At 37.8% G+C, this 62281-nt stretch overlaps 3 protein-coding genes across 4 annotated transcripts in view; 2 read left to right on the forward strand and 1 right to left on the reverse strand.

The window, feature by feature from the left end:
* The window catches only part of LOC119779954 (piggyBac transposable element-derived protein 1-like), a 3894-nt gene extending 3269 nt beyond the window's left edge, over window positions 1–625 (forward strand). Inside the window, exons 3-4 of one of the 2 annotated variants that reach the window (XR_005280318.1) lie at window positions 1–87; window positions 163–625. The exon at window positions 1–87 is cut by the window's left edge and continues 179 nt beyond it. Coding sequence is in view for 1 of the 2 variants with exons in the window: in XM_038279817.1 (XP_038135745.1) it covers window positions 1–21 (21 nt within the window). In the remaining variant the exon portion in view is untranslated. Of the gene's footprint in view, window positions 88–162 lie in introns of those variants that run through there. The other variant, XM_038279817.1, reaches the window with a different exon arrangement.
* Window positions 626–19208: 18583 nt separating this feature from the next.
* On the forward strand, window positions 19209–23706 carry LOC119780060 (RNA-binding protein 15-like). The gene has a single exon (XM_038279948.1). The coding sequence runs from the start codon at window positions 19364–19366 to the stop codon at window positions 21860–21862; it is 2499 nt and encodes an 832-aa protein (XP_038135876.1). The 5' UTR covers window positions 19209–19363; the 3' UTR covers window positions 21863–23706.
* Window positions 23707–34268: 10562 nt separating this feature from the next.
* Window positions 34269–46456, reverse strand: LOC119780063 (amphoterin-induced protein 1-like). The gene is made up of 4 exons (XM_038279955.1): window positions 46216–46456; window positions 43364–44755; window positions 34390–34495; window positions 34269–34318 (listed from the first exon to the last, which is right to left on the reverse strand). The coding sequence occupies exons 2-3, from the start codon at window positions 44685–44687 to the stop codon at window positions 34395–34397; spliced, it is 1425 nt and encodes a 474-aa protein (XP_038135883.1). The 5' UTR covers window positions 44688–44755; window positions 46216–46456; the 3' UTR covers window positions 34269–34318; window positions 34390–34394.
* Window positions 46457–62281: the final 15825 nt, after the last annotated feature.

Below are 62281 nucleotides of genomic sequence, written 5' to 3' on the forward strand. Positions count from 1 at the left end.
AAACAAAGGTTTAACTACTGAATTTTCAGTCAGAAATGATCGCACCACCTGGTTGAAGTACCTGTGTCCATATCCAAGTCAACAAAGGTGAAACAAACATTTAAGCGAATAAGATGTTCATGTAGTGCATCTTTCTAACTTTTTCTTTTTGTTTTCCAGCAGAGAGGAAACACCCGATTGACAACATGCGAGTCTCAATTTCAACCTGTGACTGGGAAGACTACAACCATCCTGAGCAACGTCTGATCTCAGCGACTTGTGACTCTCAACCCAGAACAAGAATCCTTTTATCACCATTTTGTCTTCTACAATATGTTATCTCTTATGTGGACACATACTGTTTGTTTTGTTTCTGTTTTCCAGATCTCAGTAATACCGTGAGGAAACTGGACAGAAAATAGAATCAGTTCTTTTTTTAACTTGACTTTTTAAATAGAAATTGTTTCTTTAAGTGGATTACTCGTAATCTGTATTTTTGTTTAATTAGAAATTATTTTCTTTATAACTTTCTGTATAGAAATGCTTGACAAGTTACACTTCCTTGTGTGTTGTACTATAATTTGTATGGTAAAATTCTGGTAGGAACAGAGACCAGTAATTTACCATAAGTTTTTTTTGGGGGGCAGGGTTTACAATAAAATGTCAATATATCATCCAGTCTGGATGTGTTTTTCACTCATGGAGATATTATGCCTCAGTCAGCATGACCGTATTTATTACGGCAAAACCACATTTTATTTTTTTTTAAATATTTTAGGAAGTACGGTATTTTACCGTATTTTAAAAATACGGTAGAATCCTGCATTTACAAAATACGGTAATAAACTGGCAGCTGTGGTTGCCAGAATTTTACCGTATATTAAAAATACGGTAGAATCCTGCATTTACAAAATACGGTAAAAAACTGGCAGCTGTGGTTTCCAGAATTTTACCGTATTTTAAAAATACGGTAAAATCCTGCATTTAGCAAATACGGTAAAAAACTGGCAGCTGTGGTTGCCAGAATTTTACCGTATATTAAAAATACGGTAAAATCCTGCATTTAGCAAATACGGTAAAAAACTGGCAGCTGTGGTTGCCAGAATTTTACCGTATTTTAAAAATACGGTAAAATCCTGCATTTAGCAAATACGGTAAAAAACTGGCAGCTGTGGTTGCCAGAATTTTACCGTATATTAAAAATACGGTAAAATCCTGCATTTAGCAAATACGGTAAAAAACTGGCAGCTGTGGTTGCCAGAATTTTACCGTATTTTAGAAATACGGTAAAAAACTGGCAGCTTTGGTTGCCAGAATTTTACCGTATTTTAGAAATACGGTAAAAAACTGGCAGTTTTGGTTGCCAGAATTTTACCGTATCAAGACGGTAAACTTCTGGCAACTCAGCTGCCAGTTTTTTACCGTAAAATGAGGCCGTTTTTTTTTACAGTGTAGTTCATCCCAAAGGTGTTCTACAAGGTTAAGTTCGGGACTTTGTGCAGGCATCAGAGATCTGATCTGCAAGATATCACTGGAAAAACATGAAGGCTTTTAGGAACCTGTTCAGCAGAAAGAGAAGAAAGTGCAGCTTTTCAACAATGTACATCAACAATGTACAGCCATTGGTTTAAAACAAACAGAACATTTTTTTAAATAAGAGAACCCTGCTTATAGACATTGATATTGGTGGCAGTGTGATGGTCTGGGACTACTTTGCTGATTCAGGAGCTTGATAACATGCAACAATTGAAGGAACCTTGAATGTTGCTCTCTACCACAAAAATCCAACAAAAAAGGGCACTGGAGTTAACTTTGATCCAAGTTACATTTTTCAGCATAACCTTTAAACTGCAATCAATGAGTCTGAATCCAAGCTGGTCTGGAGAAGTTCCCCTCATAAAGAATCATTGCAAGTTATCACATATACTTGAGTGCAGTTATTATGGCCAAAGAGGGAGCAGTCAATAGTAGGATGAGAGAACCATTACGCAATCATACTGTATACATTTTGCCTCCCAACAAGTGAAATGATCTCCTAAAAAGCTTATATTTAGGTTGCATTTATTTGAAATGCATTCCATCCATCCATCCATCCATCCATCCATCCATCCATCCATCCATCCATCCATCCATCCATCCATCCATCCATCCATCCATCCATCCATCCATCCATCCATCCATCCATCCATCCATCCATCCATCCATCCATCCATCCATCCATCCTCTCCAAAAGGCTGGGCACACTCTGGACAAATCGCCAGCCTGTCGCAGACATTCCATTCAGGTTAAGCTTAATTTGTTTGATGAGGATTCCTGTAGATCCAATCAGAACAACATACACACAACCATGAGGAACATGAAGCACAGAAAAAGTTACATTGTCCTACAACTTTAAAAATCCAATCTCTTTATCCTGTGGTATGCCGGCAGTTGGAGCGGGTGGTCCTCTGCTCTTTTAAGATGCTGGATGGTATGCAGCAGACACTTCCCTGAGGGGAACATAAATCACACTCTATCCAATGCAATATTTTTAACACAGCAGAGTTTGGGGAGGAAGATAGTATCGAGTGGTCGTTTTTCATCATCACCTAATGGATTTATGTTGTTCCCACATGTCTGCCTCCCTGCCTGTTGACACTATGTTATCCCTAGTAATTACACATTAGATTTAATTACATATGTAAACATTCCTCAAAATCATCTGACCTATTGTAGGAAAAGCATATTTCAGTGCTCTAGTGTATTACTACAAGCATTCCAGGCTTAATGAATCTAGTTTCTTCTTCTACAAACATGTTTAGCTTTATAGTGTTAATCCTTATTGTTCAAGCTGACTACCATGGAGCCACATCATCCCAAGGATTGTATTTCTCATCTCTGCACTGTCTTCCCTGGACATGTCTTGTGATAAATCACTTCATGGTGATTGGATGCTGGGGCCTTTGAGGCTTCAGTGGCATCCAGTGGAGGGAGATAGTGTTACATCTTTTAAGAAGCAAAATGTTAGAAAGACATCTCCTCTTTCTAATGCAGCACAGCTCTTCGATCAGTCGTTACAGAAATATCTCAATGTGTGCTGGAAGATTAGCATTGCAGGCATACATAATAAAATAGCACTGATGCATATCCTTTATCTCTTTTTTACATGAGCTAAAATATTGGCTATTGTTTCAAATGTTTTTTTTTTTCTTTCCAAATAAATTGATACATGTTTGTTCTTCTGCTTTTGTGTAGCACTTTAGTCCGATTGGTTATTTAAAGTGCTATATAAAAAAAGCTGGTAATTCACCTTCTTCATGCTTTCTCGTTTCTTTCCAGTGTACTGGACATAATCACCAAACCCTGACAGAGGGTGACACATTAATATCTCATCTGCTAGGTTCTCAGCATGGGTGTCTCCATCAGCCTTTTCTGAATTTTGAAGTGTCACATCAGAAAAGTTTGATGGAGACGACAAAATTCCAGAAAGTTTTTACCCTCGCCTGAGGTGGTTTTTGGCTTCTTGTGTTCAGTGAATGGAAACTCATTTGTAACCGACGTTGATCAAGCTCTGCCCAGGTGGTAACACAACATCTTTATGGTGGAACCACAAGTTTGCTTCTCGTGCAAAGAGGCACATTTCAGTCAGAGATAACCCTTGGCTAACATTGGGAAGACAATGGTTTCACAGTCTGATAATTTGATTGAAAGAATGCAAACTTGAGTATTCTTCAACAGTATTGTCATCATTTAGCATTTTCTCGGTTATGTTCAACAAAAACTAAGATCCCAAATTCTTTTCTTTCTATTAATCTTATGCTAAACCAGATCTGTAACAAAGGAAATGTTGCTCCATCTGAATGAGTTGAAGAAATTATGCCTTCATTAGAAGGGTTCTGCAAATAAATCATCTGCTGAATGATTTTAACAGCACAACTTAAAGTTATTTTATTCATCTCTTGAATGTTTTAACCAGGATAAGTGGGTATGAATTAATCTGAAATGCAGTCTTATACAGATTCATCTCCAGAGTTGAATCTGTATAAGACTCACAAGGTTGTATGTGTGAATGGTTGTATGTCTCTGTGTTTGCCCTGCCATGGACTGGCAACCCGTCCAAGGTTTACCCTGATTTCCCCCCATAGACTGCTGGAGATAAGCATTGTCCCTACTGCAACCCTATTGGATTAAGTAAGAGTAGATGATGGACTTTTGTTGAAGCAATAGATTCTACCACATGAACCATGCTGAGTGTCCTGCGATTGCAAAAAAACAACAACACTATTTCCTTTAGACATTCAGCGTGAATTACCTACCCGTTTTATTTTGTAAAGCAATTCTTGTCTGAGAACATTACAATGCTTTAAACAATTCGTTGTTTGTGACATGTTTTCCATTTTCTCATACATGTACTAGGACAGCAGTCTCAGCAGAGACTCCCAGACTTACCTTTCCCCAGACATCTTATTCAGTTCAGCTGGTTGAAGCCACTGATCTCTATTTATTCACTGGATTGCTGATTGCGGTTGGTAGTATGGGGTTGAAGTGAAGCTACCGGCCGCCATATTGGTACTCCCTAGTTAGACCGGACAATAAACAATGTGTGCTACAGCATCGAACAATGATGATGTCATTTTCAGGGGACTTAAGACTTTTAAAATAAAGATAAATTCATCACTTTGAAACACATTTGCTGTTTCAATGCATAAGTAAATTGTTTTAACTTATAATAAAAAAAATAGGCACATCACATGGCAGAGTCATTATGAAGTCAATGAAGTCTATAAATCATGCAATATAACACATTATACAAATCCATCACAATAAAATGAATGTGTTAATGGAACATAATAATTCAAAAGTGCTAAAATGAAAATGTAACTGTAAAATACATGTATTAATTACATTGTTATGGCAATTACATCTTACATATAATTTTAAGATTTTACATAAAAACTGAATTACAAGTACATTTCTGTTAATGCTTAAGTATTTTTTCTATTTGTAAATGGTGCATGCATGATACCATATACTTTTATACTCTGTCTGTGCATTAGCCTTTAAATCTGACACAGATTTACAATAGAGCTGAATTAATGAACCAATTTAATAACTCCACTGTGCTTCAGTTTCTACACTAGCAAAATCACAATAATTGGTAAAATAACAGACAACATAAAGTTAATATTTTGCTTTTTGCTCTTAGTTACAACAAGAATCTGATAACTTGAAAAAAAACTAGACATACAAGTATGTATGCACACATTGACACTAACAGTGAAATTACCTATGAAACGACTTCCCACAGCCAGCAAACTGCTTGTTTTTTCAGCCAAATGCTGCACGTGTAGGCATTTTACTGCGCGTCTCTGTGAGTGTGGGGAGTACCAGCATGGCAGATGGTGGCTTCACTTTTTTTCGGGCAATCAGCAATCCAGTGAATAAATAGAGATTAGTGGTTGAAGCCAGAGGAGTTCTAACACCTGCCGAGACATAGTCCCCCCAGCATGTTATAGGTAGTCCACTCCCGATGGAACAGCTAGGTTGCCCCCTATGTCTGATCTACCTCAGCTGACTCCTCTTGATGTGAAGGACAAGTGTCTCTACTCTGAGCCTCCCAAGAATACCTGAGCTCCTCACTTTAAACTTTTCAAAGCCAGAGCCTAGCCTCCCTCTGGAGAAAGCTATTTCAGGTGCTTGTATCTGGGGTCTTGTTCTTTCAGTCATGATCCAGATTTCTTGACCGTAGGTGAGGATAGGAAAGGAGACCAACTGGTAAATTGTGAGCTTTGCCTTTTTGCTCAGCTCTCTCTTGAACTGAGATCTTGAACTCCTTGAACTGTCACGTTAACATGGTTGAGGGGTTTCAGTGCCTGGGTCATCCCTGAGGCTGTGTTGTCGGGCCCTGTTGATCGGTCAGAAAAACACTGGCTCAAAAAGCTCTTTTGATGACAAGGAAATTGAGGCATGTGACATTGCCTTGAAGCCTGGACCTCCCCCTTGAGCCAGGCATAGGGTTGCGGTTCATCAGCGAGCACCAGGTGGCTGGGGTTTTCCTTGCAGGGTTTAAAGAGGCCAAGCCCCTCGTGTAAGGCCTTGCCCCACCTGAAGGGGGAGCTGTGAGTTGCCATTATTGCTAATAGGATTAGGCAGCAGTCAGAGGGTTAGGCCTCTGTGACCCGATCCACGAAAGCTTTGGTTTTCTCATTAGCCCAGAGTATGTTTATGTTTTTAAGTAACGCTTTCCTTGTGCTGTTTTGTTCTGAAGACTTATCAAAGATGGACTCTTCCACAATGAATGAGAAAGTCCTAAACTGTTTTTTGTTATTCTTCCTATGCCTTTTTGTTTTGATGATAAAAAAATATGTTTCTTTTTTCTTATTCTTTTTTTTTATTGAACAAAAATGCATGCAGCGCAAGCATTTTCATTAATGTATTGCTATTTGGATACTATAAAGTAGATACTTCCAGAGGAGGTTGAACACAATATAAGCAATAAATTTACAGTGAAATAATGCTCATTCCTTCCTATAAAGCGACCTTGACAGGGAACCCATTTACTGCTGCTGCAGGGCATCTGTTAATTGGACAGTAGTCATATACTCAAAACTTAAATCAGCAAAACTGTAGACTTGCAGGGCTGTTTCCCATACTGCACCTCTTAATTAAAGAATATGAACTATCATTTACTGTCCATTCCTTTTACGTTTGACAGGAAACTCTTTTTTAATCAATTAACTGATGATGACTATTATTTGGACTTGTGACATTTTTCACTCCCATCAAACACTAAACATGATGTTATCACTGTTTTTAAGGAACAATTTAAACATGTTCCTGTTTGTGTTTGGAGATTTTGGCAAAGGGGAAAATATTGCAAGGTAAGGATTATTTTTTTTAGACTTATTTTTTGCACTGCTACATAGTGACATTCAAACAAAATGGAAGGTCAAAGCTCTCCTTTCTGCAGAAGCGAGGGAGGATAAGCTGAAACCAACAATTTCATTTCAGCCTAACTGTGTTTTACCTCTGACATGGTTTGTCTAGAACCAACAGTTTTTCTAAGCATGTGGTCTAAATGGCTGCATTAACATGTTCATTATGCTTATTTTTGTCTTTTAAGGATTAAGATAAATGCACTTTTATTTCACATTTCAATCATTGACAACCACAAACTATACTGTATCTCATTCATGGGCAAATTTTGATTTCAGAAATGGGGGACGCTAGTATTTTTAAAACATACTACCGTATGTATAAGTGTTTTCTAGTAGATCATCTGTGTTTGTTTCCTTCATTTTCTCTTGAATCGCTGCTATCCGTCTCCTGACAAAATATACGGATGCATGACATGAACAATTGGACAATTAGGGGTGCAACAACCAATGTAGATTAAAAACACATAGTTTTACTATTATTTTGAGCCTGGATATATAAAATCACATTTGTAGATGGTATTTTTTTTTTCCTTTTTTGATCATATTAATAATAACAATAATGCGTTTGATTTATCAGCACTTTTAATAAAACAGATATACATTACAAGGTTGTTGAGAGCTTAACAATGTGGTAAAGGATCTTGAAGTGGATTAGCTGCTTTATGCAGCCAATGAAGGTGTGTTAGGAGGGATGGTACACAGTTCTTTGAAAGTAACTTACACTTTTAAAGCGGTCTCTTATGTATCTCTTTCTTCTTTCAGACATGACTTGGTCTAATTACCAAACACATGTAGGCATATGAAACCAATTCAAAGATTTGTGTAAAAGAATACACCTGATATTACAACCTTTCTAGATTACGTGACTCAACGAGAAGAGAAAAGGCATAATTTACAGTAGCAGACTCCCTCACCAATTGTTTTGTAGACCCACGTTTTTTCCACAAGACCATAACTCCTGGACCATTTACGTTATCTCAAAAATCAAACTAAAACATCCCAGAAAGCAGAGCTAAAGGCTTGTGACCCTACAGTTCTAATTACAGTAGGGCATAAGACTTTAGCAGCAATGTGAAAATCCAATCACAAAAAAGAGTCAGTGCTGCATCAGAGGTCTGTAAAGTGAGATTCCTAGGAGTGACAGCGGTGACAGCCAATCAAACACAAACAGAAGACGGTGGGCCGTGGGCCAATCAGGAGCTTGAGCTTTGGTTTCCCGTTTGGTCCTAGTTCTCAGCGATTGTCTGTGTACTTTAGCACAACATTGTTTTTGGACAGTAAAAGGTACATGGGACCAAAACTGTCTTTTGAAAAAGTGCAGAAAAGATCTTGTGGTGTTTTACATAAGAAACCAACTCAATGATCTACCCTAAGTTAAAGTACAACATTAGCAAATAATGGTATTTCTTTTTATTTGCAGTGTAGAAAGAACGTCTAGCACAAAAACATTATTCCACCCCACATATTATATCTCTTAACAAATCAGAAAAGCCCAAACTAAGATCAGAATCAGAATCTTGCCAGCTTAAATTTAATAATCTACTCTAAACATGCAAAGACTGCTAGAAGTGACATTTGTTTGGCAGAGGTTTGGTCATGAGACAGATTTTAATAATTTTCTGTAGTGAAAATGAAAAAAGAAAATAAACACAAGTGTTACCAACACACTTTGCTTTGAAATCCATGGCTGTCTGCACAAAATGTCATTGGCATCCCCATGATCGAAGCACATGATTTAATCTGACCTTCCCACCAAAACAATCACGCTCCTTGCATGTCAAACCAGCCCTAAACCAGACTAAACCATCAGCAATACTTATGTGGAAGAATTCAATTCTTTTTATTTTATTAGAGCTCTTTAAGCTCTATGTGGGATTTTTATTCTGCTCTTTGAGTATTTTTGCTGCTCACTTTAGAGTATGTCTTGCATTCTAGCTTTCTACTTGCTAAAATCCCCCTGTCCTTCTTCCTGACGTTCTTCGCTCAAACCTCCCTCCTCGGATCTTGTTTTATCTCATGGTCTTTGTAGCGTGACGTCAGCAGCAACACATTCCTCCTCTTTGCGGTTCACCTTCAGTCGCCTCCAACTTCACATTGTCTTCCTGCTGGTTTGCAGCCCCTGCTTTCTGTTCCCCTCCTTACACATTTTGCACTCCATCTGCACCACATGCACCCAGTACTTTTCCCTTACTCCATTCTCATTTATATTCCTCCCTCCCTCCTTTGTGCTGTTTGCCTTGTCTGGGTCACTCTCAGCAGCTATAAAAAGCCTCACCCTGCACTGGGCTCTGTGGTTTGGTTTATCTTGTTACATTATTCTTTGACAAAGCACTGTCAGAAAATACCTTTCCTTAGGTGCTTTAATTCAAAACAAACAAGGTAATTTTTGGCTAATCTTAAATGATGAGTCAAAGCGGATGTTTGCTGGTTTATGTGCCTGATTCTGCTCTTATTCCCCCAGAGAGGTTTTGCTCTATTTAAATTAACATAATCAGAAAATGGTTTAAAAGTATAAAAATATATTTTTTCTTTACAGGCACTTTTGAATCCCTGCATCTCTCCATCCTCCGCTGGTGATCTGCAGGTGTTCAGGCAGTGGGAATAAGTGGGTCATCCTGAACTCTAATAGACTGATACAGACTGAGCTCATCCCTTGTTTGTTGAGGAGAGACCTGATACATGACAATTTTGTCATCAGTTTGTCAGCGAAGCGTTTACTGACTCGATTGATTGATTTTCTATAACTGTAAACAGAAACTCAATAAGATCACATGCCAGGTGATCGCTCACAGGTGACAGGTTAATGAAAGAACCTCTCAAACACAACAGAGCATCTGATCTGCAGCTTGCAAGAATGCGCTAATTATCGAAACAAGAGACATAAAGTTGAATTTCATTTAATTTGAATCTCCCTCTAAAACCACAATTGATCTTTGACGGTTCTGGGATTGAAAGAATCAGATGATTCTTTAACTCGTGTGAACATTTGCAGTAAAAACTTGAATTCACAAACTTTATTTGAATAGTACCTTTCACAAAAATCCAAATGGGGGACAAATTAAAACTTTTGAAAGTGACAAAAATAATAGTCTTGAATTCTAGATTTTATTTCCTGTTATTCTTAAGTCCTAAATCAAGACCTACCATTCCTGAATCAAGCCCCAAGTTTCAACCACTAATAAAGTAAAATGACTTTATGTTCAGTTGATTAGCCGCCTGATTATTGTTTCCAACCAGGTGTAATGTACAGTACCATACCATACCGTACCAACTTTATTTATGAAGCACTTTATACACCGTACACAATCATAAAATACAATAAAATTATAAAATAGAGAAAAAACGAGTGTAAAATACATATTAGTATACAAAAGAATAAAACAAAGTAGTAGTAGTAGTAGCAGCAGTATTTCCTTCCCAGAGCAAGCAGCAAAATATGAAAGAAATTTTGAAGGTATCAAATAGTTTATGAAGCATAGATTATAACAGTTTTGTCTTTTACTTGAAAATGTTTTAAAATGGCTTTGTAACGAAAACATTTCACGGCACAGAAAACCATCTGGAAGTCAATTTTACCTAATAAAAACTATACATTTTCAAAAAATGGATGGTATTCAAAAGTAAAGATGTATTGCTTTTAATTTAGGAAGTTTTTATTTTTATTTTTTTACTTTTTAGCATTATCAAGGTTTGGATTGCTCACCATAAGTTAGTGTGATTGTAACATTTTCCTATAGTTCAGTTTCAGCCTACAAAAGAAAACTACTCAGCATTGTTGGTGATGTATGCAAAAGGAATGTCCTGTGTCTATGATTTATCCACTAAGAATAAAAAACGTACTTAGTTAAGGTTAAGGCCATATTGGCTAAAATTTAGCTACATAAATTCTTATGCCTCGTGTTGAAACTGCAAAGATGGATTTCATTGTTTCTACAGCTTTATTTTTATACTTTTGTTTACAGCAACAAATTTTTGTAAGTGGAGTAACAAAATAGTTAATGGCCTTCGGTTACATTTTTCTGATGGTGCTGCGGCTAAGTGCCACCACTATGCAGAGCAACCTCATGTGCCAATTCTTCAGATTATGAATAGTTATCCTGCAAGATGGACACCAAATAATGAATGCACCGTTAGAGTAAAATTTAAAAATAAAAATATATATTGAAAATTAAGTTTAAAAGAGCTCTATCCTTGTTCTTCGTTCTTGGCTTAATGTCAGAGCTAAGTCTCAACTCTTCTGTTTTTTTTGAATGGGGCCTCTTAATAATAACTACCTACTTTTTAATTTTTGAGTTTTTAGCCAAAGCTAAAGCAGGGATTCCTGTGAAGCTCATAGTCTGTTGGTGACACCGTAATGTCCAGCTGTGTGTCGTCTGCGTAGCTATGGTAGCTCATGTGGTTGTTTATTAAAATCTGAGTTAGAATGAGTATATAGACATTGAATAAGGGACACCCGAAGATAGGGCATGTTATCTTAGGGCCCAGTTACAAAATGTTGCTTTACTTTTTTTTGCAAAACTTTTTTTTCTAAGTTGTAATTTTTTGGGAGGGGTAAAAATTATTTTTCAGTTTCAATTTTTATTCTTTTGAACAACCTTAAACTTTCCGGTTTTACTTTGTTTTTCGTTATATATCTCTGAAGATTCTTAGTCATCCAGGTCATGGTCAAGTTTGAAAAAGTTCAGTCTAGTTTAGTTGTTTTGTCTTGTTTTTAACAAACGTTATGGCCCCAGTTTAGCTCAATATACTTTTGTTTGTCTTTTTTTCCCCTTGCATTATTACCTAGTCTTCATGTCCTAAGGCTCCTTTCTATTAGCTTTAGTAGCTTCTCCACAGTCCAGATTGACACATAATTCATAGCCTGACCAAATAAAAGATGAGTAGAATATTTGTGTGCAAAATCTGAAATTGAAGTGATCGGCAGTGTTGAATGCTGCATTAAAGACCAGATGATTAAACGATGCTTTAAGGGATTTTTTTCTGATGGATCATTACAGAACCAATGTCCCTCAGAGTAGATAAAAACCTGAATCTAAATGGAGGGTTAGACGTTATTCAATAAGAAATGTTCTTAAATCTGTGAGGGGGGAGAAAGTTATTTACACCGCAGCATTTCCTGCTACCTTAAAATTTGATAAAACCAAATTACAGCTATAACGTTTTGCATTACTTGTGGTAAAGTTTAGGGGAATGTTATTTGTTTTGTAATTTGGATACAATTTAATTTGTTTGTTTTTGGACAGATTTCAGATGTCACAATGCCTTCTGTGTTATTATGAACAGTACTGTTTAAATATTGTGATTTCTTATGGTTTACGGCGGGTTTTCAAGAAATTCTACCTCCATTGTTTTTTACCAAAGTAAAGGAAGAAAAAAATAGATTGTCTTGCTTCTTTTTATGAAAAACTTCTTAAATTCTACTTAAGCCATTTTCTTATTAGTTATTTCAACATTTATCAAAGTAATTTTAAATTAAGGTACTTTTACTCTTACTTAGTGTACTTGATAAACATCTAAATATTGTTTAGTAGTCCCACTATGATGGAGTCAGTTAAGAAGAAATGAGATTGGTCCTGTAGAACAGTAGTCTTCATAACCGATGCTGCAAGTGGGAAACTGAGAAAAATATGCAGAAAAATTATGTGCAAAAATAGAATCTAGTCATTCTTTTAATGGTTTCATAAAAAATATTGAATTATTTAATTATTATTTTAACATATAAATTTTAACAATAAAACTGAAGTTTCAGACTCTTCATGTGTCTATGTGAGAAATAAAGTTAGACAAAGAAACCAGTTTGGCTGAAAGAGTACTGAAATATGCTGGTGAAGATTCTCAGTCATCCAGGTCATAGTTATTCCAAAAAAGCTAAAAAAAAAACAACAACAATCCACTACCCCTCCTTTCAGAGATACAGGTTCTGGGTATTACAAGCAAAAAGAAACCAAACGGCCCCCATTCCAAAGGGGCTGACCTGTTTATCAGGTTCAATTTGCATGCTTCTAAGCCAAAACAAGGATTTGATTTTATTCACTCTATAAAGCCTCAAACTCAACGCTATTTCTGACACTTTTAATTGAAAAGGCTTCCTGGATGGGAGGCAAAATCTCTTCAAACTTCGAAACCAGGTCCAGTGGATTGTTTTTTTTATTTTTTGGAAGTACTCAAATACCTTCTACCTTTGCAACAACCTACTTTTGAGAGTCTGGCATTAATTTTATAGGTACTTAAAAGATAGAGCATGTTTTGAAGGGTTAAAGGGACAAACTTAATAAACAAATACATCATAAACTAAATGTAATTATATCAAAATGAGATAAAAAAATTAGTTGTAAAATAAATCAGTATATCATTAAATGTTTTAGCAATTTAATCTTACATTTGTTTTTTTAATACTTGCATTTATTTGACATCCATCCATCCATCCATCCATCCATCCATCCATCCATCCATCCATCCATCCATCCATCCATCCATCCATCCATCCATCCATCCATCCATCCATCCATCCATCCATCCATCCATCCATCTTCTCCTGCTTAATGCTACGTTCAGACCGGACGCTGCAAAAGCAGCAAAATCGCGTCTGCTGCTTCATTTTTGCTGCTTGTACCAGTACGCGCGGCTGAAGCAGCTTTGCTGCTCTGCCTGCGCGGTCCAAAAGTGGCTCTGACGCGCGTTGGGCGGAGCTTCACTATCCTTTCTCTGCCTTGCAGCTATATTTGCTGTGATCAGTGGGAATAAAGTAGTTTTAATATGTTTTTAAGTGAGAAAATACACCTGAAAACTTCATCAGTGCAGTCAGTTCATCCAGATTACGATCCTGCCTCCCAATATTATTTCTGTCGGAGCCGCTCAGACCCCCACATACCGACGGTGCGCCGACAGAAGGAATCCATTCATCAGCAGCCTCTGGCGGGTCGCCTCCTCGCGGTTTACCGCGGCGGCTGGTAGGTGTTTTTCATCTAAATAATCCGATCTGCAGGCACCAGGATAATAAAAGCCAACATATTCTGCCGGCAGATGTATATATTTTAAGTTAATTATGCGTTAATAAACTGTTTAAGAGAAGTGATCAGAGCGGTCTGTGTCATCAGCGCTGTGTCTCTCTCCCAGCCAGCTCCCAGATCAGCTTCTCTGATTGGTTGACGCGGCGCGTCGAGCAGCAAAAATTCAATTTTTCCATCTCGAGCAGCAACGTGTTTGCGGCGCGTCACGCGCGTCAGATGCCAAAACGCGCCCGACGCGCTGCTTCAGCTGCTCAGACGCGCTGCGCTTGCTGCTCGAAACGCGCCGCGGGACCTTTTGCTGCGCCTTGACGCGCGTCAACCATTGACTTTGCATGTAAACTCGCTGCTTCTGTCGCGCCAGCTGCCCCCGGTGTGAACGCAGCATAATCCTGTTAGTGTCGTGTTGGGGCTGGTCCCTATCCTCGACAGTCTGTAGGCGATAGGAGGAGTACATACTGGTCCGGTCACCAGTCCATCGCAGGGCAACACAGAGAAACACAACCATAAAAACACACAATCAGACATAAGGAGAATTTAGAGAAGCCAATTAACCTAACAGTGATGTTTATGAACTGTGGGAGGAAGCGGAGTACCCGGAGAGAACCCACACATGCATGGGAGGACCATGCAAACTCCATGCAGAAAGACCCCGGGCTGGGAATTGAACCCAGAACCTTTTTGCTGCAAAACAACAGTCCTTCATTTGAATTTAAATGATTAAAGTGCCTTAGAAGTTATGTCATTAGATAATTCATTTTAATGTTTTAAAATGTATCTTTCATTATTCCACTTTTTCTGTTGACTTATTTCATGGTAGAAAATGAATAAAACTGTCAGCTTCATCCATCAAACTTAGGACGGGTTCTATAAAGAAACTGACCTCTGATTGGCTGCTTCACACTGAACAAAATAAAACAACTTCTTCTTAGTTTGCTCTGGCCTTAAGATGAACATGTTTGCTGCTAAGTGTGGAAATAACTTCAATAACCTGTTGCAATCTTTTTTCAGCAACTCCATCTTAGTTTGGTCTCTAATGAACTCTAATGAGTTCATTAAAGAGATAGCGAATAGTAAGGTGAAAGGGTCACTGCCAGTCATCTCTGAATCATCTTCCTCCACACTGGACCACAGTGAGCTCTCTATAGCCTAAAAGTGGTAAAAAAAACATGGATACGGTGCTGACAATCATTAAACCCCACTCTCTCATTACACACCCCTGGATGAGGTCTGGTTTATTTTGATCTGCAATCAGTTTCTAGAAACCTTTATTATTTATTGCAAATATAATATGATGTTGAAACATAGCAGTAAATGTGCTCATGCCAAATAAATAAAAAGATCAGTGAAGAAAGACAATCATTTCAGTTTTTTTTTTCTTTTCTTTACAATTTTTTGCATCAACTGTCATTTGGAAAAGGAGTTCCTCAGCCAGAAGGAGCTGATATAAACTTAAACTTTTATAATGGAAGGCTCTGCTTGAAAAGATAGGAACCGTTCTACCAGAGAACGAATCATTCTACATAATCTAGCTGGTTTTGGCTGCTTGAATGTTGAATGTTTAGCTGTTTGCATTAAACAACAAATGACCTCAGTATCACTCTGTGGTTTAAAGAGGGAAGATATTCATCCTCTCATGCTATCTCTTTGACACAGATCATTTTAATACTGGGTAAAGCAGATTGCTGTTGTTGGGACATGCTTCTGTTCACCAGATGGTCATCCTGAGAGGGAGGCCTGCCCAACAGCAGGACAAAGTTCCTATCCTAATTTTCAATGACAATTTAAGCCCTTTTAAAATGTCAGTCAGTAAAGTGAACACATGTATAACTTCGCCCTAACATATTACATGGTCACACAGTCAACAGCGATGGGGATTAAGCCAAAGTAATAAGCACGGAAAGTGACGATGCTGACCTGTATGAGGAAATATGCATGCATGGTGTTCTGAAACATGAATAAAATGGAGAGATTTTTCTCTGAATTGGCAGCAAAGGAAAACCCGTCTGCCCCCGTTGCTTCTGCACGTCTGTAATCCTTTGCGTGGGAGTGCCCTACATAGTATGTTCAGCAGGATATAACTCAGAATTTTAGCAATCATATTACTGAACCTACAATATATGACATTGCATACTTAAGATATGACAAGCTTATTTTCCATCCACCAGATTAAAATCACCAATCCAAAAACAAGTAATGAGTGTAAACCTTGAAAAACATGTTTTCCACCTTGGTTACCTATATTAAGCTCTATATATTTTCCCATTCCCTCTAATCAGCCTCCCAGCCACATATTCACACTATCATCATAGCACCTCTGCAGGTTTGCTCCAAAAAGACCTGCAGCTATGAGTGTAGAAAAAAAGAATGTTTAACTCAGGAGAGGAAGTTAACTCAGGAGGAATAAAACAATGACATCACAGTTTTCAGATTTCGTCCTTCTACATTACAATTATATGCTGTGTTATGGTATTGTATCACATTGTAAAATCTGAGAAATCAAATGGGGCATAAATACATTTTCAAGAACCCTTATGAAGAAATAGTAAGATGTTAATAAGTAAAGGACATCTTTTACTAGTAGATTGTGGTTAAATATTTTTTTAAACATGAAAGCCTTGTGGATCTAATAAAGTTGTCATCTATGTTTAAAAGTGTGCAAGGATAGAAAACCAAAAAATGTGGATAAAACATTTATAAAGAAGATAATGGTATACTTTGTCAATGCTAAAAACCATTAAAAATAGTAACAGATGCGTTATCTTTAAAGTTATCTAATATAATCCCAAATTAAGAGTTTTTATTAAAATCAATTTTACACAGCCTTAAGAAAACATTAAGCATATTTTAATCATATATTAATTTGTTGTGGTGCTTTGTTCCATTAGTATCAGCTGTTTCAAAATTCACAAGCATGCCCTCATGTGGTGATTTTATGGTACTACATGTTCATGTAGAATCTGAAAGGCAGGGTTTCCCAAACATTTGAGATTAGAATAGAAAGTAAGGCTAAACACACTTTAAAGACAATTTTACTTATTTCTAGGTCGTTTTGCAGTGTAGCCATGATTGTAATAAACAGAGCAGCTGCTTGATCAGACATTGGTTGGATATTATTGTATCTTCCCTCTCCAGAGACACGTTTAACCTGTTTTCATTGGTGTACTGCTCAGAACCCTCACAATGGAAGTTATGTAATCATCCAGTAGAAACAAATGCCCATCCAAGTCATGTTTTGTTTTGTATGCCTTCTAAAACCTGCATATCAACTATATCTGTTTACAGCAGATCTAAAAACTAGAGCCACATAATGCACTGTGGAACTAAGATACTGTTATCTAGAGCCCTAAAACTCTTCAACCTATCCATATAACCACACTATATAAAATAACTACTTCCAACTCTACTGTACTCTGACCCAGCCAAACACATAGAACCAGAAGAATAGAAGCCAAGAACTGGATAGGTCGTTAACGCTCCCGCCATCTTGTGAGAGGCACTGTGCTCACTATGGTAAAAAAAATAAAAATACAACAAATCACTACTTTCACTTAAGTTTTCACGGTCACTCCTTGTTAATACTTGTTCACTACTGATAACATATCATCATTGATATAATTAAATCAATATAATAATAATAATAATAATAATAATAATAATAATAATAATAATAATAATAATAATAATAATAATAATAATAATAATAATAATAATAATAATTATTATTATTATTATTATTATTATTATTATTATTGGTGTTGTTATTGTAACGACACCTGGTTATGAATATCAATAGACAAAAAAAAATCTGAATTAGTTTTTGGCCATTGTTGTGTCATCAAGGTATATAACTTAAAAGAAAGAAAAAATATTATTAAAAGGTGTCAGTATGCACAGCTATTTTATACATGTAAAGGAATAGAAAAAAGGGGAGGTTGTGAAAAAGAAAAAAATATATAATGGAAGAAATTGCTGAAATAAATGATAATGTAAAGAAAAATGATAAAGTGATTTCAAACCCACCATAAGTAAATATTTCTCCACAAACAAAAATATCAACTACACAATAATAATAATCGTCATTATATTATTCATAACAGTTTAACAATAACTTCACTTAATAAGCATATCTAATCAGAATATCAGTTTTTTTCAGGTTTTGTTTATTTACAATTCTCACAAATTTCCACATTTTATTTCGCAGATGTTACATTTTCTTCCAATCATCAAACTTTAAATATGTCCCTCTCGGATTTTTCTGAAAAAAACAACAACAAACAAACAAAAAAGCAAACAAAAAAACAACAACAAAAACCTGAATGTTTCTTTTTTTTCTGAAAAACAGGTTTGTAAGTACGGAAGAGGATTAGGGCCACTGGAAAAAAAAAAAAAAGTTAACAGATTTTTTTATTATTATTTCAGTATAGTATGGGAAAAAAGTCAGAATTATGACTTTTTTCTCAGAATTCTGACTTTAATCTCAGAATTCTGACTTTTTTCTCAGAATTCTGAGATTAAAGTCAGAATTCTGACTTTTTTCTCAGAATTCTGACTTTAATCTCAGAATTCTGACTTTTTTCTCAGAATTCTGACTTTAATCTCAGAATTCTGACTTTTTTCTCAGAATTCTGACTTTTTTCTCAGAATTCTGCCTTAATTCTGACAATAAAAAAAAGTCAGAATTCTGAGAAAAAAGTCAGAATTCTGACTTTAATCTCAGAATTCTGACTTTTTTCTCAGAATTCTGACTTTTTTCTCAGAATTCTGCCTTAATTCTGACAATAAAAAAAGTCAGAATTCTGACTTTAATCTCAGAATTCTGACTTTTTTCTCAGAATTCTGACTTTTTTCTCAGAATTCTGACTTTAATCTCAGAATTCTGACTTTTTTCTCAGAATTCTGCCTTAATTCTGACAATAAAAAAAGTCAGAATTCTGAGAAAAAAGTCAGAATTCTGAGATTAAAGTCAGAATTCTGAGAAAAAAGTCAGAATTCTGACTTTAATCTCAGAATTCTGACTTTTTTCTCAGAATTCTGAGATTAAAGTCAGAATTCTGACTTTTTTCCCATGTTAAACTGAAATAAAATTTAAAAATCAGTTTACTTTTTTTTTTTTTTTTCCAGTGGCCCTAATCCTTTTCCGTATTACGTAAAAAAAAAAAAAAACAAAACAAAAAAACGCATCTATATTTGTATTTCTATGGTTCTGCCGCCGCACCCTGATTCATGATTGGGGAACTAGCGCCCTTGGTAATATGATTGACAAGCTACTGAACCAATCAGCTTCTTTCAAACAAAGGAGGCGGGACTTATATGACGCCAGCGTAGTTTATCCAACATGGCGATGACGTTGTCCGCCTGATAACCGCTGCTAAGTCCACCACTTTAGTGAAACTATCAGTGAAGAAAGTATAATTGGGCACATCTCAGTGTTGGCGCTGCTTCTGTTTGCATCCTACAATGAAAGGGAAGGAGCGCTCCCCGGTGAAAAAACGCCCCCGCGGGCCTGACAATGGCAGAGACCGAGGAGGAAGCTACCCGAGCAGCAAGAAGACCACAGCTCTCTCTACCAGCAACGGCTCCGCTTCCTCCAGGAGAGCTTTACCCAGCGACAAACGAGACGTGAGGGACTCAGACGGACATGGATCATCCAGTCGGACCGGCAGCAGCTACGACTACGGAGCTTCCTCCGCCCACAAGTCGCACGGTAGCGCCGACATACCCGCAGAAACGTCCAGGTCCTCCTCGCGGAGCAACTCGCGGCCTCCGTCGGTCCCAGGAAGTGAGTACAAGACTCTGAAAATCAGCGAGCTGGGATCCGAGCTCAACGACGAGGAAATAGAGGACGGCTTGTTTCACGAGTTTAAGAAGTTCGGGGATGTGAGTGTGAAAATATGCCGTGAAAACCACGAAAGGGTGGCGTTTGTCAACTTTAGGAGAGCCGAAGACGCCCGGGCGGCTAAACACGCCCGGGGAAAACTGGTGCTGTACGACCGGCCTCTGAAGATAGAGACCGTGTATTTGAATAAGCGGAAGAGCCGGTCGCCTGTTAGTAAAGAGAGTTTTCCCTCTGGACACAGACCCCTCCACTCCCACAGAGCCCAGTCTCCCCCGGGCCCGGGCTACAGAGACTATCGGTTACAGCAGCTCGCCCTGGGTCGCCTCACTGCTCCTCCTCCCCCTCCACTACCTCCTCACCTCAGGGACCTGGAAAGGGACCGAGATTTCCCCCTGTATGAAGGCAGGAGCAGGGGCCCCTTCATTCCTGAATGTCCTGTTTTCCGTGATGAGGAACTAATCAGCCCTGAGGATGAGCAGAGGGCCAACAGGACGTTGTTTCTGGGCAACCTGGAAGCCTCTGTGACTGAAAGCACCATCAGAAGAGCATTTGAGAGATTTGGACTGATCACAGAGGTGGACATAAAGCGTGCTGCCAGGGGCCAGAGCAGCACCTACGGATTCATTAAATTTGAGAACCTGGACATGGCTCATCGGGCTAAAGTAGCCATGGCGGGGAAGATGGTGGGTCATAGCATAATCAAGATTGGATATGGCAAACCTACACCCACAACTAGACTATGGGTGGGGGGTCTAGGTCCTTGGGTTCCGATTGATGCGCTCGCCAAAGAGTTTGACCGCTTTGGCAAAATCAGGACTATAGACTACATGAAAGGGGATTCATGGGCGTACATCCAGTATGAAAGCCTAGATGCCGCCCACGCTGCATGGACCCACATGAGAGGCTTCCCAATCGGCGGCTCTGACAGGAGACTAAGAGTGGACTTTGCAGAGACAGAAACTCGCTACCCCCAGCAGCAGATGATGCATCTCCCTTTACCTCTGCCTCACTTTGACTATGCCCCTGAACCTTTTTCTCACCGCCTGCCCAGAGACCGCTCCCCCCCAATTCCTGGTCGCTTCAGGGAGCGGGATCCCTATTCATCTGCCGAGTGGGTTGGTCTGAATGCCCATGACAGGATGAGAGGACCGGCCTTCAGCTCCTTAGACCTGGAGAGGCGCTCCAGGGACGGCTGGGCGGTGGAGCGGGAGTTTCAGGGCAGAGAGCTCGGTCTCAAAAGAAGACATTTAGATGACAGCTGGAGGGCTGAGCGTTCACCTGACAATGGCGACCTGGGACTGCGCCGACGAGCCACCTCACTAGAGCGCAGCCCAGGGGGTAGCAGCCGAGATGGGGGACGTTTCAGCGACTCAGAACGTATGCCACGCTCTGGAAAAGCCACCCCAGCCAAAGAGCGGCAGAGCAACCACAACGCTGGCGTTGGGGAGAAAAGGAAAAGAACTCGTAGCCCGTCTCAGCCGGGTTCCATCACAGAGAGAGAAGGCAAACGTAAAGCTGGAGACACATCTAAGAGCCCAGGAAAGAAAGAGCAGCACTCAGACAATCCAGCCTCAAACCTTTCCCCCTCCAAGCGTGAGCAGCATCCTGACTCAGACGAGCTGAAGCTGAGTCAGGCCTGGGAGGGGGTCCTCCTGCTCAAAAACAGCAGCTTCCCAGCCTCCCTGCACCTGCTGGATGGAGACATGAGGATGACCACCAGCCTGCTGGTGGAGGGCTCCAGCGGCGGGAAGGTATCCCAGCTCAAGATAAGCCAGCGCCTGCGTCTGGACCAGCCCAAGCTGGATGAGGTCGCCCGTCGCATCAAAGCCGCCGGGTCCAGCGGGTACGCCGTCCTCCTGGCCGTGCAGGGGAAATCTGAGGACGTCAGCAGCTCCACGGAGAGACCGCTGAAGAACCTGGTGTCCTACCTTAAACAGAAGGAGGCGGCGGGGATCATTGGCCTCCCCGTTGGGGGCAGCAACGACAAGGAGCTCAGTGGAGTTCTGCATGCGTTCCCTCCATGTGAGTTCTCCCAGCAGTTTGTGGATGCCTCTGCTAAAGCCTTTGCCAAATCTGAGGAAGACTACCTGGTGATCATCATCATTAAAGGAGCCTCTTAAAAAAAAAAAAAAAAAAAGCAAATTATATGTCTCTGTTTTTTGTTTTTAATGATCTATTGTGAGGAAATTCTAACATAATGTGGGCAGAGTCAGTGAAAAGTTTATTAAGAGGGATAAAACTGAGATAAAGTCTATTATATTATTGTAAACTGATGGACTTCATTCCTACAGATAACATTCTGCCGCTTAATGTTTTACTTGTTAGACGTTAAGGGTACTCAGAGCAAAATACTTTATGAATATGTTGCCTTATCACCGAAAAAAAATCCAGGGAAGATTTTTTTTTTTTCTTTCTGGGTCTGATTAAATCATTTTTTTTCAGTAAAGTTTTCACACTCAGGCAATTAAATAAATACAGTGTAAATGTTTATTTTTTGATTAGAAAAATATAAAAGCCTCTCCAAATTGCTCTTTAGAAATGGATTTTCATATGTGCATCTGTTTCGGTTATCTTGGACTAAACTCAATTTCTAGTCTTGTTAATTTTAGTTCATGCTAAAAGAAAAAAGAAAAGTTTATAACTTGAAAGTTTTATCCAAAGGGATGGTTGTCATGTATATCCCCAATTTTGTGTAATGAGACTTTGAGCAGAGACGTCAAAATGCTGCGATGTTTGGAAAGAGGTCAATAAATCCTCAGTTCTTATTTTTGCAGATTTTTAAATTAAGCGAATCCAAAAAGCAAAAAAAATACCATGGTAGGTTGTCCTTTTCTTGGTCTTGTAGTTTAGCATTTACCTGACTCACAATCAGCTGATTTGAAGGACTGGTGCAGCCATTGGAGGTTTAATGCAGCAAAAATTTTATCAGGCTTAGAAACCTGCAATTGTTTTCACTAAAGATGTAGACTGGCATAATCTGCAAATACAGTTTAAATAGTTATAAATAGCTCAAATCTGCAGCACAGATTTATTCCCCTCTCTAAAATCTCATGGCAATATGGCGTCTCTGCTAGATAAGAGAGAAGTAAAACTTCTCTCTGGAGAAAAAAAAAGAAATCTGAACCGTTTAAAATCTTCTGGGTTTTGATACGAACCAGTTACTGTGGTCTAAAGGTTAAGATGCTGGGACAATGAGCCTGTTCAAATAACGTTTTTAATCAAAAACTTCTTCCTGGTTCACAATGTAGTGATATTATTGGACTTTACCTGGATGCATATTTTCTCTGAACACTGCTAACATCGCCAGTAGGTGTGTTTGTAGGGGATGGATAGAAAAAGCAGACTTTTACCCCCAAAAGTAGTTGATTTTATTTATATATATAAAATAAATGCTGAGCCTTAAACAACAGATTTGTGGAAATCTACAAGATAATTCATGTTTCTTCAAACTTTGTTTTTCTCTCCATCCCGCACACCGAATAATTTTATTGGTATCTTCACCTAAAGGCGGTTCTTAATTGGAGCCTTGATTTGTAATTTGTAAAAGCCGCCAATCTTATCTTTTACAGCAAAGCATGTACTATTTGATAAAATGGGGTTAAATGTAGATGAAGCTCTTCATGTATACGATGGATGTCCGCTTATACAATCTGGAGGCAGAGAAACCTTCCTACACTATTTGTGGACTTGTGCAAACGTAAAAGGAGAGGAGGCTTCTTCCTGCTGCTGCCTGAAAAAGACTTTTACTGATTGATTTTCATGCTTTGATTTGAGTACTGTTTTTGTTTGTTTTTTTTGAGAAAAAAAATGTGGTGTAAACTCAGGATTTCTGGAGACAGAAGTGGAGAACATCAAAGCCGATTGAGCCTAACTGTCAGACAAACACGAAAAACGTGCAGCAAGCACTTGATGCATCTTGTTTTAATAAATTTGCCCTTTCGTGGGAAAGACGAGTGCCTCGGAAGACGGCTTTTGTGACCTGTTCTGTTCTTGGAAGTGGTTTATCAAACTGGAGAGGCTTTCACTTTGACAGCAGGAGCTTCTCCCAGCAGAGCAAAGCAGAGAGGAAAGGAAGTGAGCAGTGGAGGAAAGCCTCTCGGTTCTGTGTTTTTCATGTTTGGCCAACTGTTACTGAACGACACATTGTGAAGAGCTTTCAATTGAAATTGAGAATTTGGCCATGCTGTTAATACTCTTTCAGCAAGTCTAGAGTTGCTGTGTGACCTCTGCTGTCATGGAGGTCTGGCTTTCAGCCCGCCGGCGTCTCCGTCCAACAGGCCTCCTGCTGAAGGACAGCGGCGATTTCCTCCCCGCCTCCAGCGGTGCAATGGTGCAAAGAGTTTGGTTCAGCATCTGCAGCAGTTTAAGGAGGAGTGGTGTTTTTATGTAGAGCTCCTGCTGTGGAGCTTTCAAGAAGAAGGGCCTCTGTGTTAGGGCCAGACGTCACTCGCCAGACAGTGCAACAGCGCCAGAATGGGAAAAAGGAGCAGAAGGAGAGGAGTGGAGAGATTGCCTGTAGAGTTCAAAACTTTAGATTAACTCTTTAATCTGATTCACGCTCTTAAAACCGCAAATGAAAACGAGGCTACGAGTGTCGCGCTGTCAGAAACTGCTGCTGGATCTGTCTTCCACACAACGCTGGTCCAGGATGAGCGGCCGGTTCTAGCATGGTCCCCTTCTGGTCCGAATGGGTCTGGAGCAAAGGGAGGAATGCATGCTTCAGGTCCACAGGTAAAGTATGGAAATGGCCTTGAAGCAGCAGGTACGTATCACAGTAAAGAAATCCCTTTCAATATGCCCTAATTAGAACCTGCTAAAATACGGGATTCAACTACTGACCAGCATAATGCTTTTTGTTTTTGTTTTTTTGTATAAGAAAGATGATGTAAAAGTGCAAAAATGTGCATCAACATAACTCTTAGCTAAGTTGGCTTTCCTCTGTAATTTCTGCTATGTGCTTCAGACCAGCAGGATAGCAGATGTTTCTGTAAGAATAAACATCTGCCCATAATATCAGGGCTGTGATTTTATATAATGCTAATTTTTTTTCCACAAATTTCTGTTATGTATAAAAAAAAAATCTTTGAAGAACTTTAAAGTAAAAAGCGCACAAATGATAAAATATTTTTAATTAAATTGTGTGCAACAAGATGACATTAAAATCACAGCAAACTGATTTTAACAAAAAAGTATTAAACTGGCAACAATCATCTATCTGATCTATCCTAGAGGCAAGAACTTATCTAAAAATCTGTCCAGTGGACAGAGTGTACAATCAGTGTTTAGTAATAAACAAAATTTAGAAATAATGTTCACCAGCACTGTGAGGAGCTTTATAAATGATTTAGAGAAACTTTAAACATTCACAGCTGTGCCTGCAGCTTTGATTTTCAATAGCTGTAGATGAGAATTTGCTGTTTTAGGTTATTGCTATAGTGTAGTGCAAAAAAAAAAAAAAATACAATTAAAGCTTGGCTTAAACATTTGCGTTACCCTCCAAACCAGTGAAAACATTCCAAACCCAAAACTGGCTTTTAGCATGTTCAGGCAATTCAAATGCAAAGTTCTTGTTTCATTATTAACTGTAAGCTATTTTATTCTTCAGCATCTGTTTAATAAGCCTTTTCTCAAAACAGGGATTTCAATAGTCTCCTAAAATTGTTTTAAACTATATATATATATATATATATATATATATATATATATATATATATATATATATATATATATATATATATATATATATAAAATCACCAGTTCAGTAAAGTTATATTTGATACTAAGCTTAAGATGCTAAGTAAAAGTAAGTTAAGTCATTTATGATTCAACTGTAACAATATAATTTAAGAAAATCCTGCACAGGTGACAAATCAAACTTTAAACTGCAGGAAGTTTTATTAAAAGTCGACCAGATTAAGCAAACAGTTACACTCCGTTCGCATCTGTTAATAAAAAAACAAAAAAAAGCATGAATACCCTAAGATACTTCAACCTTTACAATGACTGCCTGCTGGAGCAAACATGCCTTAGATGCTTTAAATCATTAACAGCAAAAACTGCCAACTCATTTTGTCAAAGGTGAATTAAAGGAAGCTTTTATGGAGATCTCATAAGCAGACGCTGCGTTAAAATGGCAGCTCATCAAGCCAAAGTGTCAACAAATGCCCTGTGTTACCAGGCACTCGTCTGATACAAGTTAAACTGCAGTTAAAGTTTTTTTTTTCATCGTTTAATTAAGCACTACAGAAATGCAGTTTAAATGGCTCTTAGTGACCAGCATGGGCTATTTTACAATGCTATTATATTCATTTAATGCGCAAAAAATGTTTCTCTGTCCTCCTAAACAAGTTGAGTTGTAGACATGGAGTTATTAACTTTTATGTTCGACAGAGCTGCCTTTGAAAATATAAATAAAGCAGCCATGTTAATTTTTTCTAGGCTTTATTGCCCCCAAAAAGAAGAAAGCAAGAAAAGCAATTAATTCTGACACAACAAATTAGATTTACTTTCTGAAATAGAGCGTTCAATATTTGTGGACAATAAAGATTAAAAAGCATCTATGCTTTTGTCTAATAGAGGGTAACACTTGGCCGTATAGAGTCAAATTATAAGTTAGTTATCTCAAAATAAGAACCTAAGAATTCTTAATAAATATAGAGAAAAAAAGGTTTTGTGGATCTTTATTTTAATTGCTCATTTACTATTATAGACTTTTTTTTTTAATACCTATGGTCAAAAATAGATTTCAGGTATTAGTTTTTTATGATAAAACTACCATCTACAGTGACTAGACATTGACAGTTTCAAACCAAACCTCAAATCAAGTCTCACCACTGACATTATAGTTAAGTTAAAATGAAGATGATAATAATAATAATGATAAAGGAACTCTAAAACCACTCTCACCACTGGCTATAATAATAATAATAATAATAATAGTATTTTCCATTGGATATTTTTTGTGATTCACATAGGTCCTCAATTTTTGTTTCTTCTAAAGATGGGGTTTAAAAAAAAAAAACCCTCCTGGTATCAATACTGTTATTTTGTTATGAGAATCTTTTACAGTTATTTAATGAAGAAAATCTTTGAAAAGTTTTTTTTTTTTTTTTTTTACGTGATATATTATATTCAAACTGCTTACTAATTTTTGTCCAGAGAAAGCAGGATGCTTTAGAGTGGAGGTCTTCAGCAGGGGGTCTGCGACCGCTAAGGGGTTCACGGAGGTACAGCATGGGTGTCGCAAAAGTTTTGGTTGATTTTATAATTATTTTGTATTCCCCCTGCAATTTTTTCCACTAATTGAAATGTCTTTAAATACACATTAACATGATATCAACACAAGAACGCAGAAGATGTCCATCAGTCATCAATGCACACATTCAGCGACACACAGGAGCTCTTTCAAGCTGGGCACCGTTTCATTCACAACACCTGTCCCATCAACCAGGAATCAGAAATACTTTAATAATCCCAGGTCGAAACTTGAGATTATAGGTTTGATAAAACACAATTTCAAACAATACATACTGTACATTTAGGGGGTCCCCGTTCCACCTCGCCATCAGTTTGGGGGTACTTGGCCTCGAAAATGTTGAAGACCCCTGATTTAGAGTCTAGAGTTGGTTTAGAGTCACTAATTTATGGAGGAATGAAGCTTTGAAATGAAAGTATAATCACACAAAAAACAGTCAACTTAAAATATTCTGCCATAAACCTTTTAAGAGAATCTTTGTACAATAAATATTAATTAATAATCCCATAGATGTCTTGCTTAAACTAGAACATATGGAAATTAAAAGCAATCCAGCTTCGTGGATGGGAAGCCAAACATCTTCAAACTCGGAAACCAAGTCCAGTGGATTGCTTTTAATTTTTTTGAAAAATAATAATATAGATAAAAATGAATGAAAATGCGATGCACAGACACGCAATTTAAGAAAAACTAAGAGAAAAAAAGTTAATACACAATGGCAAATAAAATAATTTTAAATTATTATTATTTTAGTAAGACTAAAGCTATTATTTCTCTACACATTGGCAATTGGAGCAGATCTGGTCCTCCACAGTGATTAGTCCAATTATAGCCTTTTCTCTATTTATCCTAAAACTATTGCCTTTGTTTACTGTCAGGGGGCTAATTTCTACTTGCTAATAAGACTTTTTTGTAACACACACCCAATAATTTATTAGGTAATTCTGTTAAGTCTTTTTTTTCAACTCACATTTTTCGAATTTCAATCTCAAACTGAGAAACATTGTTTTTTTCCTGTGAACTCTTCCTCTTTCAGGGAATCCAGCTGAGTGGGAGTTCAACCCGTTAAAGGAATAGTACACCCAAAACATGATTAGCCTTCATTTTCTACTCACCCCCATGCTGAACAAAACTCTGGAGTACTTTTTTGATATCTCAAATGCATCTGGAGATCTGGGAGGCTTCTTGCTGTCTGCTGACATTCAAATAATGGAGGTCTATGGCGCCCGAGACAGAAAGGTCCACAAAAGTCCACAAAAACTTGTCAATATTCCTCCATACTGCTCGTCCAATGTAATCCAAGTGTCCTGAGTGGGTAGCATCCAGAATTTACTCCAAACGAAGTCATTTAGAATGTTTTTAGAGCCTAAACAGTAGTGTATAGGATTTCCTAATAGCGCCCCCATGCGCGCTCACGATTCTACGGAAGCCGGCAGACCAAACCAGCGCATTCAGCTCGGCAAAGAACTCATGCTCTTCCTCAACACTGAAGTCCTCAGACATTTTTCTTTCGTTGTTTCTTTCTTTGCACAGGTAAACAGCACATTTCTTCTTCTACGCTTGCATTATCGGCAGAGCAGACGCTGCATGCGCACTTTCTTCCGGTTTGGTCTGCCGGCTTCCGTAGAATCGTGAGCGCGCATGGGGGCGCTATTAGGAAATCCTATACACTACTGTTTATGCTCTAAAAACATTCTAAATGACTTCGTTTCGAGTAAATTCTGGATGCTACCCACTCAGGACACTTGGATTACATTGGACGAGCAGTATGGAGGAATATTGACACGTTTTTGTGGACTTTTATGGACCTTTCTGTCTCGGGCGCCATGGACCTCCATTATTTGAATGTCAGCAGACAGCAAGAAGCCTCCCAGATCTCCAGATGCATTTGAGATATCAAAAAAGTACTCCAGAGTGTTGTTCAGCATGGAGGTGAGTAGAAAATGAAGGCTAATCATGTTTTGGGTGTACTATTCCTTTAATTAAATTTCCGATTGTTTTAGGTCATCCCTAGACATTAAATCCAGAGAGAAACTCCTTTACCATTCACTACCAGCTAATTGGTGAGTATAAGGTAAATACTGTTTTAATTTTTGTACTATTTATGTATAAACACATGATTTGTATTTGTCTTTTAGTGTTATGTACAGTATAACTCATAATTTCTGCTTGAATAAATTTGGTTTTGTTGGAAATCCCTTTGTGATATTGTGTCTTTTTTTATTACAAGAATTTGATTTATAAAATATAGAATTTTATCTACTATTACAATAATAAAAGTTGGTTCAACTTTATTTTTTTCTTTTCTTTTTCCAATATGGTAGTGAGCTGTTGTGGTGAAGTTCCTCAAATTTAATGTTACCTCCCCTGGTTATAGCTTTAAACTTCAGTGTATTATCTTTATTAATATATTATTAACCAAGCATTAATTAAAATATTATGTTTGTGGCCTCACTGCCATTTATTCTGTATTATTTGCTTTGTACTATTTTAATCATGCTTTATTTGTATTATTATAAAAAAATGATGTTGTTCTATTGCCTTTACTCAGTTTTAGTTTTGACAGGGGTTCATTCAGAGAGTTATTAAGTTTTCTAGCCTTTTCCTTCCTCTTCCAAATGATCCTCTTAATTTTTCTGTTCGTCTGAAAAATAAATAGCAGATTTTGGGTGGAACTACTGCTAGAGCTAACAAATATTTTGCAAATAATCTGATCACTATTTTTTTTTTTAGTTCAATATGTTTACAGAATTTTAAAACTATGTATTCTAGTAACTTAGGGTGGAACATATTTACGCATATATATGCAAGATGTAGATGTTTTTGTCTAGTTTTGGCTTAATTGCAGTTCTTATATGGTTGTTCTGTTAAAAAAGGGTTGTGTTTGAGAATCTGTACACTCCAGTTATCCATTTACTTAAATAAATGACTATTGTTTTAGTAAACAGCTTTTATTAACCCAGATCATTGTTTCAGCCCTGATTGAAATGTGACAAAAGGTAAAAAAGGTAAAAGGTATTAAAACTTTTAAAAGTCACTTGATGTAGATGTTTAGTATGGGTTTAATTTGGGACCTTTTCCGGGGCCCTATACAGAAAAAAATCAGAAAATTGACTTTCAACTAATTAAGACACTATAACGTTCCACCCTACCTTCCTCATTACTTATATCCCTTTACTATAGATGCTGACATAATTATTTTACCCTTACCCTGCTGCTTTTTACAAAGAAAATATGTTTTAAGGATTAATTTAGATTGGACCTCATCATCCAGAAGGCGACCAGTAACAGTTTAAGCATTGCTTTAGTTGTGGCCATAAAATCAGGTTGTCTTGAGAATTCAGAAAACAGTCTTTGGTGGCCACTAGATGGCAGAGGAGTCACTGAGCTGCACTCTGATGCTGTGCACAGTCACTTCATCATTCATGTCATCCTCCTGGGAGGAGCCTGAGGAAAAGATGAGTCATCTCACTCAAAATTCAGTCCTTAAAACTCAACCATTTACTGTCAACAGGCGCCGTCTTCCACTGATGCAATCTGGGTGTTGTGATGCTGAGTGTAGATTTTCTTCAGGCAGCTGCATTGGTTCTAAATATAATCTATGATTTCATATCTAAAATTGGAAGGATTCATCTTTTTGTTAAATAAATAACCCACCATTGAACACCTCATATAAACATTTATATAAGTTCACATTTATTTACTGTTGCTGGAGTTTTTGCCATGCGACTGAAAGGTTTTAACATGTAAACACAGTAACATGAGAAACATCCTTACAGACCACATCAATCATTCATCCAGCAGAGCAGCATGTTAGGTTTTATGGCCCCTGCCACAACGTCAACCTTCATTAAAACTGTCAGGATTATTAGGTAACAAATTTGGCAAAATGGTGGTTTGTGTTAAGACTTTTAGCTCCTTCTGTTTCAGTGTGTGAGCTGATGCATCTTGAAATATCTAACATTAGGCTATAAAATTACTTTTCTGTCCTGGGATGCAAGGGAAACAGAGGGATGCACAGGGTTCCCTCTATTTCAGTGAGATCTTATGATCAAGAATCCAAATTAGGGTAAAAATTCAGAAGGAGAGAATGGAGCAGATTCAAGGGGCAACAAATACGTCTCCCAGTTTCGCTCCATCTCCTGTAATCTGTTTGGTCTCCTCTTTCAGCCTCAAGTTAGGAAGACCGTCACTAATTTAATACTGAAACATGAAACCAGCACTCTGAGAGAGAGCTTAGTGTGGACTAAACAGAAAAGACTAAACCTACATAATACAGCAACTATGACATCTCTTGTTCATCTTTCACTCATCTAATATACCTAATGTCCCAAGCCAAAATCTTGGTATAATGTTGTAACTATAGAGGGGAGATGGTATTTGATGACTTATGACAAGAAAAATTGTATATCTAGCTTCAGTAATGCAACTGTTGTTTCTATGATCTTGTCTCTACAGATCGCTAAAAGTTAAGTCACAAATTAATAAACTTTGATGTTAAAAAGTTATTAGAAATCAAGTATTAAAAATAAATGATACAAGAGATGACCATTTATGATTTTCTATAAAATGTGTTCAGTCAAGCAACCTTTTGTTAGGAGTAAACTAGAACACTGCAACCCCAACCTAATGACCTAAAACATAGCAGTAAATCTATCCAGGACTAAAAGTCATGGAATAGTCTCATGGGGTGTGTTGAAAAATAACTTACATTAGCTGATACCAACTTATTCGTTCAATCCCATTTTTGCATGTAAGTGCAGTTAGTTTTTATATTTCAAAGATGAAAATCAGACATCAATATGCTTAAGAATATTGAAGGTGAAATGAAGATGGGTAGAGTACCCAAAAACTGTGCTCATTTAAGAGTAGCACTACTTCATTATAATTGTACTCAAGTAAAAGTTAAAAGTGGCCTTCCAAGAAATGATTCAAGAGTTAAAAAGTATCTGGTAAAAAGGCTACTGAAGTACTGAGTAACTTCTCTATGTTATCATAGCATCTAATTTACACACAAAGTGAAATGCAAAGTCAGATGTTCCAAATATGTCATGGTTTTGGTTCTGTTTAAGTTCTCCTTTTGTTCATTTTGGTTGCATTTCTATTTTAGCTCTTTTCTGGTTGTATCTGAGTTCTTATACACCTCTTTTTTTACCCTATATTTCCATCTTATGTCAGTCTCCTTCCTCTAGCTCCCTTCTAGTTTCTTCAGTCCACACCTGCTCCCAATCAGTTCATTACCCCAGTCTTTGTTCTGTTTGGCTAATATACTCTTCTCTTCAGTTACTGTTTGCTGGTTCCTTGTTTCTTTGTCCCTCTTGTTTGTTTTCACTGAGGTCTGCTGGTTTTTGTCATTTTTGGATTTTTGCTTCAATTGCCTCGTTTAGTTAAATCTGCAAGAAACCACCTCAGCTTCCGTCTCTTCATTCAGGTTCTCTAAAAAGAACTCCACACAACCTGACAAAAGGATCAGTATATACCAGACATGTTCACAAGTCATTTTTTGCAAGTCCAAGTCAAGTCTCAAGTCTTGAGAGCTGAAGTCCAAGTCAAGTCTCAAGTCTTGAGAAGGCCTGTCGCAATAATCCATTAATCGCACAAAAAATTCTAATCACTTGATTAATTTAAAAAAGTGCAATAATTTTTGTGCTTGCTTGTTTCTCCTTGTGTTTTCATCTCCGTCACTGAGACGGTATAGCTTAAAGGTCGCTATTATATCTATGGAATTATCATTATCTTGAACTGCTAAATGAAAAAATACAATTAAAAAAAGCACACACGCAAAAATTTTTTCCAGATAAATTTAGCGTTTTCTTACAGTATTTCCTGACATTTGTGGTTACAACTTTTTCTAGATTTAGCAGTAAATGTCTGCTCTTTTATTAAAAATGAGGACTGTGGAAAAAAAAAAACAATCACAATCCTGCCGTCCACGTACTGTTGCGTCAGTGACGTCAGTGTGTTGCACAGGGAAAAATATGATTTATGGTTTTCTTTCATTTAAATGTTAGTTTTATGCTTTGCATGTTTGGAGAGGAAGATATGATTTGTTTTTCTTTGTATTTTCTTCTTGAGCTTTGCATGTTTTGATGTTTCTTTTTTATATGATTGTTTTCCTTTATTTTAGACTTTTGAATTTTTCCTGCATGTTGGGTTGTTTTGGTTTGTTTTTCCCTTGTGACAATCCATGCGCACTGGACTGAAGTAGTTGTCTGAGGAGGCGGAGTGCATTAATTGCGCTGCGTAATTGCTGCGCTCAGGTGTGAGCAAGGGCTGATTAAAGCCGACATAAAAGGAGTCTGAAGGAAAGGAGAAGGAGAACGTAATCTGCAGGTGACAGACACGGACGCGCTGCTGAGGGAGATGCAGGCGGGATCCGTGCGCACTGATGGCCCAGTAAGGAGTATTAGGGCAGAGGAGGAACCTCGCCTGTAAGTAGCGCTCCCCCTCGCTTAAAGCATAGACAGGAATATGTCTTCCGACGGGGTTTTGGCGCGTGGATGCTGGCGTTCTCCTTGCTTCTCTTTTTAGCTGGATCGGTCTGGAAAGGGGTGTGGCACGCCAGGGAGTGGAACAGTGCTGGAGCGCCGCAGAGTCTGTGGATCAGCCAGTGAGTGCTGCAGGCTGATCACTCGCACCAGAAGCAGCAGAACAAGCGGAGCCCAACTTCCAGCCTCTGATTTTTAAGGAAAACTCTTGAATTTTAGGTTTTATCAGGAGAAGAAAAGGACTGTTTTATTATGCCACTTTTGCTGTGGCTTTTTGTATAAATAAAACGCTTGAACTTGAGTGCTTCACGGTTTGGGTCTTTGAGTTTTCTTCTGTGTGCGGGTAAGGCGAGCGGCGATCAGTCAAGTTAGTAAAACAAAAAACACTTAAGTGTTTTTACACTGGAATAAAATATTGTTCACAAGTCAGAAATCACGAGTCTCAGTCGAGTCTGAAGTCTTTTAAATGCAAGTCTAAGTCGAGTCTGAAGTCATTAAATATGCGACTTAAGTGCGACTCGAGTACGAGTCACAAACTCGAGTCCCCATCTCTGGTATATACAGTATAACAATCACAATTTCAAGGTGGAAGAAACACTTTAAAAATGTGTTTCATTTATCATATTTTAATTTTCATTGTTAAATCAATGCTGTTATTCTGTCAAAATAGGGTTAATGTCTTCCAGTAACAAGACACAGTAAACTGTTAATGCATCTTCACATAACCTCCAAATGATACAGCAGGAGCCAAAAATAGAAAATAGCAAGACAGACCGTGGGATTACTTCAAAAAGCGTTTATTGAAAACAGGCAGATCTGCAGGGCATTAACCTCTGCAGGAGAGAAACACAGGTTAGTGACCACGATAATCTGAGGGATGATTATGAACGCATTAGTCACAAACCTGGTTTAACAGTTCAGTCCAAAGCCAGAGAATGAGGTAGGATCCAGCCAGTGGGCTGCCAACAAGATGCAGCGGACACCGCCCAGAGTTTCCCAGATGCTGCAGCCTAAAAAAAAAAAAAAAAAAGAGTCTGAAGCCAGGTCAAGCAAACAAATCAAAACAGGAACAGGCAAGCTCAGATGTCCGGGAGTATGAAGCCAGGTCAGGGAAACGGATCACAACAGGAACATGAAGGCTCAGAGGCCCAGGAGTCCAAAAATATTTCAGCCAGACAGGAACAGGCAGGCTCAGTGGTTGAGAGGATCAGGTGATCCGAAACACTAAGGTAAATCTAAGTACACTCTCACTACTGACATCAGATTGGAACAGGCAGGCTTAGTGGTTTAGAGGCAGAACATGTTTGGATCAGGAAATCAGAAACACAAAGGAACTCTAAAACCACTCTCACCACTGGCTAGAAAAAACAAGATAATCTGGCTCTGATGACTGGAATCAAGCACCTTAAATAGAGGCAGGAGCAGATTGATCTGCTGAGAGGTAATGAGCAACTGGGCAGAGTTAGACAGGTGAATGGAATGAGTAATTAAGCCAGTCATCAGTGCCAAGATCATGATATTTTAAGTAACTATTTTGGTTGTTCATGTCAGGGGGCATATAAACTTCTTTGTAGAAGGCCTTATTAGTTGTGATTTCTTTCAGCAGAACTAACATAGAATAAATGATAGTAGGATTAATTTAAATAAAGCAACAATTTCATGGTTTGATATGGACTCTGGATTCCCCAGACAACAATCTACTTCAGCATCTGTACTATTGGCTATGCAGACAAACTCAGGGCATGAAAGCAACTCCCTGCAACTTTCAGGACTTAAAGGATCTGCGACTTTTGGCTTGGAGCCACAGACTGCAGTAGACCTTCAGAGGCTGGGGGGAGTAGATTCTCTGATGAATCAGGTTGTTCATGCTGAAAAAAGGAAGACTTGTAAAGCAGGTGGGTTTTGTTTTTTCTGTTGTTGATCTGATCAGATTTCCAGGTGGCTATGACTGTAGTGATACACATTTTTGACATTTAGACAAGGAAACAAATGAATCAGAGTTAACAAGATCTTAATGGCATACTTATAGACATTAGATTGTTTTTCACACAATGTTAAGAAAATATTGGGACATTTAACCTCATAGGAAGATGCAAAAGTTATACTTGTGTAAACATGATATAAATTGATCATTACCAAAAATATCACAAGTCAATTCAACTAACTTAGAAATATCTCGGTCATAGTTTACTTTACTGTAGTTTATTGATCTTAACAAAGCTGCATAAACATATTTCTATTTATGTATAACAATAAGTCTGTGTTTTATATAGTCAGTCATTTTCCATATTATGTGATTAGAGACAATGTAACTAAATATCACCATAATCAAGCCATATTTTAAATAAAAGCAGCTTGTGCGTTTAGTTTTTGGCTGTCAGACTGAGCCATGAGGGTCTGTGCGTGTGTTGGTGGCTTCGTTTGCTGCTATTTCTGACCGTGTTTATGAGACTTCTGGCTGGCTGGATTGGATGATTTGCTCAGGGCTGGGCTCTAATGGCCATAAGCATTTGGTAAATGGAACTCACTTTCAGCTGTTTTCCCCTGGGCAGTGCTTCTGAGAACAATGAACTGTCCTGGATGGTAAGAGCTGCATTTGTGAGACCCAGTCTGAAATCCTGCAGAACAAAATCTAATTGCATTGAGATGGAAATGAATCATCCTTTGGTTGAGCTGCTCACCTTTCTTAGAGAAATGGTTGGAAATGCTTCTTTGTCTAAATCAATATCTTTCACTTTCATTTTTTTGAAAATGTACTTCCATCCTTTAAACTTTTGCTGCTTTGTTAAATGTCACAGCTTTCATGGTCTTCCCCTTGTAGTTTTAATGTGATGATATCGAGAGCGTGTGGTGTGCATTTGGATTCAGCCCTTAGAGTCAATGTCCAACTCTCTGAAACAAAAAACAGCTCCAGGTCTACTGAGATATGTTTCTAAACTTTGTATAGCTATGTTACAGGTGGTATGGGCATTGTTCAGGCAGGATAAAAGCGGAAGCTGTGAGCATTTCTGGGAAGGTTTCAGTTTCCGTGGGACGTCAGCACGCCTGTTGGTTCAATGTTTGTTAAGCATTTGTCAAGAATGTGGGTGAGTGTTTTTAAAGAGTGGGGGTTATATTACCTTTTTATTTGGACAAATAGGCATTTTAATAATTGCAGGTTTTTTAGACCAGGCTGTGTATGCAGGGAGATGAGTGTGATGTACACGAAACACAGGTATTTTTAAAGATTTTAAGTCGGCTGTTAAAACAATACATTGATTGCATTTTTTGTAATTTGGTGTTTTCTGTATGTTTACAGAGATGTTTTTTGTTGCTCCTGCTGTCCTTAGGTTTATGTTTAGTTTTTAGGTTAGTCCAACCCTCTGTCTTTGGTCCCATTTTTCAATTGTGAGGGCGGACTAACAGTTTTTTTTCTCTTCTTATCTTTTTTCATTTATTAGTTTGTTTTTTTTTCCCTTGGTCACTCTCCCAAGCACACTGTGAGCTATAGACAATATTATATCGGATCTGATCGTTTGCAGTGTTCAGTGGTGACCATGTGCAGTGTTTGTTTTCACCTGATTGCTGTGAAACCTTGTGTAAGTGTGCGATTTTCTTCTTCTGGCTATGCGGGTTTGTCCGCCATCCAACTACATGTCAGAGTGTAAATATTATATTGTCTACCTTAAGCCATCAGTGTTGTAGAAAGAGAGGAAAAGGATTTTTTTAGTATAATAAAGAATGTATATTTTGGCAGTGGGAAAGAAACTGTTGCAGAATCTACTGAACCAGCATCGAATGCTGCGAAGCCTCTTCTCAGAGGGCAGCAGGGAGAACAGTCCATGATGGGGGTGTGAGGGGTCATTGATAATGTAACGGGCTCAGGACCCATAGCGCTAGGATGAAATGTCCTCTCTGCATTACATTATACATCTGGATGTTTTTTTAGGGTTCTTCTGCCTGCTATATTTAGGTCAATCCTTAATTTTTCACCATCGACCGGGGAACATTCCAACAGAGATCATTATGTTGAAGAAGGTTGACAGTTTGTATGCAAAGTCCATAGCCAATTGTCCAAACATGGGCACAGCTAAACAGGAAACATCTGCTGGTAACAGATAACACCTATGTGGTGACGAAACGCTTTTACTGATAAACTCAGGCTTATCCTATCGTGTCACACAAGATGAGAGGATAAAAATCAGTGAGCACAAACTCTGGTACTTCTCTGCCTTCTGGACTGCGTTTACATTGTATAACCAACAAACCGTCCGTCCATTTGTACACCCTGGACAATGTGGTGCGACAGACTGGTGTCTGTCGCACCACATTGTATAACCTCACCACTTAATTTCTGCACTGCTTTCTTTGCCCTGTTAGTTTAAAATATTAAAGTCTAGTTCTACTCTGAAGTCATTCTAATATTGTTTTAATGTGGATTAGTGTAGGATGTTAAGGACCATGTTATAACACGTGAATCTGGCAGCTGATTTATTAATTTTACTTTTTTTTTGTTGATTCTGAATTAATTAAATTCAATTTAGTAAAAAAAAAAAAATTATTTATCCCAATGGGAAACGAAACAATCAATATTAATATAGAACTTCTTATCAATATTAATATAGAACTAACAAAACTGGACTAAAGATGACTTGGAAACAGGTCGGATTAAAAATAGGAACATTTTAAAGACTGGTAGTATCTGAATAATATGCTGGCTATAATGTCGACTTGTTCTAATCACCCAAAGGAAGGTTGGGCACATACACTATATTGCCAAAAGTATTTGCTCACCCATCCAAATTATTGGAATCAGGTGTTCCAATCACTTCCATGGCCACAGGTGTATAAATTCAAGCACCTAGGCATGCAGACTGTTTTTACAAACATTTGTGAAAGAATGGGTCGCTCTCAGGAGCTCAGTGAATTCCAGCGTGGAACTGTGATAGGATGCCACCTGTGCAACAAATCCAGTCGTGAAATTTCCTCGCTCCTAAATATTCCACAGTCAACTGTCAGCTGTATTATAAGAAAATGGAAGTGTTTGGGAACGACAGCAACTCAGCCACGAAGTGGTAGGCCACGTAAACTGACGGAGCGGGGTCAGCGGATGCTGACGCGCATAGTGCGAAGAGGTCGCCAACTTTCTGCAGAGTCAATCACTACAGACCTCCAAACTTCATGTGGCCTTCAGATTAGCTCAAGAACAGTGCGCAGAGAGCTTCATGGAATGGGTTTCCATGGTCGAGCAGCTGCATCCAAGCCATACATCACCAAGTGCAATGCAAAGCGTCGGATGCGGTGGTGTAAAGCACGCCGCCACTGGACTCTAGAGCAGTGGAGACGCGTTCTCTGGAGTGACGAATCGCGCTTCTCCATCTGGCAATCTGATGGACGGGTCTGGGTTTGGCGGTTGCCAGGAGAACGGTACTTGTCTGACTGCATTGTGCCAAGTGTAAAGTTTGGTGGAGGGGGGATTATGGTGTGGGGTTGTTTTTCAGGAGCTGGGCTTGGCCCCTTAGTTCCAGTGAAAGGAACTCTGAATGCTTCAGCATACCAAGACATTTTGGACAATTCCATGCTCCCAACTTTGTGGGAACAGTTTGGAGCTGGCCCCTTCCTCTTTCAACATGACTGTGCACCAGTGCACAAAGCAAGGTCCATAAAGACATGGATGACAGAGTCTGGTGTGGATGAACTTGACTGGCCTGCACAGAGTCCTGACCTCAACCCGATAGAACACCTTTGGGATGAATTAGAGCGGAGACTGAGAGCCAGGCCTTCTCGTCCAACATCAGTGTGCGACCTCACAAATGCGCTTCTGGAAGAATGGTCAAAAATTCCCATAAACACACTCCTAAACCTTGTGGACAGCCTTCCCAGAAGAGTTGAAGCTGTTCTAGCTGCAAAGGGTGGACCGACGTCATATTGAACCCTATGGATTAGGAACGGGATGTCACTTAAGCTCATATGTGAGTCAAGGCAGGTGAGCAAATACTTTTGGCAATATAGTGTATTTCATTCTCTTATTTTAGGTGTCTAACATGGCGTATGTGTCAGGCACAGTGGGTGGTCCATTGTCCCAGTTACTCTTCTGTGTCTGTGCAGGGTAATGAAGATGTGTCTCTATCCATTTCTGATGGTGCTGCAAACAAAGAGTCTCAGCATCTATTTCATATGGAACATACTACAAGTAAAAATTCTCAACCCTGAACAGATCATCTCTTCTGTATAATGATTAATGGGACATGGCTCTGTTTGATGTGGTGCTGAATTTTAGGTTTAGATGCTCTCCACAACTGGTTTAACCCTGTAGTAAACTCTAACTTGGTCTCTTAAGATGATGACTGCTCTTTAATTAAGACTTAATGATTGTTTTAAACACGTTAACAATAAATTATATATCAGTGTCAGTAAAATCTAGTATTGCTGAACATCAACGGCTCAGGAAGTGATCTTTAAGCCTTTTAAGTTCACCATCTCTTTTTGTTGTAAATGAGACAAGGTGACAACTTTTATGAATTAGATTTGCCTTTAATAAAAAAAAAAAAACTAAAAAAAACAGAAAAGTATAGAGGGGTCAATTCACTGACTTTCCTCAAAAATGTTAAACAAGTGCGTCACAAAAAAAGTCCAATGTTATTGCAAAAAGACAAATTTATACTTAAAATGTAATGACACTTGTATACCTTATAATATTGTTGAACTTAGTTAGATTTCATCAGAGTAGTGCAGCATAATTTATATAAAAGTTGAAATAAAAAAATGCAGCATGCATCAAATCTGAACAGCCAACACCAGTAAATGAGCTTTAGCTGTTTTTTGCATATATTTGAGTATTTCAGTTTTTGCATTGTAAGCTGCACAGCATAAGATCCCTGCTTTCTGTGCTGACGGACGATTATCAGAAGAGATGGTTCCAAAGATCGTCTTTCCATTTATTGTCCTGCGGTTTGTCTGTTCGGAGTTCCTTGTTTCTCAGTTTTTGTGATCTTAAAAGCATTTCCAAGTACCTTCCTTATAAATGCAAACAGTTAGTTAGAAAGACTTGGCTTTATGAGTGTTTAGGAATTTAATAGTGATACATTAAAGTTATATACACTGTCCTTCACAGTTATTGGCAATCCTGAAAGAGATTTGTGAAAAGCCTTGAAATCAAATCTGCTTTGCACACTTAATAATGTGTAGCACTTTGTTATTGACATGGAAGCTGCTTCGGAGTTTGTCTGACTAGCTATGTGTTTCGCGGACGGAGCCAGCTCTGCTTCTGTCTCCTTGAAACCCAGTTGGCCTCTGCAGATGGCCGATCACACTGAGTCTGGTTCTGCTTGAGGTTTCTTACTGTTAAAGGGGAGTTTTTCCTCTCCACTGTTGCTACAAGCATGCTTAGTGTCAGGGATTGCCTTTGAGTCATGAGTGGATGCAGTCAAATGCTTTTCCTTAAGTAGAGAAATTTAAATCAGTTTGACTGTATGATCTGGTTGAATTGTCTCTGTAAAGTGAGATGACATGTGTTGTGAATTGACGCTATATAAATAAACTGTATTAAATTGAAATTGTTATTAAAGCAACATTCTTGAATAAAGAATAAATAAAGCTTTTTGCTGATTGCTTATGTGCTGATTTATACACTTTTTGCAATCATGCTTTATTGTTAGGATTCCAGTTTGTGTGGGTTGTTTTTGTGTTTTTCTTCTCTCCATTACCAGATGGTGCCCTGTTCTTGTTGGGCCTCCTTGCACACCTGTGGCTCGTTGGGTCTTTACCAGAGGAGTATTTGAGCAGTGGGCTGTCACTACCTTGACGCCAGAGTGTTTGCCAATATTGGGTACTCTAGCCAAACTGAGATTAGCAGAGTCCAACCTTAGCCTTGTCTCCCTCAGTCTAAACTTGCTTTGTCTTTGTTCTTCGGCAGGAAGCCTTCCTGTATCACTGGATAAGCCTGGACCTTCTACCCCCCAAGAAGGATTAACTGAGTGACACTAAGCAAGGGGAAACCTCCACATGATCCGTTTAAGTCAACTTCTGGAAAACCAAGTGACAGTCCGCTACTTTACTCCTCTGGGTCCAACATTAGTCTGCCTGTCCACTCTCCAACAAGTTCATTCTTCTCTGGATTTAACCCCACAAACTGGATCCAAGGAATAACCAAGAGCCCTGCCAAACGTGAGTACCTCTCTTGCAATATACAAGCGTCTGTCTTTTTTCCCACGGTCCCTGAACTGATAATTGTGATCTCCCCTGCAGAGGTTCCAGTTCACCAGTCCACTGAGGTCCAACAGTATTACCCAGTAGAATATCTCTCTCCATCTGTGTTTTGCTAACCCTCAATAAACCAGTTAACTTTTACCCTTGGTCTCTGAGTGGTTCTCTGCATGTGGGTCAGATCTTTAAATCCCATTATGACATTTATCAATAGACCAGCCCTTATGTATTTGTTTTTTTAAAAAGTTGGAGCTTAATGAGGGGATTATTTCACCATTTCTTATGGTACGGTCTATTTATCTATAGTCCTGGGTCTTCTTGAATCTTGTTGTGTTTGTTCATAACTAGTTTACTTTATGATTAATGTCTGAAATGACCATCAAGGATCTTGACTTTGTCTTGTACGAACAGTTTCTCTGTCAATTTGGTTTCATGTTACTGATTATTATCATACTGAACGACCCATCGCTGATTAAATGTGACTTAAGACAAGATTTGTTTCTAAAATTCCTTTGGTATTGATAGAAATGAAGTTGTTGAACTCTTTGACAAGGTTTTCGGGATCTATTGATAAGCAGTATCACACATTTACATTTCATGCAGGCTTGGCATGGTGTTGCCAAAAACGTTCAATCTTAGGCTGTGTCTGAATGTCCGCCTTAATCACTATATAGGGCACTATATAGTGGTTACGGCGTTTTAAATGAGTGTCCGAGCGTCTAGTGGATGAAAAAGTAGTGGAATCGAAATTTGAAAACTAGCGATCCTCCATGGTCACTAGACGAACAGATACTGTATATCCCGGAATGCTTTGTTTAGAGAGCTCTCCCTGCAAAGCATTATGGGATATGCTGTCACATAGGCTGTCGTGACCTGATCACAGCACAAACCTCCAGTTAAAGGTTTGCTAATATTCATCAAACTGCACATATTTTTAAAGAGATAAAAAGCTTTTCCCAACACTACACCCATTCAACTAGTTAACATCCAGGGATTGTCATGGAGACTTTTTGTGACAGGGACTTTTGGGATTTTTTTTTTTTTATATCCGTCACTATTTTCCTCGTAAAAATGGTTATCATCTCTACCTTAACTGAATCCGTTTTTTTTTTTTCTCTTTTTAAAATAAAACTTGGAGAAAAGGACCTTCCCTTTGGCCAAACTCTCATAAAAATAAAGCAAGATGTATTACATAGAAAATGTTTCATTTACATTTCAGATAGAGGGTACATCACGCATGCCTATATAAGTGTAAAACTGGTGAAGTTGTTCAAGATAATTATTTCTTAACAGGAGATTTGTTTTCAATGAAATTCTGATTCTCAAATCAAAAGTTGGATTTCTGAAAGCAATTCAAGTTCAATATCCTGCAATATAAAATGAAATCAAATAATATTTTAGGGCTTTGTGCAAATCTTTATCAGAAGTGACCCTGACTGTAGAAAGTGGTGTATTACTGAAACATTCCTGTTACTTGTGTGGAAAAAAAGCTGTGATTGAAAGTTGCTCTACAGTTTATGCAAAGCAACACTTGATCTTTACTGATTTTAACTTTTTCATCATGGGAGTATCAGAGCTCCCAGAACTAATGTGGCCTTCCTCAGACCTCTATTTGTTCCTGCTGTCCCTCGACCACTCGTCGTCTTCCTCCCCTATAGGATTTAGTCTCCCATTCTGCTCCAGCTGATCCTTACTTTCTTGTGATGCTTCATATCTGAAGGCAAAGGCCGCGTTCTCCGCTTCCTGTTCTCCGTGTGCCAGAGGGAGGCTCGCGGTTGAGGAGTGCAGGCTCTCTCCAGGGTCGTCCTTCTCTGTGTTTTCACCTGACCAGCAAGCGCAGCAATGGGGTGTGACATAAAGGTAGACAAGGATCAAAACCACACTGATCACACAGGCTCCCAGGGTGGTGTATGCTGTTTTAAGATCCTCCAGCCCATGGCTCTTTGTGTAGTTTAACACCACCACAGTAATTTGGACAGTGTCAATTAAGGAACTGTTGTTAGCATAGCAGGTGTAAACCCCAGAGTCTTCAAGCTTTAGTGGGCCTATCTCCAGGTAAGTACCACCCTCTTTGATCTTGGTGTTGTTTGCTGAAGATGCTGAGATATTTCCTGGCAGTACCCATCTCTTTTCCATGTACTTCTGTCTAGTGTCACAGTCAAGAAGCAATTTCTGCTCCAGATTAGCCTCTCTTATAAGAATCTTGTCATCATTGCAAGTGATGTTCAGTATTTTTTTAGTCTTTTTGTCTGGCATTGTACATGTGTGGTTGTCTGCAAACCCTGAGACAGAGCTTAACATTCTGATGTCCCAGCTTGCCACCAGTTTATACAGCTCACAGCTGCATGTAAGAGGATTGTTATGAAAGTAGACACCATTCTTCATCCAGGCACGCATGGACTGGAGCTCCTTTATTGGCAGGTCCTTGATTTTGTTGAAGGAAACATCCAGCAGTTTAAAAGTATCCAACTTGCTTCGCTCCTTTAGCACCTCCAAGGGGATGCGTGAGATCTGGTTGTGGCTCATGTAAAGCTTCTGTAGGGCGCCCATGCTAGAGAAGGCAGTGCGATCAATTTTAGAAATGTTGTTCTTGAAAAGGACAAGCACCTCAAGGTCTTCCAGCGGCTCAAAGATGAACTCATCCAGTAGGGTAAGGCCATTATAAGAGAGATCCAAGTAACGAAGCTTTTTCACATGAACAAATGCCTCGGAGGAGAGAAAGGTGAGACAATTGTTGTTCAGCAGCATTGTCTGTAGCATGTTGAGGTCAGTCAGGGTCCACGTGGCAAGGAGTTTTGTGATGTTGTTAAAGCTGAGGTCCAGAACGGATGTATGGTTAGGAAGATTTAAAGTGACATGTTCTAGGTGTAAATTAGAGCAGCTGATGATGTTACTAGCACACACACAAAGTCTTTTGTGGTCCAGAGACTTTCGTTTTAGCAGTCGATTAACTCTAACCACAGGAAACACTAAAGCTAGATGCAGAAATAGGAGGAAGCATCTTCTTGAGGCCCGCATGATGTTGGGACTCTTTCCACACGATCCTGAATTTGTTGAACCAATATCCAGAGCAGATTCTTGATGCTCTAAAAAAAAGAATAAACAATGTACATGATATCAAATTAAACTGTTGTATTGAGATATAATGCAATTGGTTAACACAGCATTATGGATTGTTAAGCAGAAAGAAAATAGTAAAAAATGATTGCTTTTAGATTAGATCTCTTCCTATGGCCTCTCTTCCAGCAGATTAAAGGACTGGATTATGAGGTTCTGTAGAAGGATAGGAAGCAGTCTAGCTTTTTTTTTTTGCAGAAAATTGGGACTCAACTCTCCATTGAGCAAACACAAATAAAATCAATTAGAAAAACTCCTTTAGTATACTCCTTTAGTGTTTATTCGCTTAGCTGGTATCTTGGATTGATACCCATTCAAAACAGGGTATTCAGGACACCAGTACATGAAGCATAATTTTAATCACTTACACTGCTGATAGCAACTGCATTTAATCCTATTTTCTAAATTATCAATGCTGTATTGCAACACACAGTGTAGAGAAACGTTAAAGTAACTCACCCAACATTTTTGGAGCTTTTAAACATCATTAATCTTGAATAAAATTACTGAACAATAACACCACACACCCCATGTAAAAGACTTCATTAGCTCAGTATACGGTTAGTTCTAATGAAAGCCTGATAATCCACCATTGATTTGTCAGGTATGTGGTTGTAGGGAAACACCTAAGGATTGGTTTAGATGCGAGCATAATCATGTATTGGTATGAACCTGTCAAAATCCAACCCTAAGATGCGATTAAAAGTATAGTGGAGATCTCCACTTTAACAAAAAATGTACATGCACAACCCTTTACCTCCGAGACAGAACACCTATTAAACGAGTGTGAGAGCATGCACGAGCCCATTTCTCCTCGTGTTTAAAAGTTGTTGCTTAGCTTACTTTCCAAGCTTACTTTCCAAAAGAAGATTGGCAATTTTTCCTCTATGTGAGACTCACCACCAGTAAGTGAAAATGGTGACGAGCACGTAGGACGGCCTTACGTAAACATATCACCAGAATAATTGACAATAGGATGACCACCTATTTTAATGATCCACCCAGGAAAAAGAACGTCCTCCGATATACCTTTAAGAAACCGAGACAAAATAGCGCAAAATAAATTCTCATACACTCTCAATATGAACAATTTTTAAGAGCAGATAAATTATTTTATACCCTTCTTCACTTATAGTTCCAGAAAAAGGTGGTTCTATAAAGTGTTAGCTCTGGAAGTCTGACTTGAATTTCACATCATACTTTTTACGTATGGTCATTTAAACATTATAATTTGTAAAGTAATTTTTGCCGGTCTGTGACAAAATCGGAGCAAATACATTGAATTTGACTTTGGGGTTTAGAACAGAGAGCATCTTTTAGGGAAGATGTAAGTTTAGTGAGGTTTGTGAGAATATCCTAGAAATGCATACAATTAGAGGCATGTCATTGTGTCAAATACAAAAGAAACAATAAAGCATGCAGGTTTTACTTGGTCCGTGGTGACTATCCAGTCATTGTCTTCCTCCGCAGAGTAATAAATATTTGTCCCAACTGGCAGAGTCCCAACAGCCTCTGCTTTACCTTCAGTTGATGATATCAGGAGTTATCCTCTTCTTCTCCAGCAGTGAGCAGTGGAGATCAGTGGTCCCATCTGTCAGTTTGCTACAACACACATGAGCAGAGTTTGCTGGGCAGACCAGATCTCCGAGGGGAGAAGTACAACCAGCTGCTATCCGATCCGATCCGAGGGGTGTGAACAGCAGGGGAGGGGCTGACTCTCCTCTCTCCTCCACTCCTCTCTTATGTCTCAGTCACATCACTTAGAGACTGAAATTACTCAGAACAGGACTGCAGTGATGTAGAAAGAAATAGATTCATTATGGGAAAATTTGCTGAGATCTTAAAGGTAGCAGCGAATCAGGATAGTTTTTATTGCAGGAAAATATACAGTTAACCTTGAGACAGAACCACAGATATATGTTTGTTTCTTAAAGAATGGTCAGCAAGGTTTATTTTTTACATTCTGCTGCATTTCAAATTCACTTTATGCTTTTTTTCTTCTTCTGGATCGTCTCATAAGTGTGCAGAAGGTCAAGACAAAGGCTCATTGCACAACCTGCAGCAGTCATTAAAACAAGACGTGATGAGCATGCAGAATAACATGAGGTCTTAGCATTAGGAGCATGAATGCATAAGTGTGATTAAAATCAAACAAAGAACAACTTCAGATAAACAATTTGATCAACCAAAACAATAAGATAGATAGAGCAGACTGAAATATAACATTCAATATGCTGAGGGAAGATATTAATAGCCTGAAGAACTAATCTTATGAATTATATGCACTTATACATACATAGCTATAGATATTCCATTATGCAGCTATGGAACAGTCGCATTTAGCAGTAGCGGAGGACCCACATGCAAAAATTGACTGACAAAAACCTGGTTCTTGTTGGGATCTGGAGATCTGTCACCTTTCTCCAGCAGAGAGCGCCCTGGGTCTCCTGAGCTGAAGCCACCTGCACACCTGAGGCTGATTCATCTCATCAGGAGACCAGCTACTTAAGCAGCGGCTTGACTTCCCTTCAGCGCCGGAGTGTTGACCAGTTTTGGCTAGCAGAACCTGAGCCTCAGCCTGAACATAGAATCTCTGTCTGCTCTGGAGAGTAACCCTGATTCTAACCAGCCTATGTCTTCTCTGCCTTATAGGAAACCTGATTGAAGTCTGTAGCTCTGGAGGAGCTCATGTTTGCCTGTCCTAAGAAGCCAAACCTGAAGATCCTCAGTCTGAATCTCCCTGCTAGTTCTCAGGAGAGAACTTGGAGAACAACTCAAGGTCTGAACCTCGCTAGCCTGAAGCTAAGCTCTGCCGCTGCTAAGCTCTCTGCTGAACCCACAGTCTCTGGACCCAACCGGTTCCCTCTATCCACCGATCAGTCTGAACCTCATCAGGTACAACTCAGAATCAAACTCTGTCAAGACACCATTGCTACCTGGCTAACCAAACAATCCCTCTCTGCAGATTACTCTGTGAACCCAGTCCTGGACCTGGACCAGAACCAGTGCCATATTTACTCTCTGTGTGTTTACCAAAATAAACTGTTAAACTTTTACTCAGTTTCCTGTGGTGTTCTGCATGTGGGTTTAATCAGAGAGACCCATCATGACAGTTCTGATAAGGATTACAGGAAAAGCAAACCATGGAGTGCAGTTGGTGTAACAGCAGGAAGCAGGAACGAATAGTTGCAGCCAGTGAGCTTATATATTGAGGGAGGAGTGGAGAATAACAACCTGGTAAAATAATCAAGGCAAAGTTGAATAGCTCAGAGAGGAGAGTGCTGAGCAGGGGAAGCTTAAGGATGGTGGATAATAAGAATATTGGACTGAGTCAGAAACAGAGACTATAAACCAATGGAAAAATGTACCAAACTGAAGGTAAACTCAAATAAAAAAGGTCAAAGCACATAAGTAATGAACAAAACCTAACACAAAATCTATATGGATACACCCATTCAACAAAAAGCAATCTTAACACCAAAAGGTCATAACAGAGAGGTGTGTTTATTTGTACATTTGAAGGAAAAGTAAAGTTGAACAAGTTGTGAAAATGAACATAGAGACGTGCACATCATGGGTTAGGCACGGCTGGATAGCAAAAACCTGTACAGACCTTAGTTTTATCCATTTTAATTTCCAGCTCCACAACACATAATGGGGGCTGATCACCTGCTTAAGTGAAATGAAATGGATGAAAAAAACTGTAAACTGGGTTTTTACTTTCTAGACCCAGATTATCAACCTCTGGGATTAGGGTGTACAAACGCTTCTTTTCACATTAATGCTAGCGTAGATAATTTATTAAATAATTCCATTATTTGTGTAATTCAATTTAAAAAATGAAACCCGATCATTATACAGATCAAATTCACATAGACGGAAACCTTTAAGTTGTTTCAGTGTGTTGTTTTTAATGCTTATGGCTAGACTTTTGTAGGTAATTAAAAATACTATATTTCACATGAATAAACTATTTCTTCTGTTGACCGGACAAACAAACTGACTTCAGAACAGGGGATAACATCCTTCAAAATCCAGCCCTGGCTATGGGTCAATAATAATGATGCTGTAGCAGCTTATTTGGAAAACAAAGTTGAATAACTGGTTGATCCTGTGATCCTCCATCTTGATTTCACCACTCACTTTTTACAGTGCACCACAATAGTGGCAGCAAAAGCATGATGGTGTCCAATCTTTGCATCATCAAACCTTAAAACATTATTTCCCCAGAATGCATTTTAGCATGTCTAGGTGAGTGATACATTTCTGTCTCATTTAAATGTGTAAAGTTAGAATGGATTCTTTAAACTCTAGGTTCATATGCTCCACTAATCTGGAATTAACTTCGAGAAAACTGTAAAGGGTCTGAAATCTTTTAATATGGAATAAAAACGTATTTATTTAGAGGGACCTTTGACTTTTCCATCTAAACATGAAACATGAAGTCCAACTTCCTATAATCTTATTCTAAAAATTACAGGCTTTTACATTTTTATTGGCTTTCAATGGCTGTGGTGTGTTATTTCACCACAGCCATGTATTTTTCTTTTCCTTTTTGTCATCTACAGCTCTTTGAATTGCCTTTCTACTGAAATGTCCTTGTCAGGATTTGGTTGTGGTTAGAGGACCAAAATGCAGAGGCAGGGAGGCAGAGGTGAGTTTCTTGTGGATTTAATGAAGTGTTAACAAAAACTGAGGCAGTAATCCAAAAATCAAACATGAAAAAAGTCAAACAAACCAGAAACCATGGAGACATAAGGGGAAAAAACAAGGAAGACTCAGGGGCTATGTTAACACTGCAGCCTGAAGTGACCCAAATCCAATTTTTTTGCCCACATGCGACCTGGATCTGATCTGAACAACACACATCTGATTTTTTGCAATACGACCCAGGCCCCTTGGCTATGTGGTGCTGAATCCGATACGAATCTGATCTTTTCAAATGCGACCTGTGTCTGAAAGGCCACGTCGTATTCATCCGACCTGAACGTCATTAATAACCAACAATATGTTTAAACATATTGAAAACATTGTGTTTTCATGGTTGGAAAAGACCGCTAGATGCGCGCCAGCACTACCATCCATGTTTACTTCTGGAAAAAAAGAGCACGCTGGCCTGTGACGTCATTGCGTCCTCTACTGCGCATGCGGGACACTTGCTTTGTTTGACTGCAGTTCACATAGGAGATCACATACAAGTCGCATATATTTGGAAACATGAATGGCAACGTGAAAAAATCAGATTCTACAAAAAGATCGGAATTGAGCATCAAGGCTTGCAGTGTGAACATAGCTACAGAGACGGAGTTGGAGGAAGTTAGACGAGGAACCATCTCTGAGGAACTGCATAAGGAGTGTATTTATGGGAGACAGAACAAAGAGAGGACTAACAAGCAGATTGGGAGCAGGTGTGAACAGAGCAGAGAGGAAAGTAGCTAGGAAAAAGGAGAACACAAGAGGGCAGCAGAGGGCAACAAATAAAAACCTGAAAACTGAAAAATAACCAGATAACAAAACAAAATTAGAATTAAACCACTAAAACTAGAAAACATGGAGCAAAGTAAAACTTAATACAAAAAAGAAAACACAACAGAACCAAGACTGTGACAGTCCTACATAAATGAACTTGCCCTGCCTTGCCTTTCCTTGCCAGGTTCTTGAACAGCTGAGCCTATATTCCGTCATGGTGACAGAGTGGGTCTTCTTCCAGAGAAGGGCATTTAATAATTTACAAGGAAAGCCCTCAAAAGCAGATTATTATGTTTCTCCAAAAATAAAAATAAATATATTTTATCCAACCTATAATTGGTACAAAATTCTCTGTTATTTTTGACATCATGTTTATCTACCAACAAATAAAGATCTAACACCACCAGCATATAAAGCTATCACTTTCAAAGTAAACTAGTCTAGTAAACATTTGTTGATAGTACCGTACAATAATATCTTTTTTCAAATAAAGTGAGCATGGAGTGCTTCAAGGGAGTGAGAAGAGGCTCTTCTGGTGCTCTTTAGTAGAACTTCTACTCATACACTCAGGTGGAAAGTTAGGCTTTTTAATAACTTTCATCCTGAGTACCTCTGACCTCTTCTAAATTTGATATTTTTTTTAATTTAAGGCATAAAAAAGTTTATTCTCCAAGGATTTTTCGTTAAAAATACAGTAGAAAAAAAGGACCTAGATGTCTTTAAACTCAAACATCTGCACAAACTACATCACAAAATCTACCACTAAATCTACACAAAAAAGTGACTTTTTTACTCTAATAGAGTATTTGTCATAATTTCTACTCTTTTTTTTTTAAACTTCACTACAAACAACAATGCATGAATTTTGGGGAAAGAGTAAGTTTTACTTAGATTTCCTTATACCATTAAATGTTATGGCAGTATGTACATAAACCTAAAAATACTACATAAACTTTACTCTAAAAATGTAGCGTGCAAGGTGCATGCACACTGTAGCTCACAGCAGGACTGATTCTGTTACGTTACAGGATCACACACAGAGCAAGAGGTAGTCCCAATGACAGTCATTTTAGGAGGGTGCAACAGTATTGCAAAAGCCTGCTCGGTGCTCATGGGACTGATATATGCCCTGAACTTGGCATACCCTCCCACTTTGCACTACACTTTTGAAGTCTTTCAAAAACCTTTCCTGGAGTTGGATGGGTTTAAACTGTTTAAATGTTGAAATTGCATTGTTTCTGTGTGTACATTCGTAAGATTTTTATCGCATATTTGAGTAATGACTATATTACCAGATCTGTGCTGGATGTGGTGTATATGAAATACTGTGTATTTGTTTTTTTTACAAGTCATACCCACCTAATCTTTTTTTGGTACAAATTCTAATGGAGTACAACATAATGCACTTTTACTATTAATGCTATATTTGAACATGTTAGAATTTTACACTTAAATAAAGGCATACATAATCTTTACACCACTGCTTAAAGTTTAATTGGCTGTTTCTGTTCTAACCATCGCCTAGAAGTTGTTTTGAGCATGTTTGTTTAAATTACATATTCTTGATCTTACATATGAGTATATTTCTGTAACGAATGTTGAAACTCTTTCTGCGTGGAGTTTGCATGATCTCCCTGAGCATGCATGGGTTGTCTCCGGGTACTCCGGCTTCCTCACAGTCCAAAAACATGACTGTTTTTCTCCTTAGGTGTGTGTGTATAAATGGTTGTTTGTCTAGTTGTTCTCTGTGTTGCCCTGCGATGGACTGGCTTCCTGTCCAGGGTGCACCCCACCTCTCACCCATAGATAGCTGAAGATAGGCACCAGCACCCCTTGCGACCCCAACTGGGATTAAGCGTGACAGAAAATGGATGGATGGATTCCAGTCAGACTGTCAAATTTTGGTAACATTTCTAAAAATGTTAACAACTTGAAATGATTACCTAACATTAGTGAGTAATGTAACATAATGCAACAAAGTAACTCAACATGTCAAGCACAAGAAAATAAGTAATATCTGCTTAATTACTTAATAACAGCAAATACTACAGGGATATAAGATTTACTTAAAATTTTGAGTAAAATGCTGTTTGTGCCTATGAAAATCAAGTACACTTTACTTAATTCTTTTAAATAAATCTAACTTACAACTTCGATGAAATAAAGTAAATGTTACTTAATATGACTAACTGTTATGTCTTATGGAAAGTAAAATCACTTGATACCGGTGATAGTGCAAATTAAAGTAATATATGAGAAATAATTTAAGAGATATTGACTTGATTTGGACTTTATAATGAATTACAGATGACTAAAATAGGAATATCAATTTACTTCAGTTAAATGAATCATAGTTCTGTCTTCAGAAGCTTTAATCAATTGTTTTTAAATTCTCCAAACACTGTGGCTGCAGTTTGTCTCCAGTAAATAATATCATATACTGCTTGTTATTACCTGTAAACAAAGAGAGTAACGAAAGACAATTACCCTGTCTTTATATCAGCAGGATCATAATTGTTCCTGCAGCTTCTGACTGGTTTGAATGAAAGCAATGTTTTCCATGATGCAGTCACATTCACAATGTGGTATTGTCTCCAGGGAGCTGTGATTTTTAGCTCAGCAGCTGTCACAACAGGCCTTGGACTGAGCTGGTGTGGTTTGATCAGCACTGTGTTAGGCAGGATCAGATACTGAGGTTTATTTTAGTGTTATACTGATGGAGATTTCTCTTTCTGCTCTGAATTATAATTGAGGTGCAGCTTGAGGCCAGTGGTAGCAGGTAATACGGTAATATCCATTGATGCTATTCACTTTGGTCCATTAGCTAATTGAGTTCAGTCTCTTCTTCTGATGATGTCTGCACCCCAATGGCTGGAAAATAAATAGAAACACTGACAGTTTAATTAAAAACGAATATATTTAACATAATCCAGACTGATTTTATGTATACAGAGACATTTGTGTATGATAGTATAACTTATCAATATTACATTTATGTTTACTTCCATCTTATTCTAAGTAAATGCATCCTTTTTTAATTTACTTCAAATTGTAATTTTTAACAGTGTGCATACTGCTGTGTTGGGTAACACTGCCATCTTGCAGCAAGAAGGTTGTGGATTTGCGGGTTCACTCCGGGTACTCTGGCTTCCTCTCACAATACAAAAACTTGACTGTTAGGTTAAATGGCTTCCCTAAATTATCCTTAGGTGTGAGTACGTGTGGATGGTCGTTTGTCTATGTGTTGCTCGGCAATGGACTGGCGACCTGTCCAGGGTGTACCCCGCATCTGTAGCCTTATTTTTAGGATTGATTGAATCTTAGCAAGTTTTTCTGAACTTTCGGTTTTTAATAATTAATAGACAAAAGCCGTATTAAACTGGAGAAATGTGTTGCTTATGACATAAAAGTGTTGGGTTTTTTTTATTGGTGAAATAAAGAGATAGAAGCATCACTCAGTTTTAACAATTCTATATTGCATGGGCGTAGGTTTGCATAGGGACCATAGGGACATGTCCCTACCAAAATTGTGAACCGACTTAATTGTCCCTACCAATAATTGGATGTGAGCAACATGTTTATAATTTACAGCAGTAGTTGTTGCAGCAGTGGCTTCTTTTCCTCATGCAGCTCCTCTGCCTTGTCTCTCCTGTCCCTTTCACATAGCAGCGCATGGAACTGTGCTGCGCTGTTTAACTCAACTCTCATTGGTTGTTCTGCCTTAAGTTCCGCCTTCTCTCTCTCTGATTGGCTGTTTTCTAGTCCGCGTGTGCTTGGAGCACAACAGTGAAAATTTATTCACACTAGAATGCAGCGGTTACTACAATTAATATTAGGCTACAAAACTAGTCCCAATAAAAAAAAATTAATATCATGTACACTAAAAGACTAAAACCTTTTTTTTTCTTTTATAAAAGGAAATATTCTGAGTCAGCCAGGAGTTCTGAAGACTGCTGGAAAAATGGGCAAATAAAGGCTGTAAGCCATCAACATTTCTGATTCTTAGCCACAGCCAACTAAAAAAGAAAATGTGAGGGTTTCCTTTTTACCGATATTAAGTTGATATTACTGTTTTCATTTTTTTGTTTTTATTTTTACAATTTTGATATAATAACTGATCTAAGTGGGTTGCTCTGTGGGGAAAGGCACATTTTACATTTATATTACTGTATGTTTTAAAGTCTCTATACTCCAGTTAATGATGAATCACTTACTAAATTAGTTGACGATTATTGAAATAATCAATTAATATGATTCCTTTTTTTCAGCCCCAGATGAAATACATGAAATTGGCAACACAGAGTAACTAAAGCCCAGATGTTCAACTTTTATAGTGAAGTTAATATTTTAATGAATGTATTATTTTGCTTGATACAGAGAGAGCATAGTAGGTAAAAATATAAGAGTGGGGTTTAACGCTGCACAATTCTATATCTTCAAAAGAAAATACTGTATTTACCTTCTCTCTTAGTCGTTCAAATGAAACCGTTTTCAAAGTGGAAAACAGTCTTAATTCCACATTCATCAGAGCCGGTGATACTTCAAACATTGATAAACAGCATCTAATGAGTGTAGAGCTTATAACATTTTTATTAATAGAGCAAAATGTTGCTTTTCTCTTTTAACAATGAATTCCTCTTATCAGTACAGATTCTCACATTGAGCATAGAAAAGGGCATGCATATTGCATAGCACCAATGACACCAGACCAACAGTGTCCCTACCAAAGTTCAAATCAAACCTACGCCCTTGCTATATTGTATTTATGAGCCCTTTTATTGAGATTTTTTCACAGAAATGTCCAAAATTTCAGGGATATATCTCTTATTACATTTTTTTGTGTTGGAAATATTGCTAGATAAATACAGCCAAAAGCAGTTTAAATCTGTGGAAATAGATTTAAATATTTTAACTTGTGTTGAGCTAATATAGAACAAAAATGTATTCAGGCACTCATCAAAAAAACGATAAAAAACGGTGTAACTATACTTTATCAGAAGCTTACCTAAAAAGGATTGATTACCGTAGTCTGATCCTCATGGATTTCACCAAATATGTCCAAACCTGAGTTTGAGTTATCTGCTAGTTTCCAAAGCTGGGCAGAAAGGTAAATCAGCAGCTGAGTCATTGTTTTCGTTCTTTTTTCTTTTTTTGCCATTCGCCCTAATTTGGATAAGGTGTTAAGTATTCAATCAAAGGAGATATCTCATGATTCCTGAGAATCTATGGCATCCAGAGCATAAAGATTTTAATTTTGAAGAATGAGGGCTATTGCATTTTTCTTATTCATTTTTTATGCTTTGTTTGTGTTATGTGAAAGAAATATTATCTGCTGAAAGTTTGCGGTAATTATATTACAGGAGGACAAAAAGAGTAAAAGCAACCTGCAGCAATGTTGCCTTTACAAAAAATAACTATATCAGTAAAACTGGGCAAAGTAACTTTTACATCTGTGTGTATTTAGTGGAACTTACATACAGTAAAAACAAAACTGTTGCAGAAAATGGAGCCAGTCAACCAGCTTTGTGAATTCACCATAACATTTTTTTTAAATTTTTACATTTAAGAAAAGAGGACGGATCTAAATCTTTATATGTTCGTTATGTTTCTTTCAAGAACAATAGGCTGGATACCTTGATCTGATTTTAGCTGGACTACACCAAGGAAATGACGTCAAGCACGATATAAACATCATAAATACTAGAGAAACAGCAGTTGAAGTCTTAATGGTAGCATAGTATGCAACCATAATCCACTGAAGCTGGGAGGATAACAAAAAAACTCATGATGAGAGTTCCTGGCTGAGATTCAAAACCAGGTGCAGCAACCATTAATGTCATACTGAAAGAAACAAAAGCAGAGGTAAAATCTTTTCCTTTAAAAAAAAAATCAGGACTCATATTCATATTATTCAGGTAGATTCTATTTCTGCATAACCTAAAGCCTCTTTTATACAAGACAAACAGACATTTTAAAAGCATTTTGGATTTTACTTACCGGTACATTGATATATAACTGCATTTCACTAAGCTCATTACTATAAATTCTTATCACATTGAATCACTGGACAGGTATTGCATTGTATAGTACAAAAAAGTGGACGCACTGCCACCATCTGGCATAACTTGTATGTTCAAGCATCTTATCCATGGACTAAACTCTGGCTGGATTTTGCAGTGTGATTCAGCATAACTAGACTGGCATGACACCAAGTATCACAAAAAAGAAATTAAAAGAAAAACACGCCGCTTCACATCTAATGCATTAATGCACGGTCAAATAAATACATAAATGATCAACGCAGACTGAATTTGGCAGGTGACTGTTGTTCAGAAATGTTTTATATTTAATCATACAAACGGAAATATTGAGATAATAATTTCATGACTGGTCCAGTATTATTTTTTTTCTCCTATTCTATTCTATTCTATTCTATTCTATTCTATTCTATTCTATTCTATTTTTTCTATTCTATTCTATTCTATTCTATTCTATTCTATTCTATTCTATTCTATTCTATTCTATTCTATTCTATTATATTATATTATATTATATTATATTATATTATATTATATTATATTATATTATATTATATATAATTCTACCATATGCAATTAATTTCAATTGATTGCCATTTCCAAAAACAGTTCTAATGATCCAATACCTTTCACGTCAATTTTTTCAAATATAGTTAAACCCAAATCTGATACCCTAACATCTGTTTAATCACACAGTGCTAAGCAGGCCTGGGTAAATCACAAAACAATGCTGTTTCAATTTCTGTTATGTGAAATTTTTGGAAAAAATGAGAGCAAACACTGATGACAAGGGGCAGCTCCAATTATGACTGATCTGACTTTCTTCTATAAGAAAGGAAGACAATAACTGGAAAGAGTCAATAAGAGCAACAAACAATGCATTAATCTAGTGAAGAAAGTCAGCTAAATAATTATACAGAGAGTCTGGGGGGCTTCCAGTTGAATAAACACAAATGTTACACATAATTAACTAATAGCTAATAGTGACTTTATTCAGGAAAAAGGCAGGGCCAAACACAGAAGCAGCAGGCCAGGGATACTTTCTATGAGGAGAGAAAAAAGGTACACAACATTAATGGGAGCAAAAGATCCACTAATTACTTTGCCCAAGATGGAGGTAGCATCCAGGAAGCAAAGAGCAATTGAAGAATTGTTCAGGAAAGAGATTTGATTGATCAAAGAAGACCTGGGCTAATGACTCTATGGAAATAAAATAAATAAATAAAACTATAGATCTGAGAAAAGTTTATTTAATTTTTTTTGGTTCCATGTTACTAATGACAATATGCTCAAAGGTAATAAATGACTCATGAGGCCAAAATGGTCAAGTTTAGAATCCAAAGAGCAAAATGAACAAAGATGACATGGATGACTCATTTATCTGGATCAGTTGTTGCCGTTTATCTTTTTTCTATCTGTTTCCAAGGTATTTCGGGAAAAAAAGTACCATTTCCAAATATATTTGACTCTCTGCTGTGATAAAACTAGTTCTCTCTAAGAGTCTCCAAGGCAACATTCATCACTTTACCTCCTGTGCCATCACTCTAACACATTTTTCTTACTTTTAGAAGCTATCTGATAATGAGACCTGAACGATTCTTCTCAGGCATTTGTAAATATTCTCTCCTTCGCTGGTGTTGGCGGATGAGCAGCTTCACTGAGCAGAGCCTCTCTCTGTGCTTTTTGCTTTTATGTTATTAAACACAAAGCCGGTTAATGTTTGCCCTGATGTTTAGCACACCCCATACTGTAAAGTGCATTTGAATTGGAGCTGATTGTTTGTGTAGGAGGCAATAATTATGTTTTGGTAAATGTAATGGCATGACTTAATTCCTGAGTGCTGCTGTTGTTTTGCGTGTCCGTATCTGTAGGTAGTTATTATTGGCAGTGGGGGCTCTCTGGGGTTTTTGCAGCGTCCTTTTGCTATTTCTGAGTGCAAACGTTGAAGTCTATTTTCGAGGCTGCCATGGAAACCATTGTATTTGTGGTGGCAGTGATTGGTGCTGCCGGCCGAGCGAGACTGTGCTATTTTTGTTGCGAGTCAACACCTGATACACACACACACATGCACACACCAAACTCAGTTACTGATGCTAACATACAGTTTGACTCAATGCCCAAAAATCACTCTGCATAACCATAGGGCCATTTAGCTTAAATCTGGAGTTTCAGGGCCATTGTATATGTTTCAAATTTTTTCCTTAGTGTTATGAGACATCTTGATATGTCTTCACCATGACAACAGTAGTAAGTAAGCGCTGCCTTTTTAACCTACCCACCCAAATGCTGAATGTTTTCTTATAACTTGAAGTATCTGCAGGAGAAGAAAGCATTTTTGCTTAGATATGTCAAATATACATAATATACTTGAAAAATATATTTGAAGGTAAACTGCTCTAATTGCAGGCCACAGGGATTCAAGAAAACATTATGGGGGCTGCAAAAACTCAGTGTTAATGATGAGAGGGTTCATTTATATATTTACCAGCTCCATTTTCCAAAAATGTATGGGATCTTTTTTTTTTTGTTTAAATATTTTCCCTTGTTCAATTATAATTCTTTGTCATGCAGAAATCAGTTCCTAATTATATATCTAATATATTGTAAAAGTATTCCCACCCGTTTAACTTTTTCAGATTTTTTATACAATATTATATCTGCTACTTTTCTGCCCCAAGCTTTTATTAAAACACAATCTAACTAGTGTCAAGCAGGATCCAGTATTTTCAGGGGAAATGGTGAAATGCAAAAGCTGCTCTAATGTCTTACACTTCAAATTTTGCTCAACATCTGGGTATTAGAGACAAAAACAAATGTTATCTGTACCTGAAAGCTAAACTTCAATTTGTGATTTCTGATCATGCATTTTACCATTAACAGTAGAAAAAGCTTGTTGGAGGTTGGCTATTTGTCACATTTTTTCCCTCTGCTTGTAAATCATTTCCCAAAGACTGTAATGGCTGATCTGATGTTCGTCTGAGACCTCACCGAATACAGTCCTGAAGTCCTCTTTCTGAGCACCCAGACAGCTCTTTAGATCTTGACAAGGTGTTATCTCCTATAATAGTCAAATGTTTAACCTTTTGTAAAAAAAAAAAAAAAAGTGTCTGATTTCAGCCATTTTGAGAAAAAGTGCATGTAGGAGTTTCCAAATTCTGATTATTTTATTATATTAAGTCTTTTAAGTCAGATACTGTACTAATTTGCAGAGCTAAGACATGAGAATTTTTTTCCCCTCAATTATTTGCAATTAGATTTATATATATATATATATATATATATATATATATATATATATATATATTTAATTACATGTTAGATCCAGAGAGGATATGATCTTTAAATGCAATTTGAAATTTATAAACAGTGTAATAAGAATAAAAATCTTAAACCCAATTTGGCCTGTGTTATCGTATGTTTGCATGTTTATGAATATGTGATTGAATATCTTGGAAACAAAGAAGCAAAATAATCTGCTATGTAAGTAAAAGCCATTTACTACTTCACCATGTAAGCCATTGTTGGTGCAAAATCAGTTAATGAATTTTTAAGACTTTAATTTCTCCTCTAATTTATTCTAGTTCTTAATTATAGATTTACAGTTTAAGGCCAATATCTCTCTTTATAAAATTGACCAAGAAGAAAACAAAAAAAGTAAGTAATTCAATTTTACTTAAAGTACATATATGTTTTTTTTTCTTTGTTTACAATTTTGCACTGACAACTTTCCTTGTATTTATATAAAATTTCTGTCTAATTTACTTTATATTTCATTAAATGATCCATCATTTGGAGTTGTCTTGGGGGAGCCAATCAAAATAACCATCTGAAATTCTCATTAATGTTAGACTTCACATTAGATTACCATTTGTCTAGATATGTTAGAAGAACACAGATAATATCATAGGAGGTTGAAATGCACATAGCAACAAATAAGTACAGTAGCAATCAACATGTTAAACTATTTTATAAGCCAGTAAGAATAACTTAATATTTTTTTTTAAACAAAAGCAATAATTTGATAGAAATTTGTTTAAAAATGTTTTTATATTTTTTATTTTTTTTTTACACTAAATTCTGTGTATCCAAACAACATATTCAGAAAGCTCCATATTGAGGATAAGATATACTCAAAATTACCCACAGAAGGCTGCTGCCAAACAGTCAGTTTGATTTACTGATTTATTGAGCCAGATGATGTCATCACATACAATTCTTGTTACATTGAGCAGAAGGTGCAAATTATTTTACACAAAATATAAATAATTCCTTTTGGGACCTAATATCATTCATTGAAAAAGATTAGATCAATGCATTAAGGCCAAATGAATTAAAACATGCTCTTCAACAATGAAAGAGATGCAAGATGTGGTTTCCAAGAGATGCAAATGTTTTGCATGTTTCTGCGGGGGACCTTGCAAATGCAAATGAGAAACACCCAGGACTCAGGGGCTTCATGCCCACTCCTTCTGTAGAGTAGCCTTATCCATAATAAACCAGATTTCATTGTTCTTTACAGACTAAGGGATGAGTTTCACCGTATGTGAAAGAGATCACTGTAGCAACAGGAGTCCCTATTTGAGTCCAGAGGTTGAAGTCTGTTCATATCAATGCTTCTCTGCAAACCTTCCACTGAAAGTTAAAATCTGTGGAATTTATGTAAACAATTACTGATAGCGTTTGCAATCCAGAAAAATAGTGCAAAATTGGGTATATATTTGCCTGAAATTGTATAACAAAGCATTTAAATCACAAAACGACAACACAAAGAAGCATGTCACGAGCTCTGAGAGGTTGTAATTGGGTCTGGTCCAAAGTCCTAAAAGATCATTAATTTGGGGCCCCTCTTAAAGCTACAGTGTGTAATAATTACAGGGATATACAGTCAGAAATGTAATATATTATACATAAATATGTTATTTATCAACATCTACGAGCTCAGCCTCTTAACCTTAATACTTGCATTGCCTTAGAATTCGTTATTTATAATTACATAGGAGCGGGTCTCGCAGCCATGGAGGCAGACATCTTTGCGCTACGGCAGCGCAGAGCCAACAAACTAGCGATTGCGAGATCGCCCATTACGCTCGAAAGTAACTACGGCAAGTTGAGAGAGATGAACTGAGACGGTACTGAAATCTATACCCTACACAGATTATCTATGTAAACAAACCTCATCACTTGAGAAGGTAGGGGATGCGGACGTCGTGGAAGACATTTTGTCCCGTAACGCTCGCCGTACTGTTGGGGGGGAGAAGCGGTGGGGGGAGATGTTCATGTTGCTGCGGTCTGCAGTCTGGACGTTAGATGTCGCTGAAAATTACACACTGTAGCTTTAAGGGCATCACCAGTAGCAGCAGAATTTAAGCCCAAATCTGATGGAGACACAAACAGGTTTAATTACGTGAGCCTTAAAGCAATCACACATAAGTGGTTATCTAGAAGCTAGACTTTGAGAGCATCTCCAGTCCTCCTACATTACATTAACGCACAGTCTACAGTATATGGATATATACTACACACTGTATATAGTATATGGTGTTTTTTATATTATGTATAGCTACAGATTATGTATTCTGTATATATATCTAATTTGTCTTCACCATCAACACCAAGTAAAATTCCTTGTAAGAGCAAACCTACTTGGCAATAAATCTGATTCTAATTCTGATCTATATATATTAGAAGAACATATAGGCTGTCGTGTTTGAAATTTAATATTTTTGAGCAAAAAAATCTTAAAAATGAACAAAAGACTGTATTAATAGCATTAGATTGTAACTATATTGATAAAACAATTATCCATGTCTATTGCCACTTGTCCTAAAAGGACTGATAGGGAACCGAGGAACCAAGGTAAAGCCTTTAGAGCATGCCAGTCCATCATACTGTAGATACAGTATTACAATCATACAATGAGGATTATTCTTTTTCTAAAATCCCAAATTTTTTTCAAATATTTATACTAAAACAGACGACTTTATTTTA

Source organism: Cyprinodon tularosa, unplaced genomic scaffold (genome assembly GCF_016077235.1).
Source record: "Cyprinodon tularosa strain WSP-4 unplaced genomic scaffold, ASM1607723v1 ctg154, whole genome shotgun sequence".
Lineage (NCBI taxonomy): Eukaryota > Metazoa > Chordata > Actinopteri > Cyprinodontiformes > Cyprinodontidae > Cyprinodon > Cyprinodon tularosa.

Coding starts and splice junctions, on each gene's coding strand:
- LOC119780063 (XM_038279955.1), bottom strand. CDS start 44,687: ATGCGGGCCTCAAGAAGATGCTTCCTCCTATTTCTGCATCTAGCTTTA. Junction 34,496..43,363: donor ATATGAAGCATCACAAGAAA/GTAAGGATCAGC, acceptor TTTTTTTTTTAG/GCTGCAGCATCTGGGAAACT.
- LOC119780060 (XM_038279948.1), top strand. CDS start 19,364: ATGAAAGGGAAGGAGCGCTCCCCGGTGAAAAAACGCCCCCGCGGGCCT.